Raw genomic sequence first — 72,089 nt, forward strand, 5'->3', positions numbered from 1 at the left:
GTATCACAAGCCACACGAAACCATTTGAAATTTTTTTTGCTTTATTATTCTTTTATTTTATTTTATTTTCATTACATTATTGTTGGTTTAATTTTAAATAACTCTGTTTGGTCTAGTTCTATTGACTAATTTCATTTTGTGTTTGCTTTATTTCGCAGGACTTATTTAACGGATAATTGAAAAAGTTCTTTATAAGTTATGATAATTGAACGGATATTTTGATAATCCAACAGTTCATAAACATGGCTAAGACAATATTATCTATAAAATTGGTAACTTTACGGCATAAAAAATAACAAAAATAAGACATAATAAATAAATTCAAAATTAAGTATCTATTTGATAATACTAGCATGTCATCTTATATTCCTTTTCTGACAATATTTTGAACGATAAACATATTTTTATGGGATGTTGTGTTACAAGGGATTTTTTGGGAGTCCTGTTGCAAGGAATCCAATTACATTTTGCTTCCGATAACTGTGAATATCAATTTCATTAATAGTATTTGCGATTTATATTTTGGAATATTATTTAATAATTCCTGTTATATGGAGAAATAACCAAAATAATTTTTAGAGGTCACAATGGTCTGAAATAACAAGTAAAATTAAAAATATTAGAATCGTTAATTAAAACAAAACTATTCTTACAATATAATAATTAAGGTAAATTAACTTTGTTAACCCTTGTTATGGCCTTGGCATCCAAGGGTATTAATAATATTATAATAATTTATTATATAATGTTACATAAATAAATTAATAAATCCCGCATTTTTTTAATGATCAGTTTCGAATTTGGATACTTTAATAAATGCACAATAAATTACATAGTTGACCTAGCCTTTTGGTTTTGTAATGGAGCTTTTTCTTTTTTCCATTCTATTTTGATATATTATGTTAAATTTGTATAATTTTATATAGAATTGAAATTTCTTTTTGGATAAAATGTAATTTGCATATTTACCTCATTCAATATTTACAGCAAACTCAATATAAATTTAATCAGACACACTATTAATCCATCACCACCCGCATATTTAATATTTAAATTTCCATTTCTACCACAATATTTTAAGATTTGTTTTTTATTTCAACAATTTATTTTATATTCGATCAAAAATTTTTGATTTCTTTGGATTTGTATTTAATTCAAATTAGGATAAAAAATAAGAAAATTTGTTTTGTTGATTCTATTTTTTTTGTGTATTTTTAAAACCTTTAAAGGGCAAATAATCAATTTGACTTTAATAATAATGAACTTGGTCTGTGGGTTGAGAAATCACTTTTTTCTTTCTTTTCAAAATAAATTCCGAAATATTTAAGGTGAAAACACAAATTCTTACTCTTTTCTTTTCTTCTGAAAAAATATTTTCCTCTCTTTTCATATCCAGAAAAAAAAATAAAGTCAAGAAAAGCTCTAAGTTAAAAATTTTGAAATATTTTCGAAACAAAAAGAAAAGTAATTGGAAAGAAAAGAAAAAGTATTCAAATGTTGAACCGAAAGAAAATGTAAAACAAAAAAAAAAAAACAATCCTTTCAAGTGGAAATGAGCTTTTCTGGTCGAATTATTTTTTTCCGTTTTACATTTGCACAAAAAAAAAAGAGTAAAGAAAAACCTAAGGGAAAAAATTATCCCGGAGTTTTGTTTTTTGTTTCTGTTAAAATAAAATTATTCTAATCCTTGAAAAGGAATTTTGAATCCTTTTTTTTGCTTTGTTTTCTTTCCTTCATATTTGGTTTTTTCTCTTCGATTTGATAATTTTTTGTATTTATCCTGTTTTATTTGTCGAATTTTTGTATATTTTAAATATTAAAGTTTAATACAGGTGTATACATAAAATTCAATTTATTTAGTGGTTGGCTTATTAAGTTTTGATATTGATGTACGCATAATACAAATTTTAACATTACCAAGTTTACGATAGTGTGAAAATTCTAAGTGAATTCATTTTTTAAAATGATTTGAACTTGAAATCAAGTATTCTATGTAAAAGAGTATAAATTTTAAGGATTTTCTTAAAAATTTTAATAAAATAATCATTAATAATTTAAATCTTTCAAGATAGTTAACTTTTAACATATCAATAAAAGATGGTGACTTTATAAAATAATGTACAAAATAAACAATTTGAAAAAAATCTATTTTTTTTTCTTAAAGTTTTTCTCATAATTTATATTCAGTTAATTGCAGATTTTATGGTTACTTGAACCGAAGAGCAGATTTCATTTTGCTTAGGTTAATTAGTTTTCTTATAAACTAATTAATCTAAACTACAACTGAGGTGAAAAAGTTTGTTAACTGAAAATTAACCATTTATATTTGTAATTATTTTTATGTTAAAATAAAAGTTTCTATTTGTGATTGATTGCTTAGTAATAGTTTAACATCGTACATCATTTAGTTATACATACATATTGTACATATAATTATGTATAACACATGTATACATAATACCTAATACGGTATTCATTTAATATATGAATGTGTGGACGTCTTACTTTCCGAAATCCTAATTCAATCAAAATTAATAATTTTTCTTATGTTTATAAAGAATATTTGAGAAATTTAAGAAAGATGTAATTATGAGATATTGGAGATTTTGGGATTATATTAATAAGATTTGTAATGAGAAAAAAATGCATATTGCTGTTAGGTTTTATAACGTATAACATGTTACAATATCTACCGTAATATTATAAATTAGGGATAGCCAACATTTGAAAAATTATATTGCTTTCAAAATATTTGTTTAAATAGTATATAAAATTATGAACATGATCATGATTATCCCACTATTTTACTAGCTAAGTGAGAAGAAAGTGAGTAGTAATTGTATATTTGTATAATGTTATTTTCGAGTGAGAATTATTCTGTATTGCGTATCTCAAAATTTTGTTAATTCGTTTTTGAAGGTAGATATGTTCAGTCGATAATTTGAAAAAAAACGCGAAAATCCAATATTGGAAATATTAAATATTCATTAGAAAAACGGAGAATTCTGATTTGAAAACGAATAAAAAGTGAGATGAAAAAGGGAAATACACGATTAAAAGTTAAAAATAAATTTTTCATTTCGAGGACTAATTACCGATTTTGTGGTGTATAAGCATTTCCTATTTTTTAAAATCATTTATTCTGCTCAAAAATTATAAATTAAAATAGCAACTTAAATATACGAGTATATGCAAATATTTATTTGACAATAAATTCATTATAAATACGACCATAATTTTCTTTCTCAATAATCCAAAAAAAAAAATAAAATATAAATTTATAATAAAAAATTTAAATAATCAGTAAAAAGATATTATTAAAATTTTAATTCATATGAAACGGATATCGTGAATTTGAGACTTTTCAATTTTCTATTCCTTAAGGAAATTATATAAAAAATTTACAAAAATTACAAAAAAATATTTATAAAAATAAAACAGTTGAACAGGAAATTGAATGAATCCCTTTTTCAATTTATTAAATTATTCGTATTTTCTTTTACATTCTAAATTTTTATATAAAATTTGATAAATTAAAAATTCAATAGACTTGTCTAGAGACTCACGATAATCGAGGTAAATAAATAATATAATAAAATACTTGTAAATATTTTAAAAATATATAAAGAAAAATTACAAAAAAATTTAAATTGTGAAAAAAATTTTTATTAAACATTTTTTTTATTATACATTTAATAAAAATGAAAATTGTTTTTTGAGTTTTATATATGAAACCGGAATGGATTTTCTTAATTTTATTTCCGATTGAAAATAATTTAATATTACCATTACTATTATTTATTCATATTAAAATGATTATGCATTCAAATAATTTATTTTAATGAGTAAATAATGTAATTAATATTTTATATGAACAAATATTTTATATGAACAAAATAGAAGGTGCAGGAGACGGTGGCTCATTTTCTGTACTTATCCCCAGCTTTGGTACGGGGAAGGTGGAGGAGGTTTCTTGGGTCGCATTTCTTTTTGCGAGTTACGGACTTGGTGAATGTAAATGCCAAGGATCTAGTCCAGTTTATAAAAGATTCGGGCTGGTTCCCGTGAGTTTGGGGATATGGAGATCCAGCGGGATGACAACAGGCCTAAGTGCATCCTTGAATGGCCACGTCAACCTAAACCTAAACCTACACCTAATTGGACAAAGTATAGTGTATATTAATTTTGTTTTTAAAAATGATTGAATCATTAATAAAACTAAATTTTCAATAATAAACATAAAATTTATTTTGATCCTCAAATCGTTATAATTCTGTATACAATTCAATTGTACTGTATTGAATTAGAATTCAGTTTATAAGAGTAGAGCTTCATATATTTTTTAGTAATATAGAAAAATTGAATGCAGAAATTTTAAAGTTAACAAATATGTATATAAGTTAGAATAGGTTAGGTCGTTGCGGCCCCCCAAAGGATACACACAGACCACAATTGTGGTACTGCCAGGTCTCTACTTTTCCGCTTCAAATACGAACTAGCTCCTCAAAAATCCGTTCAAATTCTTAATGCTTAAATTCGCTAAGTCCGTAGTGCGCCCGAAGTAGTAAGACCTAAGAAATCTCTGCCAGGCTCTGAAAAGTGATAGGGAATTGTGTATTAGAATTTTATAAGAATTTTATTTCGATAACCTATTTTAGAGAATTTTACAATCGATAACTTATAAAATTTATAATTTCAAATTTCTATATAATTGATTCTGGCTCAAAACATTGTATCCATTAAATAAATTTAATATTTATTAATTTTGAAGTTGTGTAAAAAATGTTAATCAAAATACATACATAGAATTGCATCACAACATGCGTATAAATTATAAGAATTAATATGATAAGAAATTTTTAAAGAAAAATCCTATACCTCATTGTTTACAACGAATATCCCACTAAAATAATAATTGTTATATAATTTTAATTACATAATTTGAAAAATATTTCTCATAGGAAATTCTCATGAAATTTCAATTTAATTAAAATTTTCAAATAATTATAGCAAAATCCAAATTACTTTTAAATAAAATATTGATAGTTCTTACATATAAGTATTTGCTACAATCATATAGACTCTAAAATTAAATGCAAAGTTCAATATCTGGGGTTTCAGTCAAATTTTTTCACAATTTGGAAGAATAATTTATGTAAGATTTGTTTGAATTTGATAATTTTATTTTATTTATTGAATGACTTAATAATTTTGCCTTGTTTTTTTTTATTTATTCATAAAATGCACATAATGTACTTAAAACTGCATGCTTATAAAAGTTTTAGAAAAAAGTAAGGGAAATTATTTAATCTTTGTTTTGAATGAATTTGCTTTTAAACTTAAAAAATTTCTTTTTCAATTATTTTGCAATTTTATTTGATTTTTTTGAAATATTAAGTGTAAAATTTTTCCAGTGCTCGAGGACAGATTTTTTTTTTAAATGTATTGTGAATTTCTTTTATGCTTTTGTTTCCTCTATGATTAAATTTTCTTTATTTAAGTTTTACATTTTATTTTTTTTTTTTTTAATAATCAGTAATTTTTTTATGAATTATTTCTAATAAATATTTAATATTAAAATTTAAATTAATTATGCTAATTTCGTTTTTTTTTTTTTATTATTTACTCAGTAATTTTAAAAATGAAACTTTGAATTTGATGTTTTTTGTTACTTCTTTTTTTTTTTTTTAAATTTCGTTTAACATATTTATTTTTTTTGTTATTTTTAACATTGCTGTTTAATTGAAATTTAAGATTTTTTTTTGTTGTTCTTTTTACGATTTTTAATTTTTTCTTATTAGGGTTTTCTTTGTTAAGCGAAACAATTTTTTATTAAAAATTTTGAATTAATTTTAAAGTTACAAATATTTTTTACAATATACATAAATATTTTTTAATATAAATTTTATTGTATTTTTAATAAATTTTATTTGTTTTTGCATTCGTCATTTTGCGCTGTTTTATTTTGATTCCTTTAAAAGTTTCTTTAAAAATTTTTATTAATATTCTTCACTTTTATATTTTATATTACAAAATTATTTTCAAAATATAATGAAATTAGTGCAAGAAATTTTATTAAAAAAAAAAAACAGTGAGAAAAGAATTGAAATTCTTAAAATACGGGAATATTAGCGGAGCAAATTGTAAAAGAATTCAAATTCCAAATTGTTTTTTGACCGACTTCAAATAGCCTTTCAACTTTATTATTTTAAATGAAATATTGCAGCCTAAAAAGATTATTGGACTTATATTTTGGAACCAATCAAATGCACTTGTAAAATTGCATTCTAAAGGTTTAAAATAAGAATTCAGATTTTTTTTTGCAAAGTTCGTGCCCTTTTCCTTTAGATTCAAAACGCTTTTCAAAATATTATGAAATTGAATATTTGATCAAAATTTTTATATAAACCACCTTGAAAGCAACACTTTGCCTAAGGCAATGCAGTTTATGTAAATTGGAACTATTTCCATTTATATTATATGCAGAAGATTTTATTAGTTTGTTAATTTATACTTGAATATAATTAATAAGTTAAAAGCAGCAATAATCATAAAATTCAATCTTAAAGGCTCAGTTTGAAAAACAAAAAGGTAAAAATGTAAAATTAAGGATTATTAAATTTAATCTCAAAATATTTACTTTTTATAGCAAAAATTTAAAAATTTTTTTAAAATTATCCTGAAGGTATGCAATTTTTTCAGTAATTATTTTTATTGACGCTAAATATTACAATTGACTAAACTAACCACATATTACAATTGTTAACGGAAATGTAATGAAAAGATAATTATTAAAAGAGATGAAATTGGCTATAACAAATTCTGGACCTTAATTAAAAGCAAAAATTATATGATCAAATAAAATTTACGGTTCGGGGTGTATAACTTTTTATAATATTCACTATATTATAAATTTTTTTTTTCAAGTAAAAAAAGTCGACATTTTTTCTTAATTAATAAGATTCTTGAATCAGAATTTGAATGGTGGTTTACAGGGTAGAGTGCCTGGTCAGTTTTAAATAAAATCAAATTAACAAATAAATTTTATGAATTTAAATTTTACAATTATGCTATGATTATTACAATATTAATTTTTATGCTATGACTAAATTACAATATTTGTAATTTTTACGAGGTGTACTTAAAATATAATTTTGAAATGTAAGAAAGAGAGAAAAGGAGCCTTAGTTTTCTTTGAAAATTTTTAAATTTCATATTGAAAATTTATAAAAATGCAAAAAAAAAACAAAATTGTGAGTTTATAATTTTCTTATTAAATTTTTATAGTTTTTTTTTTTTTTATTTAACATTTTATTAATTGAAATTTGCACACGTTTTTTACACGATTCTACTGAACTGACACTTGCAGATATTTTTTTGTTTAAATATTTTTTTATTTATAATAACGGTTTTTTTTTTTGTTTACAATTCAATGAATTTATTATGAATTTACTATTTTTATTTTTTTTTTTGTTTTTTTATTAATTTCTTCTTTATTTTATAATATTTTTAATAACTACATACATACATATATTCAAATGTTTTACAATTACATAATTTTTTTTTTCTGTTTTAATTTAATATTTAAAAAAATTTTCAATAAAAAACTTTACTTATGACTAAATTTTTACTTGCTGTTTTTTCTTATTTTTTTTTTTTGCAAATTATTTAAATTTTCTGCTTTAATTTTTTTTTATATTTGGTTTTCACCGTTATTCTTATTAATAAGCTCATTAATAATAAATTATAGTAGTAGTTGTTTCTGTGTAACTGTGTTAGTTTTATTATATTTTGGCAAAATATATTTTAATGTAAACAACTCTATATTTCTGTCTCTGTCTTCCCTAATATTTGTTTTAATTTTATCTATTTATTTTGTATATTATGTGAACAGTGCGCTTAAATTTTTTTTTTATTTTATCTTAATACATATATAAATACTTAATAATTTCATGATCTTTAATAAAAATGAATTCGTCCTAAATGTTTTACATAATATGGAGATTTTTTTCTTTTTATTTACTTGGTTGTATATAATTAAATTATAGTTAAGATATTGTGTGGAATACATATATATATATATATATATATATATATATCTATACCGGTTATATATATACATATAAATATTTTATAATGCATTTATGAAGACAATTTTAATTACACAAGGTGTTTATATACGAAATTTTTTTTGTTTTTTTTTTGGAAATTTTTGAATATTTTCTTAATTTTATTTTTATTTTTTAATTATTTTATTTAATACATAGATGCATTATTTTTTTTTATTTTTTTTTGTTTTTAATTTTTTTTTTTATATTGAAATTTTATATTATTGTTAATTTTGTTTTTTTTTTTTTTAAATTTGAATTATATTTTTAAACACTTTGCGCCAGTGATTCTTTTTGTACTGAGACGACAGCTGCGGTCATTGTTTCATCCAACATGGGTTGTGGAGGAAGTAAAAGCTGTGGTGTGGTTAACAATTGTAATGATCTAAGCAAAAAATTATAACTAATTTGTTTTAATTTTTATAAGAATAATAATAAATAAAGCAATAAATAAAGAACAGATTTTTTTTTTCATAGTGTTATAGACAACAATAATTAAAATAAAATTTATTTTCGCTTTTTACTTCAAAATTTATTAAGTTTTTTAAATTTTGAGTTTTATTTTAAAATTAAGTAATTAAATATAGTCGACATGCTGGCCAATGATATTATGAGGAGGAATATAAAGAAATTTTACAAAAGATCAAAAGACTATATTTATTGAAAATTTTATAATTTTTCCATATTTCAATTTTATTTTAAAAGGACTTGATAGTTGAAATTTTCAAATTCATGTTAATAGAAGAGAAATTTTGTAGAATAACGTATTTATAAAAGAGATTTATTTATTTATTATAAATTAATTCAATATCAGCAGATTATACCAAAAAAAAGTATTTCAATTGTAATTGGTAATTTAACAAGCATGCAATGTACTTATTGAAATACATTAACTTAAATGCCGTCCCTATATTAACACTCTTAATTCTTTTATACTTCATTGAAACAAAATTTTGTTCTTGGTTATCTTAATTTTTTATTTTCGATATTTCGTTTTGATTTCATAACGTGTAATTTTTTTTTCATAAAAATTAGTCAATTTTTTTCTAAGTACATATATTTCATTAGTGAGCTTTCCAGATATTACAGAGAATAGATGTAGACTTCTTCACTTCATTATCCGTGAAATATCACTTGCACAAACTAGGCAAATTATTGCGACAATATACAAACACTGGCTGCGGTGGTTGGAGGGAAATTCTTTTGCCCATATTTTCATATACCTACAATCTCATCTACAAACGTCCGGTTACATTTTGTCTTATTCGAGTTACGTATTTCATTAAAGGCTATGTTACAAATGGATTGTATAATACATTCATAATAAATGTAGGTATATAAAAGTACAATACGGTTATATAAATAAAGCAATTATAGTCCTTTATATAGTGTCCCTTTGTTATGAATTTACTATAAATCCTCATCTTATACAATATTAAAAAATAATTGCCAATTTCATATTTAATTCATAGATTTATAAAAATGTATTGATAAAAAAAAAGATTTTAAATTAACAAAAAAATTATTAAATCTCATACACATCAACTCATGAAGCGCAAAAAAAAAAGTTCCATTTTTTGCTGATTTTCACTCACAAATTACAATTTACGATGAAAAAATAAAAACAATGGGAAATGGTGGTACTATTGATTTATTCAAATATTTCTGTGTATATAGAATGTGGGTGATTTTTTTTTATATTGAGATTTTGTTTTTTTTTTATTTTTCTTTTTAAATCATTTTTAATGATTAAATACAAATTTTAATTAAGATGTAAATTTTACATCGAAATATATAAAAAAAAAAATAAACTCAATTAATCCTCCATTTAATTTGAGAATTAATAAAACACAATAAAAGGAAATTAATTAACAAATTGGGAATAAACGGATATTACAGTTTCATTTGATGAAAACTGTACAAGGATACATGGAAATATTATTTAATATTTTTATTTATTTCCAGTTAAATTATTAAATTACAGTTTCTATGTAAGGATATTGAATAGTAATACGAATTACTGCAGCTATAAATCATAATGTACTTATACATTATAAGAATCCTTGAAAATGTCCTTGAAATTGATAACTTACAGCTTATTCAAAAGTTATTATAAAGTGTATAATTTGTGTATATACGCTTATATTTCCTTATAATTGAGATAAAATAAAATTGGATTCATTTAATGTTCATTTCTGTTGACTAAGTTACAATATAAAAGTTCTGGATCAGCTGCACTTTTATTTCATTTAAAAATTTAGCTCTTTAAAAGTAATAAATTTGAATTAAAATGAAAGGAAAAGGTCCTTTAAAAAAACAAAAAAACAAAAAAAAACTTTATATATAGGAATTATTTACATTTTATGTAAAAAAAATAAATAAATAAAAAATGAAAAAAATCATTAAAAACAAAAAGGGATTAATTGAATTTTTATTATCAAGAAGGGAGGACGAGTTATCGATTTTTATTATATCGTTCCTTTAGCGATGAAATTTCAAATGACACCTGCCTATGATAAATACGTTAATTTTTTTTTCATATTACTTAAATTTATTTTAATAATAAAATTTTTGTATATATTTAATGTAAAGGAGTGCAATGAGTAAAAATTTATTTTATACCTTTAGAAATTGTCATGATTGTCACTATATTTGGTTCCAGGTTTAGCCTGTTGTTTATTACGGATTCTGATGTTGAATGGCAGTCGGTTTGATAGTATTAAATAATATTGTTAGACAATGATTACCATTCCACTTTCGCGGTACGTATATATTTAATTACAATTCTCCTTAATTACTAAGCATAAAGCACAAGAATTTCGAACTTTTACTAAACTGTTAAATGCAGGACAATATTGTATCTTATAAAATCAACTTGTTTTACTCTTTTATACAGGGTGATTCTGAAAGTTGTACAACAACATATACCATTGGTAAGAAGATCAAAAATGGGTAAAACTTTTGTTCCGAACTGGGTGCCAAATCTCAAGGGTTTCCGAGTTCCAGGAACTTTAATCAATTTTCACGAAATTTTTACTTATCCAAGTTTTTTTGATTATTTCTGCGTTCCGAAAAAAAAGGAACTTTAAACAAACAGTTTCTGAAGGGTAGTTATTTTGATAAAAAATATGAATTTCAATCTTTTTATTGAGATGTAACAAATTGAAAAACAAAAATTGAATTTAAAAAATTTAAAATTTTTGAAAAGAAAAACTAGAATTTTGTATTACGAAAAACAGAAAAAAAAAATCTAGTCATCAAAAAATTTTTTTCGAAACTTTTCTTGGTAAAGAAAATTGATAGGTTTTTAATTTTTGCCAGTTTTTATAAGAAATGGTACCTATATGGTTTGAAATTTTTAAATGCATTTTTCTCAGATTCGGTGCAATTTAAAAATTTGAAAAAAATATTTTCGAAATCTAGACATTATTTGGCATCTAAAGTTATTAAAATTAACCAGCTGGAGCGAATTTTTAAAGACATGCCATATAAATTTGTTGTGACATTTGTTTAAATAGAAAAATTTTTTTTTTTAATACGAAAATTTAATTTTTACCCATTTGCGATCTTCTAACCAATAGAATATATTGTTGTATAACTTTCTAAATCACACTGTATATACGGGGTGATCCGTATCAAAGTACACTGCTATATACAATTGTATAGGATCTCATGAATAGACAAGACTTTTGTATATGGAAACGATGTTCAACAGGTTCAGAGTTAAAGGGGGACTTAAAGTTAATTTTGACTGATTTTTCTTTTTACGTTTAGAAAACAATTTCAATTGTTTCAAAATATGTTGCTCTTTCTAAAAACAAATTTAAGATCGTTTTTCTTTAAAATACAAAAATTTCATTCTGAACTGTTATTAAAATGCAATTAGACTATTAAACTTCCTTTTACTTTCTCTTTTGAATTTCATTACAACCAAAATTTTAAGATAAAATCTAATTAAAAAATAACAGCAGAATCTATAATTAAAAATGTTTTCTAAAACAAAAGAGAAAAAATATTGTTGGTGGGGATCCTAAGAGTCTTTTTTTTTTGTTTCTTTATTATAAATTAATTGAAATGTATCTGAATTAAAAAGTTTTACAAATTAGAAAAGAATTTTCAAGTAATTATAAAAACAAAAACTTTTTGTTATTATGATTTTTTTTTTAATGAATGCATATATGAGTTTAGACATACACACAGTGTACCAAGAAATTTAAATTTTTTTAAGTCGTTCAAGAAAATAGAGTTTGTAAAGAGTTAAGGAATTGGTGTGGGCCGTATGTTTGTAAATTTAATAATGTCGCGAAAAATTTAAATGGTCTTAATCAAATACAGTAATTTTCTAAATTTATTGGCTTTTAAAAAAAATAGGGTTCGCAGAGCTTATTTTGATCAATTTGAAGTTTTTTTTGCTTGACTTATAATGTACCATCAGTTTTGCTTGGTTGGTTAGTGAGTTGGCAAAATCATTTTGATTGTTATCAATGAGATATTGGACACCATAGAGTATGCTTTTATAAAAAATAATTACGATTTGGTTACCGAAAATCCAAAAAATACAACTCAATTTCAAGTCAGCTTTATTATTTAAAATGTATTGAGTGTCCTTTTATATTAATACAAAAAATGTTTTATATAAGCGTATTCAATTTAACAATATAACAATTTTTATAATAGAACCTTCATTATTTAATATAGGTAATCTCTCGGAAAATTATGATGTAGACTAAATAGAATTTTTCATTTCTTTTTCCAGTTTAATTCAAATTTTGTTTTTCCAAATTTCTATATAACTTCTAATGAGATCAACCCTGGTTCATAAAACGAAATTTTGCCGACAGTTTTTAATTTTTATTAAATATGAGAACTTTTTAATTGTCAATATGAGACTTTTTTTTTGTTTTGATTTTGATTAGGGGCTATTAGGACTCAATTTATGACTTTTTTTTTTGGTGAATTTTCTCAACTTTTCTATTTATATTAAACTTTTTTAAACATAGGACTTTTATAACAAAATTTTTTTTTGCTGTTTATTGTTGTTTTTTTTTTTGTTTTCTTGAAAAGAAATAAATAAAAAGTGACTTTTGTTGTTTATTTTTTATTTCGTTCTGTTTAAAGATGTTTACAATTATTGTAAGGTATGCGAGAAACATTCTTACGTTTAATATAGAAAAATTAAATACAATTATTTTAAGACGAAAATGAGAGAAACGAGAGAATTTCCAGTTACTGTTGGGAAAATTTGCATGTTAAATTAACTATTCGGAGAATTAGAAAGCTTTGTAGAGTAGAATAGAAAATACTCTTTGTAAATAATCCAGCTTAGTGAATGTATTTCTGTTAACATCATTCAAAAAACGTATATTAAGCTTTTCTGATTAAAATTTGATGTGCGGTATAACGCAAAACTAATCCAATGCATTCCGAAGAAAATACATTAATATTATAAATTTAAAAATGAATTGGACAAAATATAATATTTTTGACTCTATTCTTCTTATAAAAATTTTCCTTTGTAAATCTGTTAACACATTATGAGCCGGCGGCCTAGCATAGGCAACAACGTTGCGTAGCGGGCGAATATACAATGTATACATCCGCATACATATAAAGTTTGAGCCCTATTACTCAAAAAATAACAAGTTTTTGAAAAAAATATAAGAATTCAAAAAAAGGTCTAGAATAAGTTTCTACATCCATATTGCTATAAATTAAGTGACAACGTACACACAAGCGGGTTCTAGTACCCGACCTGCTCATTATGTGTTAATATTTATTAAATATTCAAATAAATTTTGGTATTCTTATAAAATCCTTAATCTTAATATTGTACATTATAAACATAAATGTAATATGATAGCCGCGATTCATTTTAAACTAGAAAAATCATTTGAAGAGTTTTTATTATAATATTATTTTTTCAAAAAAATTTTTGATTCATATTTTTGCTTTAATACATCGAAAGTTGAAATTTCTAATGGAATCTGTCAGAAACAATTTGGATAAACAGTTTTTGAGAAAGGACACAACAAAAAAATATATACATCCATACACATTATATTTATATATCTTTGTATGAATGAAGAAATGTGATCCTTAATCATTTATTTTTATTTTTATTTTTTTTTTTGGTATAAGGATGGGTTTTTTATAATTCATAAATCTTTGATCTATACAATAAAAATGAATGTGTAGATATCGTAAAAATTTTACTTTAAAAAAAATGGAGAATTTAAAGTGTGATGTGGAAGAGAAATGTAATGTTTATCATGGGTGGTTCAGAAAAAACTTGTGAGCTGGTTAGTGTGTTCTTTATTAAAATATGTTAATTTTTTCATGGCCAAGACGAAGCCTGCATTTTAGTTGTCATTTAAAGAAAAATGTTGCTTTTAATGGGCAATTTATTATTTTTGTTGTCTTACATTGCATTTAAAAATTTTTACTTTATTTTCAAAATTAAAAATATTAGTTTATTTATTATTTTTTTTATTATTTCTTTAAAATTTATTTGAAATATTTTTTGTGCGTTTTAAAATTATTTTTATAACTTACTCATGTACTGAAGGTCCAGCATTTCTTATGGGATGTATACTTTGTGAATTTTTAGCTCGGGCTAATAATGTCATCACAGTTCGTTTGGTTGGATTCATGCTTGATCTGGGTACACCAAGTAAAGGTCTTTTACGAGCTAAACTTCCTATAATTTTTTTTTTATTTTTTTATAACATTTTTTTTTTGTCATGGTGAAAAAAGTAAAAGTTGAAGGTGGATTTAAAATAAAATTTTTTATATTTTTTCTTTTAGTATATAAAAAAATGTAAATTTTTTTTTATGTGGCTTCTTTAAGAGAATTGTTAATAAATAAATTAAAAAATTACAAAAATAAAAACAGAAAATAAAATAATAACATTTTAAAAGCTTTCGCTTATTCAAAGCGACTTATTAAGCAAAAAAAAAAATATATCCTCTTAAATAATTTATAAATTTTACCGAATTAAAAAGATAAATTCAAAAAAAAAGAGAATGAGAAAAATAGTAGTAAAAAGAAACCCAAGAAAAACAAAAGAAAATAAAATTTTCAATTAACCTCTTAATGCTGGATGAAGTAGAGCACCTGGTGGTTCCAATAATGCTAATGGTGTCGTTGTTTCAGCTTCACTTGGTATACCAAGTGTTGCTTGCGATGGCGGTAAACCGGTAACCGCTGCAACACCAGTTGCAGGCTTAATAATGCCCATACCAGCTGTAGCTAATTGATGATGTAAGGCTGCTGCAACAGCTGCCGGATGTATTGTTTGGGCTGGCAAATCAATATGCAGAGGATTAGTAAAATTATTATAGTTGATCATTGACGTGTTCATATTTCTATCGAACTCACTATTTATACTATTTGCTGCCGCCGCAGCTGCTGCTGCAGCCGCTGCTGCAGCTGCCGCTGATGATGTATTATTCCCATTTAAATGTGTTTGAACATGATTTTGTTGTTGCTGTTGTTGTTGATTTTGTTGTTGTTGCTGCTGTTGTTGCTGTTGTTGTTGTTGTTGTTGTTGCTGTTGTTGTTGTTGATGTAAAGTTGATGGATTTGAAGATGATGAAGCAGCGGCTGCCGCTGCTGCAGCAACAGCTGCTGCATTTACAGAATTTGTTAATTGATCTGCTGCATTAATTGTTGCTATACTAGAACAATCCATTATTTCACTATTTTGTTTCATATTTGTACAATCCATTGTTGCATTTATTGTATCGTCAAGTAAACCATTTGTCGGACTATTTTGTTCACCAGTTTCTGTTGGTGATGATGTTAATGCTTGCATTTCCCACATTTGTTCTTGTCGAATATCATCGTGATAATCCTGCAAAAAGAAATTAATACAGAAGAATTAATAAAGAATTCTTTTTTGTCAGAATTATTATTTTTTTTTATAATAAATAACTAAAATGGAGGAACAATTGTTACAAAATCACATGATGACTATAGAATTATAAATTATATTTTATATAGATTGAATTGATTTATATATTATATAAGACGATTTAAATAAATTGTATATTGTGAAATTAAATAATTGAAGAATTAAATATTATCCTTCTATTGTTAAACATTGGGCCGAAAAAAATGAAATAAAGAAAATTGTTTTAATAACACTTTTTATAGAATAGTGAAACTAATAAAATAATACAGAAAGAGAAGAATTTATTTCATATTTTAAATCAGCTTCCTTTTCACTGAACTCTCGTTAAAAAGAGGATAAACTATTCTTATAGGTTAAGAGTTAAAATAAGCAACAATGATTGGTGAAATGTGACAAGAATAAAATACGAAAATTTTTTAAAAATTAATTTTAAAAAAAAATTAGCAATTTTTATACAATTTCGACTTAGTAAGTCCCTTTTATAGCAGGTCCTTATTAATGTTTTCAACTACTTCGCTTTTAATAGTTCTGTCCGATGCCTGTGTTTTATTACTTGAAGTTGAAATCACACGAATTGTATAGTAATTTCATTTGCATAGTTATTTGGAAGATGAAAAGTATTAGGTAAAAGTAATTTAATTAAAACCATTTCAGCAATTAAAACGAAAAATTTGTCCTTGATCCTTTAGTTTGTTATGCAATAAACGAGTATTTTGTAAAATTAGCGATGTCAATTAATTTTTGAGCGAAAAATGTAAATTTTCAATAATATAATTTGTATGTGACTGCACAATAACTATATTGTAATTAATATCTAGGCGGCAGATAAATATTTTCGTATTATTTCATTTAATGACATCAAATTAATTACGTCATTTAATGTGCTGGCTGTGTAAGATAATAGTTGTATTGCAGTTTTCGGTGACTACAAAATTTATTTGTTCGGCATTTCTGTTGATGATTCGGCTTTGTAGAAATTTTTACATTGTGATATTATGATGCGAAAAGACATTAATTGAATATAGACGCTTATAATTTGAAACTTTTAAAAATTATTTGTGAGTAACAAATTGTTTTAGATATTTTGTATAATATTGCATACTTTAAGGTTCTAAGCTTAAATATTAACAAAATTTTTTTGGAAAGAAAAGAAAAACAAGTTATTGGAAGCAATGTGTTCAGCAAACTGTGCTTTAGAATTTGATCTGCGATAGAAAATTTGATTTACGACCCCCATTCTTTTAAAATTTTTAAAAATTTCTTTTAAAAAAATAAAATTAATATATTAGAAATCATTATGACAAAATTTTTTTTTATTTGTGTTAGTAAATATATTTTACCCATATTACATAGAAAAACTTATATAGAATCCCTTAACTATACTCGTATTAAAATTTAATGTTCTGTTAAAAATGTTTACATTTAGTAGAATAATTTGTTGGAAATCAACAACCGAAACTTAATTGATTTTAATATAGAATGGGCACTGGAGTAAGACAGTCTCTTAATGAATTTAATATTTTAACAAATTTATACGTACATAGCTACATACATTATATAAAATATTAAAAATATAAGATTGAAAGATTATAGAAAAAGAAATTTTGATTTTTAACTTAATTATAGAAATTTCATGTTAAACTGTTTTGAATATGTTCCGGTTTTTGGTCACTTAAATTCGTTAATGTCCATTATCCACAATATAAAGAATAATTAATATTAGTACAACTTTTAATTTTTAATTTATATTCGTGTTTTCTTTAGTGAATTTAAAATTTTTGTAAGTTTCGCCATGAATACATTTTAATTTTGAAGAATTCTCTAATAATATTTTTTTTATTTCTTTGATCTTTTATTATTTACAGAAAAGCAAGTGTAATATCTGGATACACTTATTTTTAAACTCAAAGGCAGATTGTTTTTAAAAATTATTGAAAAGTTAAAATTCTTTAATTGATTGTTAATTTAAATATGGTTAAAAACAAAGAATTTTATTAAATTTCCAACATCAAATATTTTTAAAACTTTCTAAATAAGCAAGTGGGACTAATATTTGAGCAGAAAATGCAAAATAACTGTGAACTAATACAAAATAAGCCGAATCGAGACTTGTACATTATTCTATTTCCGAATTCCTTACCATTCTAATGCCCAATAGAAATTGAAGCTGTTTGGGAGCTAAAAAAAAGAATGCGACAGTTTTAGCATGAATGTAATGACTATTAGCCTGGACAAGTACTTTTACCATGAATGCTATGAGTTAAATGCAAAATTCGGCGAATTGTTTGAGTGAAATTGTTTAAAGTCAGAGAATAACTCTTGGTCTTGCCTTCACAATGGGAATATTCAGCTTAACATTTAGTATATTGAACTTGAATATGTAGATTTTGTACCAATTTGGATTTTGATAATCTTTTCCTCTTCCCTTCAATTATAATACCTAAAAACTATCATTAATCTCTTATGGTTTAAAAAAACTGAAGCTACAATTTCTTGGACTTTTCGAATAGCATAAAAATGTAATCTATTGTAAAATATTGCATAGTATGTATATGCATGAATAATATGATACATAAACTTTAATAATCTATGAGTTATATTTACGTGCATCCAGGATGTATAATCAAATAAGATTCTTTTAATAAACATTTGTTTTTTCATTAACTTTGAGTAATGATTCGTATTTATGTTTTCAACCATTTATTAACCATCTTGAATAAATAATATTATATTTTTGACAATATTTTTTATTATTTAACTTATATTTAAGTTTAATAACCATATTTACTACAATATACATATATATATAGCCATTCCTAATAATAAAAATCTTATATACAATATACAGTAGGTGTAGAGGAATATGTGTATACAGTTTTAAGACAAAAAGACATAAAATATGTTTTTTTTTTTTAGTATTGCCCGTCAGTTGTCATTAATATCAAAATAAAACTATTAAAATAATATAATGTCATTAAATGAGGGAATTATTATTATATATAACTATTAAGTATTATTATTATTATGAATACCTTATATATAAATGTTTGCCATATACAAATATATATATTAAATTATTAAGTTCAAGGATAATATAGAAAAAAAATTGTTCTTATCAGCACATAACCGATAGTGTTTGAAAATATTTTTCGAAATGTTGTCGAGTACAGAAACCTTTTGTTAGTTATTTACTTCCTCCAACTCAATTGTCTTAAGTAGTTTGTTAATCAGTTCCGTTAAGGAAAAGAGCGTAATGATTATATTGTAAGAATGTTTGTTTATTATTTTGTTGAATACTGTAGGAAATGTTAACAGGGGCGCCTCATAAATGCACTGTTTTCATTTAAAAACTTCGTGGTTTATTGTTTTTGTTATGGAATCAAAAAATTTAATATCTTACCGTGGCTTATCGTAGCTATCGAATATTATATTTGAAGAAAACCATTTATTATTTCTTTCATTTTGGAATTAAGAATTTATACATAGATAAACGGTTAGAATTTTAAATGTGTGGCATAGTAAGTATTAGGTTAACTGTCTCGGTTTTTAAAAAAAGATTTACCGGTTGCAGCATATGTGCTAGATTTTAGAACAAAAACTTTTATGTAGTAAAATTTTAGATATTATAACTACATAAATAAATAAAAATTTAGACACTATTATAGTACTAGTGTTATATTTCTAAAATACGGTGAAGAGAATTTCCGGGAAAAGTAAAATTTAAAATTTTTTGGCGCGATCACAATACTTCCTTGTTATAGGCAGTAGGATCGATAAAAACTACATGCTATTATGTAAGTTATAGTAATAAATAAAACATTGAATTTATATTATAGCTACCATTATCTTTAAATTCGTTATAATAGTACAGACAGAAATATACAGCACATTTTTCTTCACCACAAAATGATCTTTTTAGTTACAATTTCAATTTTATTAGTTTTTCAATTCAGGTTTATTACAAGAAATTTTTTTTTTTTTTTGAAAGAATCTTATTTTATTTTAAGATTTTTCTTTGTTATTGTGAATGTTATAAAATGAGGTTTTTAGTTTTACATATAGAATATTGTTGTTGAATGGAATGAGCGAATAAAAGTGTGCCATTAAGAAATATAAGTTATACATTTATATATACATACCTTTCATTTTATATGGTTTATTTTTGTGGTAATAAAAACTGCTATAGAGCCATAATGTGCGTATATGTGTATATGAATAGTTAAGAAATTACGAAGCGGTTCAGTAACATTTAAAATCGCAAAATAAACGTAAAAAAATAAAAAGCATAACGAATCAAAAAAAAAAAATTAAAAATTAAGACATGAAATGAAATGTTTTTCTTTTCTTCTTTTTCTTCTACATTTTCTTTAATATTTATTTATTTATGTCCTTGTTTTGACATTTTTCTCTATAATATTTTTATTTATTTACTTATGCAAATAGAGATATTATAAATACAAATTATATGATATACATACAAGTATGTGTGTGTATGTCCATAGTTTCAGATGGAAAAGTCCTTGAAAAATATTCGTGAGATAGTAAGCATACATACCTACGTACACACATAAATTATATATTGCTTCATTTACACACATAATTAAAATGAATATATTGAAGACTAAAACTTATACAGAAATTAAGATGATGTTTAATATTCTTAATAGTTGGAATTTTGTAGAATATTTTTGTATATTAAAAGATGACATGATTTCATTTATAAACACATACAACTATTACATAATATTAAGATACAAACAATGATACCGAATTTATAAGGAAAATAACATTAAATGAATTGTTCTGAAACGTAAGATTTAAAAAATTTTGAAGAGAAAAAAAAATATACATGTGTATTTTAAATAAATTTCCGGTTTATAAGCTCTAATATAAACGTATTATCTAAATATAACATTCTATTTAAATAATTTAATTCAGTAGGGAAATTAATTTTAATTGACTTGGAAATTTTATTGGTTCTAATGAGTTCAATACAATACTAAATCATAATATAATGAGGTATAGTGTTCAAAACAATGTAGTTATATAATTAAAAATTATAAAAGTTTCATAGAAATAGTGATTAGATTTAAAACTTTTGAATCGCATATTTATGTGTTATATTTGTTAATTTTTTTTATTAAATGTACTTTTAATGCTCTACACTATAGCTATATCAATTTGATTTTGTTAGTTAGATTTAATTCCGTTTAAGAAATTGAAATTTCTCATGAAAGTTTAGGAATAAAAAGGGATTTTATTTATAGACAATTTGGTTATTAATAAAATAAGGACATTTTACATTTTTTTGAAAAATGAAAGCATATTTTTTTTAAGGAAATCATTACTGGTGTTGAACGATTGCAGCTTGAGTTTAAAAATGAAATATTTGCAAGTATTGTAAGAAGAATACTTACGTATTCTTCGTAAAGTAGTAAGAACCCGATTACTTGAACTTTATTATTATTATTAGTATATTGGTAGATTTAAAATTTTATTAGAATTGAATTGTTTTCTGACTTTCTCATTTTACGGATAGTACATACGAGTATAATATATTGGAATTTCTTTATGACTGCTTTTAATATAATGAATAGAATAATATTTAAATGATCGCATGACGGAAGAAATAAATTAAATTCTAATTACGTATAAAATGATGTGTTTATTATCAAAAATAGTAGTGGATGGAAAATCAAATTTAAAATTTTTTTAATATCCTTATTTCAATAGATTTTAAATACATACATATAATTTATAAACATATATTTCAATTCTTATTAATGTAAATGCTTGATATCATTGAAAAATTGACATATTACTGAGAAATTGACATTGACATTAAAAAAAAAAAAATTCTGACTTTGACCAGCTTTATCTCGAAAATTCTGGTTCAAATCAAATTAATTTTAAGACCGAAAATAAAGAGCAATTGATCTCCTGTGAAATCAGGCTCTGATATTTACTGTTTGTCGCATGGTTCTCAAATTGTAAGCATTTATTTATATGCAAGAAAAATCTGGAAGCTTTTTTTTCAACAGGCAGTAGCTCGAAAACAAACATATCTGCACCCCAACCCAGTACAATTTTTTCTTGGAAATTGATCAAAGTGTCATTCCTAATATTATTTGCTATCTTATGCGAAACAACCTGTATATGTATGTATATATGATATGCACATAATTTATGTTTTAAAGTTGAAACATTATGTTTGATACCATCAATTAAATTTAAATTATCAACTCAACTTTATTACCATATCTCAGGTATATTTTCCAACTCATTTGCTTTTTTTAAAACTTGTAAATGTTAAAAAAAAAATACCAAGGAAAATTTCATTACCATTATATTTCTTATACAAAAAAAAAGCAAACATATTAGAATGACAGAATTTTATTTTAAACAGCACAATTACGTATCACATAAATATAATGAGGAGAATGACTGTTTTAAAATGCTTTAAATATTATGTAAAGCCATAATGGCTTTTAATTTGGAAAATTGTAATAATCATTAAAACTTTGAATGAAAATTTTCCTAAAGAGAACAATGTTCCCTCTTTAAACAGAGAACAACACATCGTTCAATCATTAAAAAAAATATTGTTCCGTTTTCATTATACAAATTTTTTTATTATGCGAAAAAAAATGATATAAAATGCGATTTTAGCGTGATTTAGTTATGTACATGTAAGTACATATTGATATGAGAGTATGTTTGATTGTTTTAGTGTAATAATAAAGAACGACAGAGTGTTTTTAGAAAAGTTTTTTAATAAAAGTACAATATTTTATTTGTAGTATTTTTTTTATTAAAATTTGTTTTATTACTAACCAGGTTTCATTAATAATTTAGGAAGTATTGCCATTGAACAAAATTTGATTTATCAATAGAGTCTTTAGAGAAAAGAGTGCCTCTTCGATTTCTTTACTGATTTCAGTTTTATCAACACCGGTTTTTGTGATGATTAGTATTTGAGTTTCTTTTGTGAATAAAATCGAATGAGTTTTTTTCAAAGGACGATAAGTTCTTATACCTAGACTTATACTAAATAGGCTATTTTAATATTTTTGATTGCACCTCTAAGACAAGATAAATGAGTTTTTTAAAAGCTTAATTATTTAGACCTTTTGTTTTAAAAATTAAAAAATTAAATTGCATTCGAATTATGTTTTTAGATTAATTAAAATTTAGGTTATGTGCAGCCTTGTCGTATTTTTTTTATATAATGTTTCATACCAGAAGAGAGTTCTGTTTAAGAAAAATTAAGTTCGAAACAGTATCAACCTTAACTTTGTTTTAATCTGTATGTATGTTTTAAATTTGCTATAATTTGCATAATTTGGCCTCAATTTACTTAATTTTAATTTGTCATGTTTCGTTTATATTTACTGAATTTAATTATTACTATATTATTTTGTACGGAAATCATTTGATTAAAGGGTTTAAGGGAAACTTTGTTGGGTAATTAAAAATTTGTAATAAAATTTGTAATAAAATTATTTTTACTAAAGTTTAACTCAAGTGATCACTTTACTATACCATGGAGAATGGAGGCTCTTAAACTATTTGTAGTATAATAAATTAAAGCCAAACACTAAAAATATTATGAGTTTCTGAATAACTTGGAAATTTTCAAAGAATATAATTATAATGAAAATAATTATATAATTATCAAATGAAAATAATTATAACTAGTGCGTTCGAGGGCGCCACCGGCATCCATCCTTGGTATTTATGCAATTGGAAGTTAAATTTTTTTAGTTGTTTTTTTTCTGATCATTTAATCGGTTTACCAAACTACTACATTGTACATATATTGCAGCATTTTTGTTTTTTTTTTTGAGCGCTTTGAGGAAATTCGAGCGGCTTTATTTTTAAATTTTTTTTCGCAAATTGATGATCTTTATAAAAATCCAAGAATATGTTTTTAAAATTTTGCCTGTCCGACTTCTGGTTCTCAAAGACTTAAATTACATAATGCATCTAAGAAATATATACATACACGGACATTAAATTTCAAGAAAATTTGGAATAATAATTAAAAATAATAAAACATGCACATTTATTACATCATTTACGTAATACCTACCTAATATGTACATGTCATATAGATTCATGAGTATTAAAAATATAAAAAATTATATTTGAATTTTAATTATATTGCCCATTCTCTGATTTGTTAATTTTAATTTTGACAAATTTCTTGAAGAATAATTAAAAAAGTTTTTGTCGTTTTTTTAGTTTTTTTTATTGGTTAATAAAATTTTTATGATTTTTGTATATAATGTGAATAAATTGTTGTATATATACGTAAAGAAATTGAATTAAAACTAATTTTGAATGAAATGCTCTTGTAATTTACAAAAATGAGACGTTAGAACAAAAATGTGATATGTGCTAAAGGAAGAAGCATTTTTATAAATTTTATGAGAGTTTTTTGTTCTAAACATAGTACTCAGCTCAAATACTTTGTTCCATATAATATCACCGTAAAAATTATTAAAAATTTCTTAGTAAAAAATGCTTAATAAAAAAAGTTCCATAATTTTTTTCTTCTGAATGTAGTTCTCAATTTCAGAGAAATACTCGTATTTAATATAATTCCTGAATAAATGGCAGTAGTCACAATTAAAGATTATTTTCTTACAGAAATAAGCATCGAGGTTTTTATTTTGTTAAAGAAATTAAGACATTTAAAAACGAAATCTATAAGAAAATAAAATATCCTAATATTATTTAAAGGAAATTGTTGTGGAAAATTTTTTATAAAGATTCCTGAAAAATTTCATTTAACTCAAAATATTCCAAATAATTTTCTTCTGAAATTTCGAATGAATGAAAAATGTTTCCGTGGAAAAATGTTCACTGTAGCATATCTGTTTTTTTTTAAATTTTCGATTACTTTTTTTTTCTAGATAATAAGTTTTACGACTCTTAAATTCTAGCAGCTTCTTGATATTCTTAAAAAGCTTATTTCGTTAGAAGAAAATTTTTTTCTACCTTCAACTCCTGTCAAGGTGTCGCATTTGATTTTTCAGAAACTACAAGCTTTTTCAAATTTCTATGACCGCGTATAGCTTACGGTATATGCCATCTCATCAAAAATATAATTACAACTCACGCAATAAACCATTAAATTCGAGTATTCTGTTAATGCCTCTTAAAATTTTTTTTCTATCCTAAATGTATGCAATTTTTTTCAAAATTTTAGGTGTATTAATGAAAGTAATTTAAATAATGTAGTAGACTGTTATTAAAAGTATTATTTTTATTTGTTGAGTGGAAGAATGATACTTTACAACAAATTGGCTAAATTTTTTTTAATTATACCTTTTTGTGAACAATCAGTGTGTAAGAAACTCAAATAGTTTCAAATTAAGTTTTATTATTAAAAATATGATTTTTGTGATTCGCCCAAATTCTCAATGTATTTTGTATCACGTTTTACACAATCATTATGGAATTTTTTTTAACTACTATTTTCCAAAAAAGCTAATCATACATATGATATAATTTGTATAAAGTTTTAATATTTTAAGCCATTCACAATAATTATTATTGTTCTCTTTAAAAAATGAGAACTTTAAATGTAATCATTTTGCAAGGATATAATATTCAGATCACAGAAGTTAAAGTATATTTCAACTTAATACATTCAATTTATTGAGTATTTTTGAAAAAAAAAAAAATGAAAATTTCATTTTAAATAGAATCCTTTATAATTATTATTATCGAAAAAGTTACTTTCATTTTATTTGTTTTTGTTCTTTCTCTCTTTGTCTATGATTTTAAAGAAAATCAGAATATAGGATAAAAAATTTCTATACTTTGCAATCTGTAAATAAAAATCGAATCGAATTAAAGAATTGAAGCATTTATGTATGTGTACCACATATGTGTATATTGTATGTATGTACATGCACTTATATAAATTACAAATATATACATATATATTCGATAGAATTGGAGACAATTTAACTGATTATATTTCAGCATTTTCTTCTTTTTTTGGTTTTCTCTTCAAAATTTATTCAATTTTTAATATAATAATGTATGCATTGCAAGTACCATATTATAATATTGAAGAAGGAGAAAGAATAATTTTATTGATATAATATTGATAAGTTTATATGTATGTATATATAGATATAATATGTGAAGCTTTAAATTCATATTGTGAAAATTTTGAAAAAAAAAAAATTATAAAAATTGCTTTCAACTTTTTTTTTTTTTATCTATTATCTTGAATTTCAATTTATTTCCTCTATATGCTCATTCTCATGCTGATTCCTTTTTCACACTACATCTGTTTGTATATTATGCTTTTACATTATTATTATTTATATTATGTATTATTATTGAGCACATATATACATCGAAAATATATAAAATGGAAAATGACATTATATGAAATTTAAAATTTTTTTGTTTTAAACAAAGTTTTTTGTCATCTTTGCGAGATTAAAATATATTGGTGCTGATGAACAAGGTGTTTTCTGTAAAGAAATTGAAAACTAATTTTGAAAAATTTGACTATAAATCGATAATAATTATTTTTGGTGATTAAATTGAGTGTATTTTTTTTTTCGATCAGTTGTGATTAAAAACCGAGTAAATTTCAATAATAAATTTGGCATTACAAAGTTAAGTTGAGTTAAATCATCAAGTTCACGGCCACCTCTATTAAATTTAATCTAACCTTTGGATTAGTTACATAATTCTAAATATAGCTGATGTTAATATTTTCAACGACTTTAACATCATTTCTGTCAAGATACCATTTTAAAGTTCATTATCATAAATGTTGCTTCTATATGATAAATTTTCATATTTGAAATTTTCATAATACATGGAACGAAAATTCAAAAGTAATTTCATATTATAAGTGAAAATTGATATAATTTTTATTTTTGAATCAAAAAATAAAAAAAAATAAAATTGAAATTTTCATTTTTTATGAAAATGCATTTTGAATACAAATTAAATGTAGCCAAATATATTCATATTATACATTATGCATACATATATAATAAGTAATTTTTGTAAAACTCAAAAAATTTTATAAATTCAATTAAGTTTTCCGGTCAGTTTGAGAAAATTTTATATGCACATACAAAACATACACATTGTAACTGTTATATATTATATTTTTTGTCGGTCATTTTAGTTTATATGCAATTTATGTTAATTGAGAAGAAAATATTAAAAAATCCAAGAAAAAAAAATTTCATATGCAATGTAAATTTTCAAAATTTTAAATTTTCTCATTTTGTAATAAAAAAAAAATTCAAAATATTATAAAATAAATTTTATAAAAATGCATTCAATGAGTTGCAATTCAAATTGCTTTCTATAATTAAGGTAATAAAACAACATTATTTAATTAAAAAATAGTTTTAATAATTCTTCAAAATAAGGTTTGCAATTCAATACAATTAAAAAAATTAATTTTGATTTATTTCATTACGAAATCAGTGTTGGAAAATTTTAATATTTTTTCTTAAATAAATGAAGAATTTAAATAGGAGCACAATAAACTTATTATATAATCAACTTAACATATAGAAAATTGAAAGCGAAATTTACAATAAATGAAGTAAATAAATGAAGAACACTTTCAATTTTCTTGATTATTTCAATTGTTTTCCTTTAAATTTTTATGAGTTTATAAAAATTTATAAACTATTTTAAGAGTACTAAAGAAGAAGTGAGCTGGTGGGAATTTATGCTTCACCTTTTAAAATAACTATTATACAAAAATAATTGTTTTGAAAAGTTTTATACAAATCCTTTCTTTTTGTGTTCAAAATTAAATTAAGAATATAATTTAAAGAAGAAATGAAATTTGAGATATTTATCTTGAATTCAAGTGAGTTGTATTTTCATTTTAATTTCTGTTCCATTTGTTTTTTTTAGAAATTTTTGCAAATTTTTAAAAAATTGCTTTTAAATAGTGAGAAAAATTAATATTATTAACATAAATACCAATTTAAATTCGTGTGGTCTTCAAAGAGTCTTTATATTTCAGGTTCTCAATTTAAAATTAATTGCTATACCACTGCCCTGGTAAGTATAAGGTCGACGCATTAAAACATTTTTCTAAACTGTTTCAATCGGGTCAACTTAACAGGACAGTGGTTATAGATGTTACAATGTAATATTGAATTTGAAATAAAACAATCATTCTAATAGACTAACTATACTAATTGCTACAAAAACGACTACAACAATAAATATTTTGTCATAATTGACTTTAAATTTAAAATAAAATTGCAAAAAAAATACCTTGTGGTGAAACAAATTTTATGTTTTTACAAAATTACACTATAATTATAATAGTGACCTTAACATTATACCGCCTAAACAATTTTCTTTAAATAACTTTCCCCCCTTATCCAATATTTTGTAGAAACAAAAAAAAAAACAAAAATTTTTTTTAATTACTTTAATAACTTTAAGTCTTTTTTAATAGTTCACTTGAATTCAAAATTAAAAACAAAAAAAAAAAGTTAAAATAGCCTTGAACAAACGACGAAAGACTTAAATTTAAAAAAAAAAATAAAAATAACAAAAAATAGAAAAAGAAAATGCACTCAGGTGAGTTAAAATTATTTTTATTTTTCATTTTAATCCCGCCCTAACCCGTTTTCACATAGTAATACAGCTCTAGGCACTCATTATTTTAAATCTTATGTACTTACACAAAAAGTTTAGCAAAATTATAAGAAACCAAAAAAACAAAAAATTAAAGAGAAAAAAATGTTACATTTTTCTTTTGTTTTTTTTTTCTGTAAATTCTACAAAAATCCAGACGTTTAGCAAACAAAACCAGCACAAAAAAAAACAACATCTTTGTAAGGACAAAAAAAATGTCCTTATTAATGTCCTTAAATACCACAAAAACAAAACAGTAAAATATAATAACAAAAACACAAAAAAAATCAAAACAGAACGTATAAAAGGAGAGAATAATAATTTCTGTATATATATAAAGACATTTTCTTAAGGATAATAAGTACAGAGTAAAAACTATTAACTTTAACGATAACTTTATACTTTTAAAAATGTTTACTAACATAAAAATCCGTAAAGCAATTATGAAAAAGAGAAGACCGCAATTATTTTCTTTTTTAGTTTCGTTTTTCTCGTTTTGTTTTTTGTCATGTTGCATCTTATCTTTTAAAGTCTTGTATAAGACTAAAAAATTTTAACAAATTATTTAATATTATTTTGTAGAAGAATTTAAATGTGATAAGTTTTCTTTTAAAAGCGTTTCATAAATTTTTTGCGAAACTATTGAATTTGCCCTAGTTGGAATCAATTTTTGTTGCGCTAATGTAGCAGTACATGCACTGTTTGAGCTCGCCTTCCTTTTTTCTTCGTTTTTTCTTCCTTAATTTTGAATATTTTCTAATAAATTTTAATTTACGACTTAAATTTATTTTAAAATTATTAATTATTAATATAATCACTAACATTTTCCAATAAGCATTACACATTGCGCTTAATAATGGCACCTCTGTTTTTCGACACTCAAATGATTTTAAAATTTTTAGAATACGCCTTTGATATTCAGAAAAAAAAAATTAAACTCTGCAGTATCTCAAACATTTTAGTATGCAACATTTTTTAATTATTTTTAACTGATAGTGTCATTCATTTTTTTTTTCTAAGATATTTAAATATTTTAAAATACCGATTGAATTTTTCAGTTTTGAAAAGGTTACTCAGTTTAAAATAAATAATGGAAATTTCTTCATACGAAATGCAGAAAAGATTGATGGCGTAATCATAGGAACAACTCAAGGTCTGCTTTGAAATTAAAAAATTTTTCTACCCAAACTGGATTCGAACCAGTGATCTACCTCTTTCTAGGCGGATACTCTACCAATTGAGGTACAAAGATATGAAAAAATTACCATCAAATTGTTTAAATCTACATGATTCCTAAAAATTGTTTACCTGAATTGCTCTATGCAATCTTATTTTTGAAAAGCAAAATTAGATGAACATATAAATATTTATTGTACCTATTACACTTATGATACTATAACTAATTACAAATACAGTGGTCAATTGTTTGTATTTATTATTAATTCTTCTAAGAATTATTAATGGCAATTTCTTCATAAAACTGCAGATGTCCAGTCGGAGGAGAAAAATTTTTTAATTTTTCAATCTTGACTCGTTACTTTGATTTCAACTGTTCTGCAGTTGTATAAAAAAATGTCCATTAGTTCTTGTAAGAATAAACAATAAATGTAAACAACTAGACGTTGTATTTGTAATTATTTATAATATGTACTCAGTTTCTTTTTACTTTATCTTGTGATTACAGAATGACAAAAGACAATAATTTGAAAAATGTAATAATGTTAGTTTATGAGGGCTCGTATATGAGAAAACATTTAAATGAACTTAAAATTAAATGCTTAATTATCTTGCTAGAAAAAATAATATTCAGGATAAATATCATAATTTTGAAGATATCTTCTAATTAGCTCTTCAGAAAATTAATGGCAAACGACTTAGCATATGAGTATTCAATTTATAAGTCATTATTATAGGAAGGTTATCTATCAAACCAGATTTTCAATCAGTTCCTAAAATAACCATTAAATTCTTTTCTAAACAATATCCTTTAAAAGTATGCAATTTCTAAAAATTTACATACATATACTATATTTCAGCAAGTTATATAAAATGCGCCTGTTATATTACTTAATCTAATACTATATTAGCATAATTACTGATTCCATTGGTATCTATTTTCAAAGTACTAAATAAAAGACGGAAAAAAATTTTTCCTTTTAATGCTACAACATCAGTTAGTTTAATCTTTATGTAAAGGATTAAATTTAATATTTTACTGAATTCGGTATGAAAACCACCCATTTTGTGTACTTAACAAAGTTCATATTATTCTTAGTTGTTTCTCTATTCAATATGGTGTAGAGTAATAGATGATGCAACAGTTGGAACACTAAAATGTATTTTTTAAAAGCTTTAATTTTCCTTTTATCCTAGTTAAATTTTTTTTTTTATTTTGTCTTTTATTTTTTGGAAAAGTGAAAATAACAAACAACTTTTTCTACAAATAAACATAGATAAAATCTGAAAAGCATAAAATTTTTTGAATTTTGTGTACAATAAGAATATGTTAAAGATTTTAATACATACATGACTATCTAAAAGAAATTTGTATGTATTTCCGTATGTAAAATGTTAGTGTAGAATTGAAATATATATGAGTGTATGTAATGTGTTGTTATAAAATTTTATACAAAAAGAAATAATATTCAATAAAATAAAACAAAAAAACGAAGAAAAATTAAATTTAAAATCCTTTGTTTTAACAATCTATAGTGTGTCATGCAAGTTTATTGCTTTTTTTACTCAAATGAGTATATGCGACATTTTTATGGACATCAGCGTTTTCTTGTTATAATTTCAATCAAAATTATAATAGTAAAATTTCTAAAAATTTAATAAAAATTCAACAATAGAATTGAATTAAGATTGGCGTTGTTTTGTGAGTTTAAAGAAAATTAAAACTATTTTTTTATGTTTGGTTTTTAAATTTAAAGAAAAAACAGAGATAAATTTTGAATTTAATATTAATTCAAAAAAATAATAATAAAATAACAATTCATGCAAATCAAGGACTAAGTTTCCGGTAGTCAATTCTAGTAGTAGGCATATTGCAGCATTTAACATCAGTCCATAAAAATAACGATTTTTGTCCCGGTACTTCTAAACAAAATTATTAAGTTCGGCGCCCATTTCAATCGTATATGATCTGGAATGAACGTTTAATATTTTAATTATATAATTAGGATTTCATGCATATTACGTAAATTTCATTACTCCAAATAAATTAATAATTCGGGAATAGAGTAACAGCAATTTTATCCACCGAGCAAAAATAAGTGTGGGTTTAATGTTGACTATTTTTAATAATCACACTTGAAGAATTAAAATCAAAAAGATTAAAATGAAATAGAAAAAGAAACCAAACATTATTTTAGTGTTCACTTAAATTTTGTCTATGTAAAAGAGTGAAATTTAAAATTGGTGAACCAACACAGAATGAAACGTGCAATAAATAATCTGATTGAGATTACTTTCATGGAACAAAAATCTTTTTAAAGTTTCTTTTGAAAGTGGATGGTATACCAAAAATACCACAATATGAGAGGTCAAAAAAATGTTTGAAATAATTCTAAAAAACAAATAAAAAATATAAATTTTTCTTTTCAGGAAAATTTGAAATTTCATATTAGAAAAGATCAAAATGAAATAAAAAATTATAAATGAAAATTTTTTCGTCGACTGCAAAAGTTCTTACGTACATACATACATACGATATCGTATATCTATCTATTTCTGCGAATTATAATTGAATTAAAGGTGTAATTTTAATGTTTAATATTTTTATTTTTAAATTTAAATATTTTTTAAATATTTTATAAATAAGTCAGGGAATTGTATATGTTTTAAAAATGTCTAGTCTTCTAGTCGCTTACAAAGTTTATTCAAGTGGCTTTTTTCGTCAAATAAATGTGATCAATACATATATGTACAAGTTTGGCAAATATTATCACATCGTAATTTTATTTGTAATGATTGCAATTTCGTTAATTCCACAATTAAGGCTTATTACAAAAAATTTAGTTTCTCATCCAGAATAGTATGTCTATATGGTTTTCATTTACAAAACAAGTAAATAATTTACTAACTGAGCACACAATATATCAGAAAAGAATGGGTACTATCTAGCATTAAGGAGAATATAGTTGGCGATTGGAGCACAAGTAAATGAATTTGCAGGCAGGAAAACTAAAAAACTTTTTCCTTTTCGAATTGTGCATCAAGTTTTTCGACATTCCTATACCTAAGACATGTTTTCATATTGGTCCCAATTGGTTTATTTTGCTCGTAAATATTCGAGTTGGAGAAGATTTTTCATTAAGAATCATCATTTTTTTTTTCATTATATAAATTTTATTACAAAATTTTTAAATGAAAATTTATTATACCTTACAGTGAACTTGGTCAACTCCAAAATTTTGTTCTAATTTTTACTTTTAAATTTTTTTCAGTTTTGGCTATTAGTTTTAGTTTAATCTTATGTCTAGGATATGTGGTGCTATTTTCAAAAATTTTTTTTTTCTTTTTTTTACTTAAATTTATTATTGCATTTTACGGACACGTACAACTTTTATTTAAAATTCTAAACAAAAACAACAAAATGCTAAATAAAATAGAAAAATCACAAAAAAAAAATTGTTTTTCATTTGCGACGATAAAATAACATTGAAAAAAATATTAGAAAATTGGAAAATTATCTAGGACTTTAAATTATTAAAAAAAAAAAACATTGAGAAAAACAAACCAACACACACACTAACCCAACTAAATATATAGTAGTAATGTTTTCTGTTTATTTTCTACTTTTGCCGTTATTATAGTTTACCTATTTTGCAATAACTGAAATTAATTCAAGGAAGCAAAAAAATGCAATTCAAATGTATTGGCATAATACCAATATAAAAAAGGATATCGTAATAGAATACTTAGTAACCTTAGGTATGTTTACACATATCTAATGTAGAATGTTTTGAATACTTTTATGTCATGAATCATAAATACGTATACATATAATGTGTACACATGTGCTGCGTGTATTCATACCTACGTCCATTTATAAGCTTACGGGTATACTAGAAATAAAAAAAAATATATTACTATAGTTGTATGAACTATAAGTTTTCATATTGCTTCCAGGCATGCAATTTAATATTTTAGCCGATTACTTTTAATAGTAAGGAATATTTTGTTTTTGTTTTTAGCGATTTAGTGATGGTAACTGTAATAAATAATAAAAGTAGTAAAATATTTTTAATGATCTGTTATATTTTGTTTTTATGTGAATATTTTTTATGTATCTATATATTTTTTAATATTATTTTTGATTTGTTGGGTATTCATTTGATTAATGAGGTATGAAATTGCCGCGAATTTTTCACAAAAAGCAAAAATAAAAAAAATAATAGGTAAGCATTAAATTGGGATATGTTAGCATTAAAAGTTAATCAACAAATTTTATGACTGCATATAATTTTCACATAAAATTTTATAATATATTTTCGTATTCTATATTATTTTTTTATTATGAAAAATTTGAATATATTACTTGTAGGGATAACCGCCCAAAAATTTTGAATGTTATTTATTTTAATCGATTATTTGTTTATATATAACCAATCAATTTAGTAATAAAAAAGAATTTACGGTATTTAAGGCATTATAATTGATATATTCATGTGTAAAATTATTATATTGAATAGGATTTTTAAAGATTTTTATGTATAATAAAATTTAAAGTAATCTAAGATGCAATGAAGCATAATTTAAAGTATCAGAATGCGATAGAGTAAGATATTTATAGAGAAATGAGAGATTAGAAAATTAAAAATATTTGCAATAATAAAAAAAAAATCTAGTGCTATTGGTAAAATTCAATTTCTGTGAAATTTATAGAGGATATGCAAAAATTTCTTTATATGCTTATCTAATTTCTTTAGATTAAAATTCATAAATCGGATGTTAAAGCATATTTATAAATTTGAAATAATTTGATCTGTGATATCACCATTAAGATGAGGAAGCACACCTTTTGTGGTTCGCGTGACTTTCTTTTTCCTTTGAACAATGCTGCCAACTGAATGTTCAAAAAGGAAAATAATAAAATATATAAATATATAACATTCAAGAGAGGATCTTATGACTTGGCTTGGAGGAAATTGGGGCTTTCCAATCCATAAATATGAATTTACACTAATGGTAGTAGTTCATTTTTGTTCCAGAATCCGCGTTATTGTTCATAATAGGTTAGTGGGTCATAATACATAACCGATACTCATGTAGCTTTAAAAGAGGCACTGTTTGTCTTGTTCCGGTGTTAAAGAAAGCAAAAAAAAAATTCAATTTCTGTATTAGAACAATAAAACTATATTGATAGGTGAACTAGTTCCGTTTTTTGTACAATACCACACAATACTCGATAATTATATGGAAAATATCGATATGTTTATAATTTTTTATGTATACATTTAAAAAATTATAAAAGAAAAATATTAAAAACAAAATGAATGAAAGTCCTAGAAACTAGAGAGATAAAATATGATTGAGCAAGAAAAATTCGAAATAAAATAGAATTTTTGATATTGCCGTTTTTAATAATCCTCGTACAAAATGCGCTTTTAATTGAAAATAACTGAAAGAAAATAAAGAACAATAACAAAACAAATAAAAAATTGAAAATTGCTTTTCCTTTTATTACCGTTGGTCTCTATAGTTGAATTTAATTGTTAAGACTTGCGACTACAGTCATGCATATGAACACAAGTTTTTCTGATTAATCTTTTATTTTTTTTTTGTTATTTTTTTTTCACTTTTTCCGTTTAGTTATACATCTATGTATACGTAATACATACAGCTATGTTTATTTTTTTTCTATTGGCAAATATTACCTCTAAATATCGAGAAAGCATTGCCTTCTGTTATTTAAATTGCAAATTGAAAAAAAAAAAAACAAAAATGGAATGTTTTGAATTCTCTTATACTTAGGTTCTTGTTTAGTCATTTGAGTGAATTTAAGGAAATTTTGTTTTGTTATTCATTGCCGCCATTTTATGTACACTTATTACACTTATTGAATACGTATATGGATACGTTCAACAGAATATTGTATTTAAAATTCATATTGCGTATACGTAAAAAGAAAAATGCTAATGGGGTTTCTATATATACGAATTCAAAAGTGCAAGTAATTGTGTGTCACTTATTGTTTTTGACATTGAAAAGTTAATAAAGAAAAACAAAAAAAAATACGAATTTAAAACAGAAACAAAATTAATGGAATAATAAACGTTGCATACTTTTAGGTGAATATTTTAATTAAAATTGTTTAATTTCCAATAAATTGTTTGAAATTCCTTCAAGTCATTTTATAAAGCGAAATAGAATATTAGATACATGAACATAGCATAAAATATAATCTATATTGTTCTCCCTTTCACTCTTCGACTGTTTTTTTTGTCCCACTGCATTTGATTTAATTAAATTTGATATGATAAAAATTAATTTTCTAAAGTTTTTAATTAATTTGAAAATTTAATAAAGTATTGATTTTGACAAGTTCTATACGGTATATGGCGATGAACTTCATCATGAAGTTGAAGCATAAAATTTGAATATTATTTTGCACCTATAAAGTTTTATATGTGTATGTGCACATTATATTTTCATCAAAATCATTTTTAATATATTTACATAAAATTTTTATGCATACATAAAAAAATATTTTAATTTTTGTTTTAGTAAGCACTTGAGTTATAATAGCATATAAATTTTAAACACACGTATGTATATAACTACAGTAATATCTATAGTAACATGTACAGCTATATTGTAAGATTGTAGCAATAAATGACCTTTTTAAGCTGAATGCTTTGAATATTAAATTTTTCTAGTTATATTTTTGCAAATTTTAAAGTGAATTTAAAAAACATATTTTTTTTTTATGTAATAGAAGACCTTATCTTAATTGAACTTAAAGATTCTTAAATATAATGAAATGCTAATTGCTTAAACAAATTACACTTACGACTTACGAATAATTTTAGTGTTTTACGAAAAATTCTCTTACAAATTAAAAAAATTTAGTATAACTTTTAAAGGACTATAATATCACTTTATTATTTTTCGTCCGTAAGCCTTACTTAAGACTTGATTTGAAAAAAACCATTTTAAAGTTCGAGATTAAAAAGAAAATCTAAACTATATACTAATAGATAATGTGTATTGAAAATAAATTGATGGTTTCTTAAGTACTAAAAAAGTAAATGGAGAGCTTGTAACAATTTCTGAAAAATCGCAGTCTATGGCTCTGGGATTAAATGTCCTAGGTTAATAAAATGTAATCATATTAGTAAGTGATAATAGTAATGATAATTTTCTTTTATAACTTGATTTTTGAGATTTCTTGATATGATTTTATTATTATTTTACGTTAAAGAGCCCTTTAACGTAACTTGTGACAAATAGCGATATTATTCAGATATATTGTAGTAATATGAGGAAAGGTTGCATGCCGAAAGGATGATAGCGCTTATGGTAAATATGGTTCTATTTTTCAACTTTTATATTGTATAGCACATATTACTTTCTGGTTGTACTGGAATCTTTTCTGGTTGTATTGTATGAATATTCTTATTTTTCGATATGGCAACAGAAAAATTTTAAAATCTTATCGAATTTGATATATATATATATTTGAAATAGATTTGCTTTTATAATTTCAAATTTAAGTATAAGAAGTACTCGTACTACCTTATCTCTTTATACATTAAGTATAAACTAATGTTGGATTTTTATGGAAATTAAGAAGCACTTACATTTGCCATTGGATAGAATTAAAAAACAAAATGAAACTACACATTTTCTAGCTCAATTACTTTATTATTTTATATTTATGTATATCCAATTTAATATAATTTTAAATAAAGTAATTTTAAATGTTAATTTGTAAAAACACTTTGATATATTATTGATATAAATCCTTTTAAGATCCTTAATTAATATTATTTGCTTTGTCTATGCTTAATGATTGGTTGTTATGGATTAACTATAATATTACAATTAGGCAATTGAAATAAATTAATTTTGATTTAGAATATGAAAACTAATTGAGAAAATTTTTTTCAAGGATTTTTTCATTTTCATTTCAATATATAGGAGAGAAAGAAATTACAAATCGAACACAAATAACAATAATTTTAATAAAAGAACGAAAACATGGTTTGACAGCTAATTTCCCCGAAATTTTAGTTTGTTATTGTTATTATTTTTATATTTTATGTATTTGGTTTTCTTTTTTGTATGTGTATTATATAAATAAAGAATATTGTATGACAAAACAAAATAATAAATAATATTTTGTTTTTATTTGTTAACTGTAAAACATTCAAAAATATTGTTTTCATTTTCTTGTTTATGAAGGATCTTTAGCAAATCGTCATAAATATGAAGAAAAATTTAATATGCGAGAATATTATATACATACATTCAAATTATGTAATATATTATATTATGTGTTTTATTGTAAAAGGAAAAATTGTAAATTATTCGCTATTCTTTAAAAATGATGGCAGACAAAAGGCGCAAAATAAATAAATATAAATGAGAAAGGAAATAGAAAGAGACTAAGAAAAGATTGCGAGAGAAATGAAAAAAAATTATGTAAACAGATAGACACAAAAAAATGTAGATATTTATATGAATTTGCTTATTTGTTACAGGAAATTTTCGTGTTCAGATAACACAATTTAAAAGATTGAAACTGTTTGAAATATTTTGATAAAAAAAAAGGAAGGCAATTAAAATTTTAAGCGATTTTCTTTCATATTCATTTTATAAAGCATGTTATTTATTTACTCGATAATTTAGAATGTAAAAATGATTAACAAGACAATGTTTATATTGGTCGATGGCAAGTCAAGAATAATTTAGAACTGAATGTTCCCCAAACAAATTCATTTCCTTTCGATCAAGATAGGGTTTACTTCAATAAAAAACACATATTTAATCAATATTTTTAATTTAATTTAATTTTAATGAATATAACTAGGTATTTATGTAATAAGTATTTTTATACAAATTTTATTTAATTTTAATAATTAAGGAAGAAATGGCTTCCTAATTATTTTGTTATTTAAAGAATTTTTTATAACTTTATTAACTTCTATTGAATAATAATCTAGAAACGTATATTGAAGTAATATAGAGACTATTGCATGAACAAGGCATGTGTAACAATTACGACAATATGGGCCGCAAAATGAAAAAATCAAGAATTTGGGATTTTTGCTGGGTTATCCATCAATAAGTTAATATATAGGTTATAGGTAAAATTCCTATGTTAGATTTTGTTGTCAAAAATCCAAGGATCCCTATGTGCAGAAATTTTAAGAATATTCCATAAAATTTTTATTTGTCTAAAATGTTTTTGCATTTGGATTGCGTTCTACAAAACTTGGAAACTGCAAACAAGCAGTCTTCAAAAGGGCTTTGAATTTGATATTGGAACACTTTTTTTGAAGGAGAGATAGAAAATCTATTGCTTCTCTTTTAAATTTGAGTAGTGTCAAAAGTATTTTTACCGCAAATTAATTTACATAGGTAGCAGATTATGTTATAGTGCGTTTTGAAAAATTTTCGCGAGCCACATTAAATTATAACGAATTGAAACCGTAAGTTGCACATGCCTGGATATTACACATATTATAAATTTATTCGTTTGTGTTAAATTTCCTATTTTCCTATTTACATGATACAAAATATATACAAACGAAAATTTAGACATAGAAATATTTACAAAAAAGTGTACAGGCAAGTAAAACAAGTCACATATTGCAGAAGTAATGTGTGCGTAAATCATATATGAAAATTCTATGGTGCGTTAATCTACTTTCAGTATTCTGTGTTTACTGTTTTTCGTTTTTAGCAACAAAATATGTGTTCAGTATTCTGTGAAAAAACATTTTCTATTAAAATTTTTTATCACTACTTTTTTTTTTTTGATCACAATATTATCTAGTTTCTCTGTTTTTTTATATGTACGTACCTATAAGTATTTGTAGTAAAGTGGAATGGTGTATGTCATTTTATATTATATTATGTATGTGAACGTATGGATGAACACACATATATGATTATTCTTGTATACAATGTTTTTTCCACTTCTCTGAACATCAACAATAATTTTGAAAAAAAAAAAATAAAATAAAAAAGAGGGAAAGCGAAATAAAATCATTTTCAAAATAACGTAAGTGGAAGCAATATGTAAAAAAGAATTTTCATAGTGATAAAAATTTCGTGCACAAAAACAGACGCAAAATTTTATCTATTCAGCAAATTCCCGATTTCAATATAATGCCTATATGTATACCTGGATGTAATGTAACAACATGAAACATTTTTAACATCTGGTCATCCAATATGACCGATTTTTTAAAACATTAACCGAACATAAAAATGAAGCAAGAAAATTTTAGGCATTCTACGTTTTAGCCATTTTTAAAATCTTAAGATTGCTAAAATGCAGTTCGGTTATAATAAATAAAATGCCGTTACTATAAATGATATGCTGTTATTGTAATCGGTTTGTGGGAAAAATTATGTAGTAGATTTACGCAAACGCTATGATTATAATACCGACTGATTCGACTCTACGAAACCCAAATCTTTCAAATTCATATTTTGTCACAAATTTATTGGTTAATCAAATTGCAAAATTTTGCTTAATATTTTAAGAGAGTTAGATGTTTTGTTGTTAAATATATTTTATATTTTGCAGAAATCATCTTAGGCTAGAAATGACTGTGATTCGAATAAGTTAAGACTACAATTAATATCAATTCCTCGAATCACTTGTAGTACTTGGCCTATATGACACACCACCGTCTAAATTGAATATGTAAAAATTATACTAAATTCATAAAACTCTTAAAATATTATTCTATACCCGAAAATTTTATCCTTATATTATGTTATACACGAATAAATTTTTTTTTTCGAAAAACTCTTTAATAAATTTATCTAAAATATCTAAATTGTACGAGTCACACGTTTTATTTTGAAAATAATTTTAATATTTTTATGGTAACGTTTATATGTTTATCATAGAATCGGATGAAAATTAATTTTTATGTTCTATAAAGTGACTCATATTATTTTTCCTTCACACATTTTTGTGTTTTTGTACCCACGCACATTTTATATATTGGGCCACCTTTTAACTCACAAAAAATATTTTTAAAATAATATTTATCGTATTCTATATTTTATTGATAAACCGTTATGATTTTTATGACACATATGAGTGATTTACAAATACATACATAAATATTAAATAATAATAAAGTGAAAAAAAAAACAAATTGAATTTTCTTATTCATTTTAATAATAAATGAAGGTATGAAAGAAAAGCTACAAGGATGTCTTTTTGGACTCTTTTTTTACTGTTTGTATGTACAGTGGAGAGAGGATTGAAATTTTATGTGTTTTCATTCCAATTTTATGTTATTTATGTTTAATTATACTTTTTAAGATGATATTTATTAAGATCTCGTTTCATCTTCTTTATCGTATTTAAAAATTAAATTACATAAAGTTGGGTCAAACCAATGGTTTGTAATGTAGCAGTTTTTTCTTTAAAGAGTGAAAATATTATTTTTAAGACTTCTTTGAAGATCTTATTCACTACATTATAAAAATTCAAAAAATTGCATATCTTTGGGATGAGCAAAGTAAGTAGTTTTTGAAATAAAACAAAAAAATAATTGAAACATAATGTTTGAATTTAAGGGATTAAGAAATTTGGTAAAGCTTGCAGTTTCGGAAATATAAGGTGCTAAAAATTAAAATTTTCCAAATTTCAAGAGGCGATAACTTGAGAAGGGTTGGAAATTAGAAAAAAATTTATTTTGACGAAATAAGCTATTTATCAATATCTTAGTTTCTTAAATTTTAGACTCTTAAAACGTACGGTTTCGAAGAAAAACAATATTAAAAATTAAAATAAAAACAAGTTTAAGACACCGGTTAATTTTAGCATGCATTTTGGTTTTTAATATTTACTTTCCCGCATTAACAAAATTTTAAAAATGTTTATAGTTTCCTTAAAATAAGTAGTCAAAAAATTAGAATTTTGAGGAGCAATAACTTTTAGAGGAGGAGAGATAGGTAAAAATTTTCTTCTACGTAATTCAGCTTTCTATTTACAAGTTCTGTAAAAAAAACACGGACAGACAGATGGACACACAGAGTGAAAATGACAATCACTTTTTTCAAAATTTTTTCTGAAAAGTGCTAAAAAGAAAGAAACAAATAAGTTTAATATAAAAAAATTATTTTTATTATAAGGTTTATACTTAAAAGTAGGTAGATAAAATTTAGATTCGAGAAATTGAAAACGAAGCAAATTGAAATTAAAGAATAAATCAATTTTAACCAAAATTGTAGAATAAAATTAGAAAAAATTGGTTATGAATAATAAAAATTTTTTTTATATAAAATTGGAATGCGGTTTTTGGTTTTCTAATTATATTTCTACTTTACTTTTTAAATTGAGTTAATAATTTTGATAGCTTTTGCAATAAAGTTGACATACGATATATGGATCAAGGAACAGGTTCTTTTTTCAGAATTATGTATAGTAATTAATCAATATAAGCTCAAAATATTTTTATTTCAAAAGTTTCATAACTCACAATTTCATATTTTTGGAAAAATACGAAGAAAATTTCTACCGTCATCAGCTTATTTTCGAGTATAATTTAATTTTATTGTAATAAGTAAGAATTTAATTTAAAATAATTAGGAAAAAGGGATATTTTAAAATTAATTTTAGAATTTTGATTCCTCTTGTATTTAATAATTGAAGCTTGGAAGTAATTTATGCTTAAATAAATCAAAAACTTTTATCATATTGAAATTTCCAAATTTTGTTATATTTACCTATACATATGCAAGTTCAAAATTGAATTCCCAAATTTTAAATTTTCTCCATAATTTAATTGATAAGTTGATATATTATGTATCAACTTAATCCTTGCATGACATACTTTATTACATTATATACTTAATTGAATTGGATTACAAGAAAAGGGTTAAAATAATTAGATTAATTAAGTTTTTAAATAAATTTATATTCAAAATTCTATTATGAATATAAATTTATATTCAAAATTCAAATATGCTATTAAAAATTTTGTTAATATTATAGGGTACACAATTCATTATTATAAATTTCATAATTAGATAAAATTACATACATATAATTCTTTAGAAAAAAAAATAACATTTTAACTGTCAATTTAAATGAAATTATCATTAAAATTTATGGACATAGATATTTAAAAATTTATAATATTAAAAAAATGTTCGCATATTTGAAAAAAAGCACAGTACCATGGACCATTGTAAAATGAAGTAAAACAAAAACTCTCTAATGTCATTAAAACTATTAAAAAATTTGATTAAATTTTTTTTTATGTCATCGTTATATTAATAATAATTTTATGACCATTTTCCTATACCTTTTATATGAGTATTTGCTGTATAACAGTTTACCATTTTAAAGTGGAAAATTTTCATAGGTTTATTCAACATAAATTTAAACAAATTTAATGGGTATAGTTTGGTCAGGGATGAAAAATTCAAAATAGATTTATTTTATTAAACAGCAACACTTATTGGGGTCCAAACGTAGAACACATTAAACCAATAGCTGTAAGTATAACACTACTTGGGTATGAAGCCAAATATAAGGTTTTCCCGAAATATTTCGAGCCTTCGTGTCTGGTTTAATGAAGAGTTTTATCTTTTTTGTACATTTCTTAAAAAGGAGAATTAAGGTTAAATCAGTCTACCCTCTCATCAGATAAAACAAGAAAAACAAACATTGACACATACATATGTCATGCTATATTAGGTTTTTGTGATTGATATTGTTACCAAGCATTATGATCATAGAAAAAGGTGATCCTCCACAAAAAAATAAAATGTCGTTGGCAAAAGAAATTGAAAATACGACGTATAGCGATATTTCGTGGGCCGAGTAGTATTAGAATGTATTATTTTGATAGGATGTGTATTGCAGGATCCAGGACTTTCATACATGGTTATGGACATCGTTATAGATTGATGGAAAGATTTCTTTGAAATTTTGTACATTACAACGATGCAGATTTAGACGCGTTTTGAATGACTTCTCAATCTTAAAGCAAATAAATTTATTCTAATACGTAAAAAACATTTTAGAAGTGTAGAATGACAATATGAACAGCATATACGTATTAGGGCACATACATTAACACTCAATATTCATATTAGGGGTTTTTTAAAATAAAAATTCTTAATATAAATTAAAAAAGTTACAGTTTCTTTTTGGAAAATTTCTACTCCATATAAACTATAACGTATAAAATATGAACCTTCCTATTTTAATGTTTTCCATTTTTGAAAATTTCATTTAACCTTGAACTCTTTTTTTTTTACATTTTTAAAAATGATTTTGTACTAGAAACTTTTCTAAACCGAAAAAAAAAATTACAACAAATGAAAACCATAAAAAATTTTCATTTTTTTTTTCCTCAGCTAAAACTCTCAACAATAATTTTTTAAATTTTCATGTTTCATATTTATTTTTAGTCATAAAATATTTAAAAATTAGTGTGTTGTACTAATGTCGGATCTTGAAGGCTTAGAAGTTTCTTTTTTTATGTAAAGTTTAAAACTATTTCTATTGTATTTTAAAATATTAACTTAAAACATAGTTTTGAACTGAAAATTTGAAATATTATATTTATTTAATCTGCTCCCCTAAAACTACTTTCAGTTATTGAAAAATTAATTATGGAATGGATATAAGATATGTTTTATATCAAGTCCACAATAGTAAAGTTTCGCCTCATTCATTAATTTGTATTTTCTGCTTCATCTTACGGTATATTGTTGCTCAAAATTGTTATTGAAAACTTTTAGTGTATCATTATAATTAATTGAATTAAAATATTTATTTTTTTAATTTAAAATTATAATTTTCATAAAATGTAAAATTTAGGGTTTGAACCTGCAATATTGAATTGTATAACACTACCTGTTTCAATATTATTTTGCCTGTCTGAAAGATCTGTGGATTTAAGCAGTTGTACGCCTTTAACAACATCCATTTCATAAAAATTCATTCAATTTATATACAAAAAAATATCCAATTCTAAAAATTTAAATTTTTAAATTATTTAATATCGTTTTTAAAAACTTTTATACATAACAAGTGTATTTTAATAAATTTTTATTAAATATCAAATTCAAATTCACGTACAGGTTTTTTTTTGATTAAGGTTTCAATTCTATAGTTTTTAATGGAAGGACATCTTAATTTGAATATGTATATCAAAAATTTTCTGAAGCAGAAATTAACAATAAATCTAACTTGGAAACATGGTAATAATAATACAAAAAGAAAAAAAAATAAAAGAATGAAAAACAAATGAAAAGAAAATAAAAATATTAAAAGTGAGATATTGATTAATTTTTCCCGCAACAATGACTAAAAGAAAAAACGGGAAATTGACGCTGAAAACCAATGTTGTAACCGTATACTATAATGAAAAATTTCATTATTTTTCTCTTTTAATTTTCTCAGTGAATTTTTCGACAGACTAAATATATATTTTCATTTAAAAGAGTAGGGGCGGGCGGGGGAAATAAAAATTTGTCTAGTTATTTATTCTTCTGCCTTTGCTTGAATTGAACTTGGAAATGAATGTACGGTAGAAATGGCAAACTAAATTAAATGAAGAATAACAGAAATTGAAATAAATCTAGGATATTTCATTAAATTTGATTCCATATTCATGGATCATGAATCCAAACATTTTATTTATATTTTTTATTTTATTTTTCATATTTCTTTTATTACAGTTTTTCCCTCGTTTTTTTGTTTTTAATACAATGTAGCGTGATTGCTATATAGCGTACCTTTTATTTAATTTCGTTTGTAATGTAGAATTCAATAGTTTATTAATTTACATAATTGAGCGATTTAGTTATTTTGAATAACATTTATATATTGAATTCCGTTGCAATTATTAACATTTTATTAGACGTACTCGTACATTACAATTATGTTGTACGATTATGAGAATAGCAGTGCTGGGAATTTAAAGTATTTTGACTGTATTAAATAACATAATCAACTTAATTACAATAATAGATTTTATTAAAAATATTGCATGTTCTTTAATTTTACCAATGAATCAGGCGAATTCTACCAATGATTACCATTTGTTTTAATTGTTATTGTAACCTGTTAACCACAAACACACGTTCGATTTGAGAAAATGCAATGAATTTCGTAAGATTAGTAAAAGCGAGATATAATTAATAGAGAAATGTGAATTTACTGAGAAATGAGAGCGTCTATATTCTGACAACATCGTTAACTTTATCATATTAAGGCAGATGAAGGGTTAATTGTTCACTATATGGGAAATTAAGGTGCATTAAGTAACTAATCATAATATGTGAATATTTTGACTGTTTCTAATGTAAATCACTAATTTATTACTTTAAGGGCCAACAAAGTATCCTTTAAGTTTTAATAAATAGGATTGTCTTAAATGTTATTTATGACAACATCCTAATGTAGCCCATTGCAACCCCATTTATTAAATCAATATATTCTATACATCCTTATATACTTACTTACTCTTATACAAATACAAAAATTTATTTTATTTAATTTTTATTTTTTTTCTTGTTCCGTTACATTTTTGTATGGATTTTCTGAAATTGAGAATACTTTTGCTCTCTTGTCTGACATAATAAAATATAACAGAAAAACTAAAAAAAAAATATCCATGAATAATATGTGAATTTGAGTGAATTTTTACACGCAAATTTATGAATATAAACATACAAGCATACATATATAAATATGTATATTTATAATAAACAAGGCTGCTGTCAAAATGTTTAACAATCGCATGGTGAGCGAAAAAAAAAACAACTTTAAGCATGTATACCCAAATATAAGTATAGTTAGTTATGCATGTGTTACGGTGTATAAATTCTGACAATGACTTTTGTATAACAATAAATTTTTTCTCATCATTATATTGTTATCCTTAAAATGTATAATCAACTGTAAGAATTTTATTTACATATTATACATACATGTATTCCAAAATATAAATATGTTTGTATATATGTGTACATATTTGATCGGTGACCATATGTATATTATGGCTTTGATTTGAAAATATTAAAGAGCGAATAAATTTACAATGAGAATTGAAGCAAGATACAGAAACTTCTTTAAGATTAACATTTTTCGTTCTACTCGTATATACGATAAGCTTATAAATTATAAATAAAAATAAATCAAATGATTACTGGAACTGAGTTTCTGTACAGTTTTTTATAAATGGTTTTCATTTATATTTGAAATATTTTCTTTATCCCAAAAAACAAATTACAGTTAAGAAAATTTGACGATTTATTACCAAAGGTCAAAAATAGTTTTTAAATTTTTAAATATGAAGGCTATTACAATAGCAAGGTAAAAAAAATGCTTAAGCAGATTAAAATTGTGATCATTTATGTTGATTTAATTAATAAAGGATAATTTATAGGGTGTTTTGTTCAATAACGGACGAGTTTTTTGCAACGTTTTCCGTTTCAATATCTCGTTAACGTTTAAGATTATTTTCTGAAATTACTCACAAAGAAAATAATTCAGAGATGTGAATCAAAGAGTATGATAATGAATGTTTAATAACCTGTTCACTAATTGAATAGTTTAATACATTTGAAGGCCTATTCGGGCGTATCCAATATTTAAATTTTGAAATTGAAATCCAAATTTTTTGTTATAGGGACCAGTATTACTGTAATAATGAATCGATTGTTCAAAAATCTTTTCATAATATTAATTAACAAATTTTTTTTTTTGTTTTGAAAGAAGAAATTCAATAAAATATATTTGGAATAGTTTGGAATAGTTTAATTTTAATTTACTCTACAAATTTTACTCTTTTCGTATCGCATCATAAGAGTGAAAAACTGTAATGAATTTCAGTAATTGAAGTAATTTATGTATTTGGTCCAATAATTTTAATGAATATATAGAGAACAATGTTAAATTTTCAGGTCGAATTAACAGAATAATCAATTTAATTGCGGTTGTACTACAATAAATTTGAATAACAAAAAGTTTAGTCACAAAAATTTAAATTTAAAATTTATTTCTCATCACCAATTTCAGTTTCCAAATTTTTTTTTATTATTTTATTTTTATTGCAAATTTATGTAAAAACCTTATATGTATTTATTTTATAGTTTTTAATTTTTAAAAAATTTTTCTCAAAAAATAGTACACATAAAATTGCAAAAAAAAATATTATCCTTTTTATGTCATAAAATACTTTAAAAAAAATAATATTACGACATTTTATGAACTTAAAAATCTTATATATTATGGTTGTGTCATTGTGTAAATATGAAAATGAACTCAGGACTCAGGACTTAAAGTATTTTTTGAAATATCTTCATTTTTGAGAATGGAATGTAGATCATATATCAAAATATATTCAAAATAAAATAAAATTGGAATTTATAAAAGTTTTTCCATTAAAAGAAAATAAAATAAAAGTTATAAAAAATGGATACAATTTTTTGGTAGGTATGGAAAAAAAAATTAAGGATTCTGTCATTTAAAATCAATTTTTATAGTTTTGGGATTTTTTTTTTTTTTGTTGAAGAAAAGAAAAAAGTAATCTTGTTTATGGGTGCATAATTTTTTTTTCTTGTTTTTATGTTTGTTATCCAAAATAATAATCAAGGAAATTAAATATAAAATATAAGAAGGCGAATTGTAAAACTTAATAAAATTTTTAATAAAAATTTGCCTGATATTTTTATTTAAATTTTTGACTTACCGGTACTAAAAATCGTCTAACTTCAGCTAATGCATATGCTATTCTAGCATGTGCTTCAGCTGGTGCTGCAAATGTTGATATTTCTATATGTAAATCTTCAGCTAAATGTGCATAACGTGGATCACCACTTGCTCGTAATTCTTCTTCTTTTTTTCGATCTTTCATTGAACCGCGACCCAATACAGCCATTTTACACATTGTATCTTCCTGTAAACGTTTCATTGAATTTCCTTTAGGACCTAAGAGTTTTCCAACAAAATTAAACTAATAAAATTAAGTAAAAAGAAAAAAAAATTATTTAGTATTTTGTTTATAAATGAATTTTAATTGAAAATAATTATGTATTTTTATTACTATGAAATTTTATTAAATAAAAAATTAGTAAGTGACACTGGTATTCTTCTTAGTCGCAATTAATCCAGAGAATAATAAGACTTTTTATAGAGAATTTTTATCTAGAAATCTAGAGGGAAACTTTGAAATGAAATTCGAAATAATTCGTTATGTGAGAGAGAGCGAGTGATTCTAATAGGTGTTTAGTTGAACATTACGTTATCCTAACATTTATAACTCATGTATTGATATTCAAATAATAATATTACAGTCTTTGTATAAATTTTTTAAACGTAAATTTTTGTTTTTTAATTTTTTTAATAATCGTATTTTTAATATTTTTTATGTCTTTGAAATTTTCACAAATTGTGCATTTTGGTATGAATGTAGAATTTGGATATGGTATTGGTAATACGTACTAGTTCTTGTACTCAGTAATTCATAGGCAGTTTTTCCCTTACTTATGAGGTCAAAACTTATCATGGAATTTTTTACATACTTATTATTTGCATAGAATTTTATTTTATAAAGTAAATTTTTACATTTTTTATAAATTTATAATTTTTTTGGATAGTAGTGATACAATTTAAAATTTTACTCATAAAAATAGATTTTAATTTTTCATAAAATGAATAGAAATTCGACTTTGTATAATTTTTGGGAAAATTTTTGACAAAAATTTTATTTAAAAATTTTTAAAATATCAGATTTCATAAAGCTTACAAGTGCAAAACAACAATTTAAAATGTTAAATTTTTAAAATATGTACAGTCAAATCTCTTTTACTCGAACCCCCCAGTATCTATCATAAAAAATGACTCAAAAATTTTTATTCAAAATGTATGTAGGTAGTAAGTGCATACATATATGGAAATTACATCATCTGTTAAGATAGACTTATAGTCATATATTCATAATGTGCAAAATAGTTTTCGAATAGTCACCATAAATTTAACAAATACATGCATGTATATATGTATATGTATGCATCTAAAAAAAAAAAACATGTCATAACTCAAAATTTTCTTTGGCGACATTATTAATGGGTTACAGTTATTCTTCACTATTTTTATTCACTCATATATTTATTACATATATATACTGTAATATATCAATATACATAATATGTATATCAAATTATTGTTATTTTAAAATACATATACCTATACACACATAAAATAGTTATTTTGTAAAATGAAGCTGTCAACTTACAAAAATAAATATTCATTTAGTGATATGTGACACCAACAAATACAAAAAAAAATAAAAATAAATGATTTCTCTCAGTATTTAGTTAATAATCATTTTAGTTAAAAAAAAAAAAAAAAAACATTTTTTTTTGACCACTTTTAAAATATTATTTTAAGTTATAAAATTTATGACAATATTAAATGTGTAGGTGTGTGTGTATTATTCATACAATACAATAATGCATAATTTATACCACTTAAAAATGATGATTTTGTGTATTTTTAAAGGAAATTGAAATTTAAATTTATATAAAGAATGAGTTGATGATTTTTTTTTTTTGCAAATATTGTACTCGACACTCTTAATCATATTTATAAGCTTAAATATATTACAATAAAATATGATTTATAATAACATTCTATAGCTATATATAGAATTTAAATTAAATATCTATAGTAAAAAAAATATTATTTCTTAAATAAATGAATAGAATTTCGCTGAAAATATTAAAACCAACATTATAAATATTATGCGTATTTGTATAAGTATAAAATGTTAAATATTATTTTAAATATGATGACATTTTGGAAATATAATAATTGAAAGATTATCTTGTATTCTATTAAAACAACATATTGCATAAATTGTACTTATAATACAAATAAAACTACATATAATAAATTATATACACTGTTAAAAATTTATGTGTAAACTGTCGTACGCTTTTCGTAAATAACATTTTTTCTACTAAACTAGTTAATTTTGAATATTTGGGTAAGATAAATAGAAAAATTCGCATTTAATTTCCATAAGTATAACAAATTGAAGAAATAAATAAGTGTAACAAAATTTATATGAATTTTGTGACTTAATTTCGACCTGACTATGTTGGTTGTAAGACGAATGTTTTAGTCGGAAGATACCTCCTTAAAAACCGCCTTAAGGGGGGATTTTATAAGCTTCAATAACAATATTATAATAATATAAAGCACGCCTGTATAAAACAAGAAAACGAATGTTATGAAGATACAATTTAAATGGAAATGCCATTTCATTGTTGTATAACAAAATATTGTTCATAATATTCAATAAAGATAAGAAATAAAGAATGAAATAAAAAATGGGTCAAGTCAACAGATGAAAATACTGCTTTTAAAGACAGGCAATGTACTGCACTTTTAAAATAATTTTCATACATATAAGAAAATCTTTCAAAAATTGCATAGGTTTAGGATGAATTGAAGAGTAAATTACGTCATTTAAAGAAAAATAATTATATTTTTTGTTCCAGTTAGCTATCTGTATTTATAGAAATTTGGAAAGGCTTACAGATTACAAATTTCGTGAGGCTATAACTTGAGAGGGGTTGGACGAGGAAAAATATTTTTTTCTAATGAAATTAACTATTTATTAGGGTCTAAAAGTTGTTAAAATTTTGCACTTCTAAAATCTGCCGTCTAGACGAAAACGGTAAACTTTGACGGCAAGTTTGTTTTTTTTTTTAAGTTCAAATATTGTATTACCTGGTAGGAGGAGCAAGTCATTACTTTTCTGCTATTGCAGAATTTAAAATATGTGTGTTTTTTATAGCCCCATAAACCCTTAAAAATTGGCATTTTTAAGGGTTTATGAGGCTATAATTTTTGGAAGGGCGGGGAAATAGATAAAAATTTTCTTCTATGAAAATAAGTTTATAGTAACGATCTATGTATATATCTATGTATTTTATCTTTCTGTCTTGAAGAGTGCAGAAATTTGAAAAATCACTTTTCAAGCGATTTTAAAATCGATTTCCGATATTGTTTGATTGATTGAATAATGTTTTTTTATATCCATTATTTTTAACAAGTGTATATTTTAATAATTTTACAAAACTATATAAAAATTCATTATTATTTTGATCTACTGAAAAAATTACTAATTTTATATTTAAATTTTTAACAGTGAACTATAAACATCGAATTTAATTTTCATATTGTTTTATTAATTTTGTACAATTAGAACATTATTGTTTATTGATTATGATTTTCGGTTGAAAATTTTTGAAATTATTTATTAATTTAAAATTAACTTAATCATAATATTATATAGAAACAATACAATAAAGCTACATGGAAAATGAAAATTCAGTCATCAATAGTTTTCAAAAATAAATAAATTATTTTTAATTAAATTTAATTTAATAATCAAAATTTTATTATAAAACAGATAAATATTTGCTTTATATATTATACGAAAAAAAATTTTATATTGTTTTCTTTCATAATTATTTTATATTCAAAATATATTCAAAATTGTATATTTTATTTGAAAAGATTCATTCAATCAGAAAATTTTGAATAATTCAAATATAAAATGAAATATAATTGCTATTATTTTAGATTTGAGATATTTTTGGCTATTTATTTTTAAAATAGAAAATAATTTTCTTATTCATTATTTTTATAAAATTCTTATAATTTTAGTATTCTATGTATACGAATTAATAACGGTTAATATAGGAGGAAATTCAATAAAAAGTAATAAATTATAGAGAACGAATGGGAAATTGGGTTTAGATCATAGAAACTTTTATCGAATACGCTTAATTATCTATAATTTTTGAACATTTATCAAACTGTAATAAACATTTTGAATTGAAGCTGCTGTAACTTATGAATTTGAATCGGTAAACGTATAAAAGTAGTAGATATAATGAATTTGTTGATATTTTCCGGAACATTTGAGCATAGAAAATTATGAATTTTGGTGTTATGTATCAAAAAATTGATTGGATCATGTACATGAATGCATGTTGAACAGTTTTGTGAATGTAATTTTAAAAAGATTACTAATCTCCCAAATACTTCCAAAATGGAAATTTGAGTTGAAGATTTGCCTTAAACAATCTGACTTTGCTATAATATTTCCTAAATAAGCTCAAATAAAAAATTTTGAAATTATTTTTGTTAAAATATTTTCCAAGTAAAATTTATTTTGAATAAAGGCCAAATAGTTTCAGACAAAACGTATAAAATATCAAAAAAATAAAACGTCAAGAAAATGTCCTATGACGGAACGGAATGTAGTCTCCATTGTGACCATATTTTCATGTTGATTAATTTCCCTATTACTATAGCACATTTAAATAGCTTCTTGTTCCGATTATTATAAACCTGTTACAACTTATCGTTCCATTATACTATTCCAACTTATATATTCTTCAAATTTATTATTTTCAACAAGCGCGTAAGCAAGGTGTTCCCGTAACATGTAATTTACAATTTATATTTTTCACATTATTATAATGAAATAGATAATGTGAATTTGTATGTGCAAATAAAACCACTAGCATTCTCATACCATAACAGTACATAGAGCATAGGATATAAATATGCAAATTCTCTTCAAGACAAATATAAACACATTAATTTTCAAAGGATATTAAATGTTTCTATTAGGATATTATCACTTAAGTAATTTTCTTGTAATGAAGCTTAAACATTAAGTAAAGTTATCTTTTAATACATGGTACCATTAACATACTCGCATATTGTATCTTCAGCTATGCAAATATACATATACATACATAATATATTAATAATTGGTGTACTTTAAAAAATTTTTTACCAAATCACGAACTTCAAACTGATAATTTAACTTGTGCTAACTTATATACAATATATATTGTACATGCAATATTATACGAGTATGCATGTATAACACTCTAATTACTTTTGTTATTATAACTTTTAATAGTTCAAGCATATTATATGAGATGGTAATGAAATAGATAATAAAAATATGGTGTGTAAGAGAAAAAAAGAATTAGAAAATAAGGATATCTTTTGTATTTTATCATAGATGAATAGTTTGCATATGAAAGCATATTTTAATTACTTTTGATTTTTAATTGAAATCGAAAAGTTTTTATTTAAAAAAAAAAGTTTTTTTTTGTTTTAAAGTTATTATTTTAAAATAATATAATCTGTGTGGGTTTTAGTCTTTTAATCTAAAAATTTTGCAATTCATTTAGTTTTAAGTGTTTGCCTATATAACAATTTCTTGAATTAAAACTTTTCTATTATATACTTATAGTATTGTAAATCTTTACTTGAAAATATTCTTCGACAAATTTAAAACTTTTAAAATTTAGAAATTTTGTTATAAAAAATTATTATTGGAGTTTAAATTTGTCTACATAAATTGTTATTGTTAGAAATTAGTTTTTCAATAAACTGAACTAAATGAATAATTTGAAAAAATAATTTGCTTCTTATGGCGTCCATTGATGAAGTAAGATTGTTGTTATGAATTTTACTAATACAACATCATAGTTGCGAATTAATAAGAATGTGCTTATTACACTACTAATTTATCTTAATGGAAATTTCTTCATGCAACTGTATTTTTAAGTATTTATCTTAATGGAAATTTCTTCATGTATTTTTAAGAAAATTTTGCAATTTTGATAAATGCATGTATTTGATAAATATTTAACTGACTACATAAATTTCTTGTAAAAAATACATATGAAACTCGTGGCTTTTATAGATTATGAAGTTATTTAATTACTAAAACTGAATTTCCACTGTTCGAACCAATGTTTCGATAAAATTCAAATTAAAGTTACTAAAATGATAGAGCACAATTAAGCACATGTGTATATATGTAGAATTGAAAGATTACAATTTGTAAGTAAATAATCATAAAATATTGCATATTTTTAGGGGAAAATTTCCTTTGATTCTTAAGAAAGACATTTTAAAAATATTAAGGTAACATTTGAATGAAAAACTCTTCTAAAAATAAAAAGATGTCGAAAAATTTATAGAATAATTTTAGATAACTTTAATCCTTGTAGAAACATAATGAAGAATTAAATGAAATAGTTGACAATTACGAATCTAGTAATGTATTGATGTGTAAGGATTAAGAAAGAAAACAATTGAAAGAAGAATATAATATTGATAAAACTAAAACCCTAGGTATTCCAAAAGACTAAAAACCGTACGGTAAAGGAATTAAAAATTAAAAAGGAATTCTTGATGTGTCATGGAGACATAAACGAGAATAATTTTAATCAATGATAAAATAAAAATTATTCGTAATAATTATTTTTTTTTTGTTCCTGAAATGTGAGGACCTGAACCAGTAATTAAAAATTATTGTACAGAAGAATATTATGTTTTGGCTTACATATTTAACATAACTTTGAAGTAACTAAAATTACGCGGTCCACCGAAGGGTAGACAGTCGCCTATGTGTCACGTTAACCTGACCTTATCTTACCTACCACAATGTTACAACTTTCCAAACTAAATTAACTACAGTCCATATCAATTTTTACCAAAGTATTGATGTGATATTTGTAAAGAATACAAATAACAAGTACTCCATGCAAATGAGTTGTAGGCTAAACTGCCATAATTTATCGTATTTTTTGATTTTTTTAATTTGCAAATAATTTACTTAGTTTTAAAACAGTTGCTGTTAAATCTGAACATTTCTAGGAGCTCGATTATTTCTTAAAAAATTATTAAGCTATTTTCAAACATATGTAATAATAGAATAATGCTGCGTATATCATAAATATATAACACTAAAACTGACTATTTTTTAATGATCCTTAAATTCGTAAAACATAGTTAATTAATAACAATTTTATATTCTTAGTCTACTTTTAATCTTCATGCTATAAATTGTCTATATCTATTTATTCTACTTAAACTTTTCACATAATTTTTATTCGATAATAATTTCGTTAAAAAAATTAAGCAACAACAAAATAAAGAGTGGGAGGATTGAAAAATTTTTACAGAAATGTAGGTAGTTTTAAAGTTTTCTAATTAAAAATTACTAACAGAAAATTTTATTCTTGATAATAGAAAAATTTAACTAAGTATATTCTACATATATAATGTCAATTTGTCATGTCTCGAATTTTCATATTACGTGAAATTCTTTAAAATTTTTAGTAAAATGCCTGATTTGTGCCACAAGGATCTCATACAAACTTTTTTGTCTTATCAAATTGTAATTAACATTAATTATTATTAACTATTTTTATGTTTTTTATATACAAACAATAAACTTTTATATTTAACATTATCATTGTTATACAGATATCATATACAGTGCCTAAATGAATGTGAAGTGTTTTTAGAAAATTTTTTAAACTTTTTGTAATTTTAATTTATTTTTCCTTTTTTTTTTTGGTTTTTGTTTTCTAATTACGTGATAAATGTCACAAGTATTATTAACCTTTAAAAAAACTTTTAATTTGAAACAAAATTACCTACGCATTTTGTAAATTGCAATAAAAAAAAAATTAATTGATGTTTGCAAAATGAATGGTGGAAAAAAAAAAATTATTTTACTTTTCTAATTTATTTGGATTTTTCTTTTCAATTTTACCATTCCTTTTATTTATTTGATGTGAATGAATGAATTTTAATATAAAAATAAATTTTGTTTTACTATACTTACTTTGGGATGATCTCTGACTGGAACTGCTACTCTAACTGCTACTTTGACTGGTTTATCTCTTGTTATGTCCAACATTTTAATTTTTTCCGAATGAACTGCGTTCATTTAAACATCCACAACAAAATGGAATTGATGAATGAAAAATTGAAAAGAGAAAGAGAAAAATAAAGATAAATAATCATTATCCTGTAAGGAATATTGATTAGGAAAATAAAATTAATATATTTTGTTAAAACAATATCATTTTGTTGGTCTGATTTAATTTTTATCTTTTGATAATTTATTTAAGATGAAAAAATCTTTAAAATTTTGTAGTCATTACAGAGTAAAATTCAGTTGTGGTATCAGATATAAAGGTGTACATAAAATGATTATTTAAGGATGAAATAACTGATTTCAGTTTCAATCTACACCCTCCTCAAAATAAACTATAATAGTAGTCGGAAACGGCTAACCATTAATTTTGCTCTAACTTTTTTGATTATTTACAAGCCTTTGATATGGCACAATAGCGTTCTAAGTACTCATTGTTCCAGATAAAAAGCCTTAAACTAACTCGAGAGGTCTCGTACGTTTAAGTCTCCTAACAAAGTTTTGATTGTCAACCAATCGAGCCGCCTCGATGTTGACATGATTGGATAAACGCATTTTATGATTGGATGCTTGCTTTTTAATTTCGTCTGTGACACTTAGGATCGTGAGATTCCTGTGTATATCGGCATTACGGACATACCAAGGGGCGTTTACAATGTCCCGTAATACTCTATTTTGAAATCTTTGTATAGATTGGATATGAGTCTGCGCAGCGCAGCCCCATAACTGAATACCGTAAGCCTAGACAGGCTTAAATATTTGATTATATATCAAAACTTTGTTGTATATTGTCAATTTAGAACGCCTCCCCAAAAGCCATTTAAACCTTCTGTATTCCTCCTCTAGTTGAGATCTCTTTTTCTTTATGTGCTCCTTTATGTGCTTTATGTTTTTCTTTACGTCCAACGTCATTCCTAAATACTTCGCCGTGTTTGCTGACGGAATCAAGACGCCATTTATTTGAACCGAATAAATATCCCTTTATAATATAAATTTATAGACTATTAATAACACTCCAGCAATATACTGCAGCATTCAGGATTTTACAACTAAATCTGCTATGTAGTAACGTGATATTTGGAGTGATCATAAAGCATAAATTTTTATACTAATGAACGGGTTAATTACAATACTGTATAAATAAAGAAACATTTTATCTTAGAATTTAAATAACAAATACTAAAATAATAAAATGGTGAATGCATATGCGTGTATTCAATTATTTGAGAACTTAATATAAGAAAATCTTGTTTGGGAGCGAGACAAAAAAAAACCGAACACAATTTGTTAAGCTTTATCGATTTTATTTTTGCAGAATTTTAAGATTTTTTCGATAAAAGTTTTTAATTAAAAACTTTATTTTTAGCAACTTTAGAAGTAACTGCTTCTTATATTATAATATACATATATGTATATGCATATTACACATTTATCTTACAAAAAATTTTCACGTTTCTTCTGAATTTTTAATTCATATCTCATATCGGTCTTTGAACTTAGCAATTGCATCTGTTTGTATATGTGTATGTATATGAATACTCCTGTTATTTTCGTAAAAATTTTCTTTATATTTAATTGCGAAATTTTCAACTTTATTTTTTTTTTTAATAAAAAAAGTTGAAATCCGAAAATATATGTATACTTTTTGATTAATAATATAATATAATGTGCAAAGATGAGTAAAGTAGTAACAATCTTTAGTTTAATAACAACGAACAAAGAAAGAAATCAAGAGTTTATGAAAGTGAGACGAGAAAATATTGAAGAATATTAAAGGTATAAGAAAAATTAACGCGGCAATAACATTCAGTTGTGTTAAGAGAGTAACATAAGGAGTATATTGGTGTTGCCATATTGGTGGTGTGACTGCTTTATTTGAATCAGGATTAATATTGATGGAAAATATTGCAAGAAAACTCTTAAATTGCGATCCGCTGACAGTAACATAAAATGGTTTCCTTCTTTTTTTTTCCAGAAAAAATTGATTTTAATTTTTGATCCTTATGTAAATTGCTTTCAAATTGAAACATTATTAACTTCATTCATATTAAAAATTTCTGGAAGAGACCGTTTAAATATGAGACTAATTAAATTAATTATTTTTATAATATTACTCAATAAATTTTTTAAAAATTATTTGAAGCTTACATTACCCGTATATAACTTTATATATAATAAAGCATATAAAATAATTTGCCATTCTATGTCTACAGCCATTGTTGCCTTATTTATATTTTAAATCACTCACTTAGAAAATATTCATTAAAATTAATATAATTGAAGGAGAGATATTTTAATTAAAGGGTTGAAATAAAGTTTTGTAAAAATAAAATTAAAAGAATTTAAAACAATATTTTTTTTAATTAAATCAAAGTAAAAGAATACTCATAAAAGATACTCGTTTCTTATACTTATACGAACGTATATTGAAAGGGTATAATAAATTTGTTTTACCGTTTGTAACGTTAAGAAATAATGGTCTGTGATATAGACATAAGTGTACGTTTTTGTCTAACGTCGAATTCTGAGTGAATTTAGTAATGTCTGTCCATCTAGCCGTCCATTTGTCCGTCTCAATGATAACTCAAAATATAATTAAGGTTCACCCAATTTTCACAAATTATTTATTATAGCAAATGCCGGAATCTTATTTAAATTGGATCTGATCGAGGTTCGGATAGCTGCCATACATTACCGAAAATTATTTACAGTTCCAGTAATTATATTGGAATTCTAATATAGAAATTTCGTGAAAATAAGTGTATTATTAGAGCTTTAGTACTATATGTGATAAAATGAGTTGAAAATTCTTGATTCCTTATGGTAGCTGCCATAAAACTTCAATAGTAGTTAGGCCATGTCGTACAAATTATTGAAATCGCAGTAAAGAAATTTTTCGTTTTCGATAAACAAAAGTCGTAATACGGCAAATTAAAGTCATGATCTGTCTCATAGTCAGCTATGGCTTATTTACTCGCGCATAGGATAACAAATTCGTACAGATATCAGAGAGTTGACATGGTTAACTCTATTTTTTCTCATTTTTTAATATATTTAATTATCACACTAACAATATTATTTGGGTTTTGGGATTTATTACATTATATTTTTATGTAGTTGTATAAAAAGTGTTCCATTTTTAGTTAATATTGCATGACAAAATTTGTTAAAATTAACAAAATATTTAGCAATCTTTTAAAAATTTAAATACAGATTTAAAAACTTTTTGCAGTTAGACTGAAAAACATTGTTGTCTACTTACTCAAAACGGAATACTGCAACTTTAAAAAAATGTACCTTAGCGCCTTTTCTGTCGGATTTTACCAAATTTCTTCTCATCTAAAATTTTAAAAGTTGTCAAAATTCTAACATTTATGAATAGCTCCGAATTAAACATTCTTATTTTAAACTTGTACATCTTGTTATATAAGAATTAATTTTTATAAAATTTTTTGTACTAAATTTTACAACTTGGCTGTTTTCAAAATATTGGGGGTGTTCTCATTGACAAAAACTGTACCCACCTACAAAGTAAACTTTTAAATAGAAAATTTTTTGTTTATTACGTAAAAGACGTTCTAAAAAGAACTTTGTTAAAGATCTTAATTCTTACTACTTTCATATACAAGTCCTTTTCTTATAAAATTTTTATATAAATATAACCATGTACATTAAATTGAGTCAACAAATAAGGCAAGACAACAAAGAAGAAGAAAAAAAAAATTCTTTAATTGCTATCAATTCAAAAAAAGGATCAATTAAAGAAGACTTTTTACACAAAAAAGAAAAAAAAAACTTTTTCTTTATATTTTTTTTTTTCGTCTTTTTCCTACCCCAAATCACTCTTTCAGTACTTGTCATCCTAAATTTCAATTAAAAAATATTTTTATCGTAAATTTTTTTTTTTGCTTTTTTCTCTTTTTTATTGCTATCTTTCTTTGTCCTCCTTCTTGTTTTCTTTCACAAAACTTAAAATAAGAAATTTTTCATTTACTCATTTAGTTGAATCAACTTACTTGAATAATCTGAAGTAACCGATCTCTTGTTGATACTATAGTACGTGTCCTTAGGTACAATATTATTTGTGAATTTTCTATTATTTTTATTCTCCTTTTTTATACCCTGCACTTCGTGAAGGGTATATTAACTTTGGTATGGAGTTTGTAACTACTTGAAGGAGTCATCTGCGGTATGGACATATATATATATTCTTGCTCAGCGTAAAATTCTGCGTCGATTTAGACATGTCCGTCCGTCCGTCCGTCCGTCCGTCCGTCCGTCCGTCCGTCCGTCCGTCCGTCCGTCCGTCCGATCGCACGATAACTCAAAAACGAATAATGCAATCGACACCAAACTTTCACAAGTTGTTTCTTTTGTGCCAAGGACGAACCCTATTGTTATTGGACAAATTCGGACAACGGGTTCGGGTAGCTGCCATACAACTCAAAGAGTTTATTTTAAATATTTCAAAAACTAATAAAGGTACAAATATAAAATTTTGTATACATGTGTCCAATTATATTCTACATATGCTCTAAAAATTTTAATAATATAGCTGCACCGGTTCGGGTGGCTGCCATACAACTCCAAAAGCAAATTTCTTATATTCGGCAAAATAATAAAGTTAGATTCATGAAACTTGGCAGTCATGTGTCCAATTATAGGTCAGATATATTTCTGAAGTTTTAGTGGAATTGCTTGACAGGTTGGGGTACCTGCCATACAACTCCAAAAGCAAATTTTTTATATTCGGCAAAATAATAAAGTCAGATTCATGAAACTTGGCAGTCATGTGTCCAATTATAGGTCAGATATATTTCTGAAGTTTTAGTGGAATTGCTCTACAGGTTCGGGTACCTGCCATACAATTCCAGAAGCTAATTTTAAATATTTGGAAGAATAATCAAGTCAGATTCATGAAACTTGGCAGTTGTGTGTCCAATTATAGGTCAAAGATATTTCTGAAGTTTTGGTGGAATCCCTTGACAGGTTCGAGTGGCTCCCATACAAGCCCAAAAGCTTATTTTAAATATTTGGAAAAATAATAAAGTCAGATTCATAAAACTTGGCAATCGTGTGTCCAATTATAGGTCAAAGATATTTCTGAAGTTTTGGTGGAATTGCTTGGTAGGTTCGAGAAACTCCCATACAAGTCCAAAAGCTTATTTTAAATATTTGGAAAAATAAAAAAGTTAGATTCATGAAACTTAGCAGTTGTGTGTCCAATTATAGATCAGATATATTTCGAAGTTTTAGTGAAATTGCTTGACAGGTTCGGGTAGCTGCCATACAACTCAAATAGTTTATTTTAAATATTTCAAAAACTAATAAAGGTACAAATATAAAATTTTGTATACATGTGTCCAATTATATTCTACATATGCTCTAAAAATTTTAATGAGATAGCTGCACCGGTTCGGGTGGCTGCCATACAACTCCAAACGCAAATTTTTTATATTCGGCAAAATAATAAAGTCAGATTCATGAAACTTGGCAGTCATGTGTCCAATTATAGGTCAGATATATTTCTGAAGTTTTAGTGGAATTGCTTGACAGGTTGGGGTACCTGCCATACAACTCCAAAAGCTAATTTTAAATATTTGGAAAAATAATAAAGTCAGATTCATGAAACTTGGCAGTTGTGTGTCTGTTATAGGTCAAACATATCCGTAAAGTTTCTATAGAATGGTTTCACAGGTTTGAGTAATTGCTATACAACAACGAAAGGTGCAGGGTATAATTCAATCGGTTTATACCGACTGAAACGTTTTTACTTGTTTTTTAATAGATTTGTATACGATATTATTAAATTCCGTAAGGGAGAAAATACTACTGAGTTTAATTAAACAATTCATACTGATTCTAGCAACATAAGTGTATGAGTGATAAAAAAATATAAAATATAAATTTCATAGGTTTTTAAAATGAAAGCAATAGACAAGGAAAGAGATAGGGAAAAAATTGTAAAAAATAATTAAATTTTAAAAATTTTACAACATTTTGCTCTAAGATATTAAAAATATGTAGTTTGTTTTTGATTTTTTGTGTCATTTTATAAGAAGAAAAACATAAAATTGGAAAGTTGTATGTGATTTTCTCAGAATGATTCAGTTGGTATTTGGTGAAGTTATGAAGTAAAAGGATTTGTTTAATTTAAAAAATATTTGGTCATGTGGTTTCGAAAAATTCTTCGTTTGGTTATTACAAATAAAATTATTTATTTCTATATTTTAATATTGCTATGTAATTGGCTTTTTCCTTAAAGGACCAAAATAAAATTCATGGTCATTTGTGGTTTATTTTGTTGATATTATTAAGCAAATAATACGTTTAATAATATATTTTTTTGTTCATTATGATTTTTAAAACTTAAACCCCTAGAGATATGCAATTTTTTTTTATTTGTATAAAAAACCTTATCTCATTTTTCGGAATATTAATTATTTTGTGTATCTTATTAATATTTTCAGTTTCGAAATAAAAACATGCTATGCACTTTTTCTCCTTTTTAATTTTTGCTCATTTTGATCTTGGGTTAGTTACGTGCCGTAAAACTAATATGATTTCAATAAAAAAATATTATTAAAAAACATACAAATAGTAACAAATAGTCTAATTATTTATGTTTTCCTCATTTTATTGACATTGAAAGCGTCAGGATGAAAAGAGATAATAGTTTGATAACTGGTTATTCAATTTGCTGCAACGTTTCATAATTATAACAATAATTTTTCACGATCCTTTGTTTTATAATTAAAAAGGATATTTCAAGTAAATCTAAAATAAGAAGAAATAGTAATTTTAAAAGTATAGGTAAAAAATTATTAAAATTTATGGCATTTTGTAAGAAATTTAAATTTTTTTTTGCCAGAGCCTTAGGAACACCGGATACTATTCCATAATATTTCGGATTGTGTGTATTCTATATAATAGTCTCAACTTCTTTGTCAAATTAAGTTGAGAACATTATATAGAATAAAATATCAACAACGAATAATTTAATAATTTAAAACACCTTGCTGATGATTTCTTAAATTTTTCATAAATTTAAAAAATTATAATATAATTCTTTCTTTTCATAGTAAGAGGTATAGAAAAGAAAAACTTTTGAATTGAGTGAGATTCAACATTCCCGTTTAAAATGTTTCATAGCGGTTTCAAATTAGTTTTTACTTATTCAATTTCGAGTTGGAATTTTACTATAAATCACCAACGCCAATATTGCAGAATGAATTCCATTTTTATTCATTATTCATATCTTTTAAAGAATTGTAAGTTCTGTTGTAAAAAAAAAACTAAATCAGATCTTAAGATTACAAAACGAGTAAATAAAAGTACTAAAGACCAAAAATAACAGAAAACGTTCTATTATTAAAATCCACAAATATATGAAGGTGCACCACATAATGTTCACATGGTTTGTGTTCAAAAATTATACATAATGCATAAGTATATAAGGCATAAGTATAATATATAACGTAAGTAGACATAGATTGATCCTTTTTCTTCTTCCTTTAAATTTTCATAACAAATAAAAGAAAAATTTTTCAATGACTTTTTTTTTGTTCGTTTTCTTCCACTTCAATTCTTAATATTTTTCTTCTTTATCAATTTAAATCAAGTTTTCTTCTCTCATATCACTTAGTATACATATATACACTTAAATTATCTATCAATGTATATTTGTATACACTGTATGTAAAATGTAGTATACATACCATATATTTTACATGTATGTATATAATGGGTATATTATCAATTAAACTTGTTTTTTTTATTTTGCTTCATTTTGGGTGAAAATCTTGAAATTAAATTCAATTATAGTAAATTTATTTTTTTATGTGAATTTTTATTATTATTCTTGTTTTGATCTTTTTAAATCGAACCATAAATCATTATAAATGACAAACCCATATAATATATTTGAGAGAAGAGAGGAAAAAAAGGGAGAAATTTATAGTGTGAAAGAAAAATTTATCTTGAATTAAAATTGAATTGAATTTAAATTACTAGGCACGTTTATCACATATATATTGTTATACAGATGAAGGACACGAATTGAAAATATCAGACATATTAAATTATAATGGATATAAAATTTCTTTGATTTGAAAATAAAAATGAATAATATAAATCAGAAATGGTGGTTTTATTTTAATATAACGTGTATGGTATTCCCATGAAATTTTAAAATAAATGACAAAAAAAGAAAATTTTTTAAGAATATTTTGTATATAGGTAGGCGTAAATATATATATAAATTTATGGGTTTTTTTTAGGTCGATGTAAAATTCAAGGTTATTATTATTCATTCAATTTTTCCTTATTTAAAAATTTTATTTTTCTTATCTTAATGCCATAATATTTTGTTCAAAATGTAAAAAAAAAAAAATTTTATAGAATTTATGTAACTACGATATTTATTATGTATGATATGGTCTCAGTTAAGAGGCTGGATTAATATAAAAATTATGTATTTTGACACAAAATGATAATTGCATTTGGTCTAATTTTTCTCTTATATCGAATTGAATCCCAATATTTACTAAATTCATCATTAAAACCTATATAAACTTATATATAAATTATCATTAAAATTGATTCAGCTTAAATTGAGATACACACATATAGAGAGAGACAGACTCACTAAATCTTACTAAAATCAAAATTTTACAACTTTTCCATTATTGTATTCAATGCCAGGTCGGTGAAAATTAAACTAAATGTATAATTTTTTTTTTTATGGTAAAATACCACAAAATTTAACCAATTTAATGTAGATGAGTAATATTCCCTAAGGGTGTTAAGATTATAATTTTTATAAAATTTCTAGATCGCTGACTATGACGAAAATTCATAGGGGAATAATGTCTAGAGTTAAAAATAAATTTGGTATATTTTATAACATTATATATATATATATATATATGTAGCATTCAGTATAATACTTTTAGATATTTAAAATTTAAAACTTTTTCTTTTCATAAATTTTGTAATTGCTTGTTACCTGTGTATGCCTTTTTGTATACATATAAAAATTAATGAATTGAAAAAAGAAAGAAATCTGAACCTAGTTGCAGGCAATTTTTTTTTTGATATATAATTGTGTACACATTTCTTGTGTGAGCAAATATTTTACTTGTATTTAGAAATAATCCTTTGATTTCACCCGAGATTTTGATTATTATTTAGATGTGGTATAAAATATACTTGATTATACTTGCTGTGTGTTAATATTGTAAAATATACGTAATGTATTAATGTATTGCTATAGATAATACTAAATTAATATAATGGGAGAAAATAACAAAATAGAAGGGGTGTTTTGCGGAAAGTTTGTAGAATTTTTTTTGAAACATATGAATTTTATTAAAAATAAAGTTTGAACAGATTTTGAAAAGGAAAGAAATCAATATACGAATCTAAATCACCAAGTCTTCTACAATGTTACGATAATTACTAGCATATGTGGAAAAATAAAATCTATTTGCTCAAGTTACAAGAATAATATTTGTTCTATGATATTTTTGAAAATGAACATAAACAAATTGAATTTAACAGTACTTAAATTGTCTTGCAAACGTTTAAAATGCAATAATCTATTAAGAATTTATTGCAAGACACTCTTAAAAACTTGCATTTTTGCAACTATAATTTTGGCTAATACGCAATTACGGTACATATTAACTTAAAAACATCTCTAAGTTTTAATAGCGATCTTGGTTTTATCTAGATCTAATAAGGTTTATCTAGCTATAATAATGATCTAGGCGTTAATAATGATCTAAGTTTCAATAATGATCTTTCAGAATATAAAATCCATTTCTCGCTATGTCATTCAGTTTTTGATACGAATTTCTCTCTATTCTCTCTATACTGAAAATCTTTGCTGTATATAGATCAAATTTCTTTAAAATTCCAAATTGAAAAATTTCCAAACGTTCATATATATTGTTCCATGGCCAACTGCACTTACTGTATAAAATCTATTTGAAGAAAAAGACTGTTTCTTTAGGCCAAAATATATACCTCATACTTATATAAGGGATATAAAAAAATTCTTATACAATAACGCAATAAAAATAATATCAAATCAACAATTTACCATTTAAGATCACAATAATTATATTAATTAATTGGACTGCGAGCCCACTTTTACTTAAAAAAAAAAATTTCAATATTATAAAAGCATTTTTATGTATTTTAAGTTAAACAAAAAAAAAAACAAAAAATTAGAAAGCTCTTATCATATTTGATGAGTTCCGGAACATAAACAAGAATTGTTATTTTTCTGTTTTTTTTTTTTTTATTTTTTTTTTTTGCCATTTTTTTTGCCATCCTGAAGTACTTTGAATATACAATAAATTGAATAAAGTTAAGATTTAATCTGTTTACCTTTATGTTGACTTTTTTTTTTATACAATTTTCGTATTTCAATTCAGAATAGATTCACTCACTTATCCTTCATTCCTTCCCGTATTATTATGAAGAAAGTATATTTTTAATTCCTTATTCTTTGTCAAGGGCAAAACTATAATAATGTTTTCTTTATTTCTTTTTTTCCGTTTTTTGTTTATACCTAATTTCATTTTCTAATTTTAATTTATTCTTATTCGAGTTTTATGGCCTTGGAATTAATTTACATAACATTTTTATATTACAATAATATAGACTTTATATTTATGTAGATATTGTATATATCTTATTATGAAAACTAAACAAAGTCAAAGGACATTTTTAAAAAAGAAGTAATTTTTCGCTTTTTTTTTTGTTTTCTTTTTGTATCTTTTTATTTATTTATTTATGCAAAAGATGGCGGAATTGGTAAACATTTTCTTTATATTTTTTTTGTCTTTTTTATTTTTGTTATTATTTTCTTGTTTTAATTTTTTTTTCATTTTAAAGAGTGAGCATAGGTCTTATTACTTTATTTTCCTATTAAAGAATGCAAAATAGATAAGGAAGGGGAGTAGGAGGCTTTAATCCTAAAATGGAAAATAAACAAAAAAAAAAAATGAAAATAAAATAGAAATTGGAAGTGAATTGAATGAATGCGAAAAATACAAATTATATTGTTTGTGTATATATAGAATGGGTGTGAGAATATACTGTAAACAAAGTGTATATCCGCTATATTCTAGAAATCTAGATAATATAAAAAATTAAATTATAAGGAATACCTATTTAAAATACAAAGAAAATATCAGAACAAAATTGCAAAAAAATAAAATCTTTTAAAAAAAAATGGAAAAATATAAAAAAGCATTTTTGTCTTTTTAACAAACAAACAAACAAAAAAGAAAGGTATTTTTCATATATTATTCATGCTTGAGTGTATGCGTGTGTGAATATTAATTCCATTTAGATTGGATTAGAAAACAACAAAATTCACAATGTATAGAGAATGTGTGGGTAATTGTAAAGTTATTTTCTTTCTATATTAAATCGAAAATTAATAATGTCTCAATTTGAAAGTAAAATTAAAAAAAAAAAAAAAAGAAATCTAGATAAAAAAAAAAATTGAATATATTATTATTGTTGTTGTCGCCATTTTTTTTCTTTTTTTTATAAACTTTCCGAGAAAAGATATAAAAAAATTGTGAAAATTTTCTTCTACCTATTTAAACTTTATTTATATGTATTTATGCACAAGATAATTTTATAGTCTTTTAGAATAGTAAGTATATATATTTTGATTATATAATGTATAAGAATAATTTTACATAGATAAAGTCAGCAGTTTTTCAGTTAAAATGTATATAAGAATGAGTATAAAAATCAGTCGGATATAAAAATAATACACCGTCTTGCAAAACTCGACCGAAATACTATAAAACCTGGAAATCTAAGTGGAATAATATAAAAAATGAAAAATTTTTAAATCATACTGTAAATAAGCTATAATAAATTAAGTTTAAAAAAAAAAATTTTTTTTTTTAAAACATATAATTAAGTGTATTATAATGATTCAATAATAAAAACAACAACAAAAAAAATTACAGAAAAGTAACAGAAGACACAAAACTTTTTATTGTCCTTTGACATTTTCTTAACAAGAAAATTATGTCCTTTATTATTACTAAGAATATTGTAATATGAAATATTCTTTTAAAACATTTTTCCGTGAAATCATCATCTACTCCTCAAATTACATTATGTAAATTATAATAATGTAATGATGTTTGGCGAAATATATAAATAATTTTATTTTTTTTTTTCATTTTTATTATTAAAAAGAAAATTTTTGTTTTTATTTTTTCTGAATAATTTTGTATGGTAATAATCAATTTTTGTTTTAAAAAATTTTATGATTAGCTATATGTTTTTTTATCGACCGCATTCCATACAATATGGGAGGTTATACTGTGATGACACCAAATTTCGGATGTTGAATTTTTGATGAGAACGCACTTCTCTATGGTAGGGAAGCGTTAATAACGGCTGAACCGATTTTAATGAAATTTTATATGTGAATTTATTTCGGTTACATCGCGGATCAATAATAATCAACCTGCAATTTCCTTAACATTCAATATTTAATTCAAAATGTTAAAACAATGGACCTATAAATTTTTTGAAAAATTTTTTAAAATTTGCTTTATTAAAATTTAATTATATTTAGTTTAATAAAAATTAAAAAATGTAAAATCGATACTTTTAGAGCTCTGAAACTGAACATTAGGCCGGAATTTATTTAAATTTAATATTTGAATTCTGGTTGTTACCGAAACTAACCGCCAAATTTTTCAAGGAATTTGAATGGCACAAATCAAAATTCAACTAAGAGGCAATTTTATATTTTTCTAGGAAAGTTATCTAAAAGCTTACTAGCGTCCTTAAAATTCTAGAGAAATTTTAATAATGCATTTTCATAATTTTCTGTAACACTTTTATTAAACAATTAAAAATTAGTAATTTTTAGAACTCAGACATTCTGGTCGGTTATGTGCTGACCACATCAATTTTTTTTTGAAAAAGAGAAAAATTTTTATTTTGCATTATTCAAATTATAAAATTTATAAACTTACATTTTATGGTTTTCACGGGGAAGAAAATTGTAATTTTTATTTTAAAATTGTAATTAAATTATAAGAATTATAAATATTACATAATGCTTTTAATAGTTATTATCAGTAGAATTTTAAATAATCTTGTTTATTTATAAGAATGTTTAAGAATATTTTTAAGGATTCTTAATTTTCTAAGGAATATTTAATAAATAATTATCTTACTAAATCATGATAGGCTTTCAAGCGCAGGTCAAGATTTTATACGCACTCCAAGTATTTTATATGTTAATGTTTATATTAAATTATACGAGTATAATGTGGATATTGTGAAAATTTAAAAGCGTTTGTTGCATTTCTGCTCCGAATTTTAACTCAACATTCCGTTTTTGCTATATATGAAAAATTATGTATCGATTTGCATACTTGATTCTTATGCTTATATTAATTAATCTCCTGAATTTCTCTTGTGTGATTTGGTAGTTTGGCGATTATAGCTCTTTGTGCAAAATATACTCATATTAATAAAAAACATTTTTAATAATTTATTTTGCATATCTTTACTTTCTATATACTAATTTTTTGTGCTGTTGCCTTTTTTGAAAAATAAAATCTATCTTAAGAAAATCGTTTAATTTCTAACATAGTTTTGTTTAAAAGAACATTAAAATTTTTGAAGTTTAAAACTATTTTAAAAACCTGAACAACTTCCATTTTTCATTCGAATTAATTAAAAAATTCTGATTGCAAATCGAATATATCAATATACATATATAGAATAAAATATTAAAAGTTATTTTAATAATTAATTTATTGTTTTTGAACAGTAATTGAAAAACAAAAAAAAAACTAAATCAATATTCATTATAACAAGTATACTAAAATTGTAAAAATTTTTATATAAAAATATTATGCAAACTTATGTATTGCATTGGTACTTGACTCTATTTAAAGATTAAATATAATAATACAAAAAAAATTTGTTGTGGCCAGCACATAACCGAACACAATATATATTTTGTCTAGTTCAGAATATTATGAAAATCCATTTTAAATAATTTTTTACAATTTTAAAGACACTAGTAAGCTTTAAGTTATCAGTCTTAGAAAAATGTAAATTTTGGCTCTTGGTAGAACATGGCGCAAAGCGACCCCAACTCTCTGAACAGTTTATCAGTTGATTTGGTAATAATCAGAATAGAAATATTAATCTTCAAAATTTTCTTCAATATTAATCTTTATATACGCAAAAATGTAAAATCGGGAAAAAGGTTCAGTTCCCAGAGTCTGATGTATCAGAAATGTTGATTAATCCGGCGTCATAGCCAAAATAAACTCGTGTATAAAATTTCATCAAAACCGGTTCAACCGAATTTGAGATACGCGCGCAAACACAGAGATCGACATCTCTTTAAACTAAATAATAGTTTATTTACTCTTCCTTACTATGGAGAAGTGCATTCCCATGGAAAACTTAGTATCCGAAATTTGGTGCTATCACATAACCTCCCTAACTATATGCAATGCGTTTGGTAAAAATTATTATACAAAGAGAAAATCAAAACAAAAATTGTTTTGTTTTCATAGTAATTAAGTTCTAGCCAAAATGGTATATTGGAAATTTTTTGAATATGGACAATAAAAATTAAAATAAAAAAAACAAAGAAAATTATTTGAAAAAATACAAGAGTTTTTTAATTTGGTTTTTTTGGTTTTAAAATAAAATTAAATATAGGAAATTTTTAAATACATAATTCAAAATAAACAAGTAAATTTTTTTTTTCAAAAAGTTTTCAATTTAAATACTATAAGAGTACTGTAGTCATTAGAGATGAGAAGATTTTTGTTTTTTTCTACTTTTCTATTTTCCAACAATACAAAAGCAAAAACAAATACTCAAATCAATAACAATAAAGGATTGTAAATAATGCTCAAATATTCTTCTTCTATCTATAAAGCCTATCAAAGGATTGTAAATAAAAAATATACTTAGGTAAAATTAATATTGAAAAATTTAAAATTTAAAAGATTTTCTTTTAAAAAAAAATTAACAACAATAATTTAATAAATTTTAGAAAAAAATAAACAACTTTTTTTTTATTTTCAATTTATTGGTAATTTCTATAAACTAGAGTGATAAAATTTTTGTTTCATAGAAACATAAGATTGTGAATTGCACTAGTATATCTAAGACTAGGTTGGGTTTTGAGTTCAATAATTCTTTTAAATTCTAATATTTTAAGAAACTTTTCAAAGAGCTTATTCGTTAAATTTAGCACCCAAAGTATGTGAGATGAAAAATTCTAAGAAACTAATTAAACTTTGAATTTTAATTCCTTTAAAGTTATAAATATTTTTTGCATGATTCTGACAATTTTAAAAAAAATTCATATTGTAAAGGTT

At 23.6% G+C, this 72,089-nt stretch overlaps 1 protein-coding gene across 3 annotated transcripts; it reads right to left on the minus strand.

Moving 5' to 3' along the window:
* Positions 1-8,125: 8,125 nt before the first annotated feature.
* Positions 8,126-56,677, minus strand: LOC129618589 (RNA-binding protein asd-2). 3 transcript variants are annotated; one of them, XM_055533428.1, is made up of 5 exons: positions 56,587-56,677; positions 48,595-48,858; positions 15,196-15,961; positions 14,661-14,805; positions 8,126-8,465 (listed from the first exon to the last, which is right to left on the minus strand). In XM_055533428.1, exons 1-5 carry the CDS (start codon positions 56,659-56,661, stop codon positions 8,426-8,428), a joined length of 1,290 nt encoding a protein of 429 aa, XP_055389403.1. In that variant the 5' UTR covers positions 56,662-56,677; the 3' UTR covers positions 8,126-8,425. The 3 variants fall into 3 exon arrangements, with proteins under 3 accessions (XP_055389403.1, XP_055389400.1, XP_055389401.1); XM_055533425.1 differs by having other exon boundaries at positions 8,126-8,511; XM_055533426.1 differs by having other exon boundaries at positions 8,128-8,493.
* Between the last annotated feature and the right edge of the window lie 15,412 nt (positions 56,678-72,089).

This window comes from Condylostylus longicornis, unplaced genomic scaffold (genome assembly GCF_029603195.1).
Source record: "Condylostylus longicornis isolate FDR11 unplaced genomic scaffold, ASM2960319v2 ptg000009l, whole genome shotgun sequence".
Lineage (NCBI taxonomy): Eukaryota > Metazoa > Arthropoda > Insecta > Diptera > Dolichopodidae > Condylostylus > Condylostylus longicornis.

What these genes read in the sequence shown, in the direction of transcription:
- LOC129618589 (XM_055533425.1), bottom strand. Translation starts at nt 56,661, where the DNA reads ATGTTGGACATAACAAGAGATAAACCAGTCAAAGTAGCAGTTAGAGTA. An exon ending in TTAGACGATTTTTAGTACCG is followed by an intron (nt 15,962 to 48,594) that starts GTAAGTCAAAAA and finishes TTCTTTTTGCAG; the next exon opens with GATTATCACGATGATATTCG. An exon ending in ACTTCATCCAGCATTAAGAG is followed by an intron (nt 14,806 to 15,195) that starts GTTAATTGAAAA and finishes AAAAAATTATAG; the next exon opens with GAAGTTTAGCTCGTAAAAGA.